The sequence below is a fragment of the Phyllostomus discolor genome, chromosome 6, assembly GCF_004126475.2.
Source record: "Phyllostomus discolor isolate MPI-MPIP mPhyDis1 chromosome 6, mPhyDis1.pri.v3, whole genome shotgun sequence".
Lineage (NCBI taxonomy): Eukaryota > Metazoa > Chordata > Mammalia > Chiroptera > Phyllostomidae > Phyllostomus > Phyllostomus discolor.
In genome coordinates this window covers 74571147-74632094 of record NC_040908.2, presented here as the reverse complement: position 1 = coordinate 74632094, position 60948 = coordinate 74571147, and the positions used below count along the sequence as shown (strand labels likewise).

The 60948-nt window shown below is 38.3% G+C and overlaps 1 protein-coding gene across 2 annotated transcripts; it reads left to right on the top strand.

Annotated features, from left to right (window-relative positions):
- Positions 1-365: 365 nt before the first annotated feature.
- IL1RL2 (interleukin 1 receptor like 2) lies at positions 366-44383 on the top strand. Of its 2 annotated transcripts, none has more exons than XM_036028350.1 (11): positions 366-1187; positions 1961-2033; positions 2838-3072; positions 5273-5465; positions 27071-27236; positions 27751-27822; positions 31463-31592; positions 32912-33048; positions 37025-37168; positions 41338-41499; positions 43596-44383. In XM_036028350.1, exons 1-11 carry the CDS (start codon positions 870-872, stop codon positions 43940-43942), a joined length of 1977 nt encoding a protein of 658 aa, XP_035884243.1. In that variant the 5' UTR covers positions 366-869; the 3' UTR covers positions 43943-44383. The 2 variants fall into 2 exon arrangements, with proteins under 2 accessions (XP_035884243.1, XP_028373546.2); XM_028517745.2 differs by having other exon boundaries at positions 367-1187; positions 27748-27822.
- Positions 44384-60948: the final 16565 nt, after the last annotated feature.

Genomic DNA, 60948 nt, shown 5'->3' with positions numbered 1-60948 from the left:
CAGTCAGTGAAAGAAAAATACCACATGATCTCATTTATACGTGGGATCTGATGAACACAATAAACTTACACACAAGATGATTACAGAAGCTTAGATACCTAGAACAGCCTGACAGCTATGGGAAAGGGATGGGGGTTGGGATGAAAGATGGTGAAAGGATTAACTAAAGAACATTTATGCACAACCCATGGACACCAAACAACAATGTGGGGATTGGCTTGGGGTGGGGGAAGAGTGGGGCTGGGTGAGGAAGGGGAAGGGGAGAAAAGTGGGAACAACTGTAACAGTTTAATTATATAAAATGAAATAAACAAGAAAATAAATGTTTAAAACTCTCCACTTAATTTCTAATACAGTAAATTATGGCAGACAAATCCATATAAACAAAAGGAGTTTAGAATGCTCAATAATTTGGAACAATGTGGGCATTTGCAAACAACTGGCCACCAGCCTATCCCTGGAAGTTCTGCTGACAATGTAACTGCTTCATTCTTCTGCTTGCTCCTGGGGTTGCTTCTGTCTCACTGTCTCAAATCTTACAGAGACCAGAAATCTCTTGAATGGCAATTATAATTTATATTTTCTTCTAAGTCTCAGTGTCACAAGAGATATCTCTGGAGTGTCATCTAACAGCCAGGGCAACAGGTCCCTGTTGATAGCCTCCTATTTCGAAGTTTCAGACCAAAGTGGTCTTTGTGCTCCAGGAATTTGAATGTCATCATGGAATGCCTGCTTTCCATATATAATGAGCTTGACTCTGGCAGAAAAATATATTTCTTACAAACCATTTGGATGGTTCCACTTTTGGGGAGTTGGATATAGGTCAATGCAGGGTGTGTAATTACTGGTTAAGTGGGGTTTGGAAAGGAATGAATAATTCCTTTACAAGGACAATTCAGAATAGACTTAAGCAGGAATTACCGGTGAGCTGCCAGAAAATTAGGCAACAAGCTTTCAGATCACTTCCTAGGGTGATGCAGTGTTCCTTGTATACTTGCCTTGGGGAAGGTAAGCCTGCACCGCCCACGGTGGCAAAGAAACAGCCTGATGTGAAAATACGAGACAGGGTTCAGTCCCTGGGTGTCAGATCCTCCACTCTCCAGAACTCGTGCACAGTCAGATCTTGTCCCACGGGTAGCACGCGCCTGGGAGTCCGTGGTGGAGCCACTCGCAGGTGGGCGCCGACGGTAGGTGTGCAGGGGAAAAGGTGGCAACAATATGAGCGACCGGAAGGCCAGAGATTGGGACTCCTGGACATCTCCTTACCGCAGGGGAGACCTTGGGGAAGCAGATGCCATCTCTAAGAGAAGGTGTGGAGCTTGCGTGTATCTGCCAGTCCAGCTGCACTCCGTCTGGCTCCCTCTTTTCCTGCCGGCCTTTGCCAGGTAGACCTGAGCTGGCTTCTTCCTGGTGAGCACGCATTTGGAGTGTCGGTTCAGTTCACCCGCCCTGCGGATCCTGAGGTCGGGGACAGGCAGGGGAGTAGGCTATGTACAACGCACGGTGGGGACCTGGGGAGCCACGACCAGGACTAGGGGTCTCAGCTGAGGGGAGCAGGGAGGTGCGCCTCTCATAAGGCGCAGGATGCAGATTCTGCCTCGTTGTGCCAGATGGCAGAAGGGGATGTCAGCGCGTCCCCAGAGGAAGCGAAGGAGAGCGTCCTGCAGGAGGGGGCCCCCGTTCTGGCAACAACCATTCCCAGACTTCCCCCACTTCCCTCTCACAGCTGACCCACGCACGGACCCCTCTCCACCTAAAATACTGAGCGTGCGACCCTGAGAATAGGAAGGGGGCAGGAGAGGGAGTCTTTGAGAGTACTTCTAGGGAAATGTGGGGCCGAGGTTAGAGGGTTCCCCGCGAAGAATAGAAAGTCAGTGGCCTGTCTTGAGGTGTCTGAGGTTCAGAGGCTGCAGGATCAGGTCCCTGCCTCTTCCCCTCCAACTCTCTTCTCTCTTCCTAGCAGCCTGATATGGAGACGGTATCCCTGCTGCTGTGTGGTGTGTCCATAGCTCTTCCCCTTTGGATCAGAGCTGGTATGTTGGGTTTGTCCTCGGTTCTCAGAGGTCCCCCTCACCCAAGAGCCTCCTTGCTGCTCTGTGCAAGCCTTCTGTGCAGACCTAGGTGGGGTTCCCTGGGACTCTGAGCCTTGCTGATTACACTCTTCCAGTGGACCAGGGAGAATTCTGTAAATGACGGTTTCATTTTGAAGTGTCTGATGCTCAGTCCCAGATGTCACCTTTGAGCTTTGAGGTGACTTTGGTGAGGAGGAGGAGGAGGCAAATTGAGTTAAATGGCTCAAATGTATCTTTTACATAACAAAGTCATTTTATGACCCAGGATAAAACCAAAGAAACCATGAAAAGACTAATTTCTTCCAAAAACGAAACTAAGTGAGAAATGGACTCTAGAGGGAGAGAATTTTTAAACAATGCTTTTTCGGATGAGATACACATGTTATACACCTTTTATTTAAGACAGAGTGAAATAGCTGAGTGGCAGAACAAAAGAAAAACAGAACAATTAAGGCTGAGAAGGAATATTTCCTCCGACCCTGGAGGATGAAAGAATGAAGTGCCTTAGAGTGTAAAGGAGAAGGGAATCAGTCATTCTAGATGCTGAAGATGACTGTGAGGTGCAAACAGTAAATTCAGTCCTATAGACACATTGGAAGGACTTTGATACTTTCAGATCAACAGACTTTTTTTTTTTTTAGGTAACTCCCACACTGAAAAAGCTCTCAAATAAAATTGGCTAGGAAATTGAGATGTTTGTTAAAACTATTAATAAATAAACATTAAATTTCTCTTTTATTATTATTTTTCCCTTTCATTTCCTAGATGAATGTCGGGACATTAGTGTGCAAAATGAGACACCTTCAGTAAACCAGCCTTTTGCTTTTAATTGCACATACCCTCCAATAACCTCTGGGAAAGCACATGTAACTTGGTATAAATATCCTAGCAAAATCCCAGTATCCAAAAACATGCAGACTAGAATTTACCAGGATCAAAACTGGATTTTGTTTCTTCCCCTGGCATGGGGGGACTCTGGAATCTATCAATGTATTATAAAGTAAGTTCCTCACTTGAAATAGAACTAACTTTCTCTTTTTCTGTCTCATGTATATATTATAATTATATGTATATAATTCTTTTAGGAAATTTCTTAATAAATTATTAAGCATAGAAAACTCAATGAGAAAAATAAAATGTAGTTTTATAATTGCTATAAGAAAATTTCCAATGAACACATTTTAAAACCAGACAGATTTGTAAATCAGTTGTTGGAATGTGGAATGCAGCTTTTTCCATGAAAGTGATGCCACAGCCAGACCAGCTTACAAAAATCCTGTATGCCAATATTATTGTTGCTGCCTTCTTTCTTGGAATGCCAGAAGTTTTTTGTGACAAGTGGCACATCCAGATAGGAATAAGGTTCATTTGAACACCTTTTTGTTAGGCATCTGCTATGGAAATTTAACAGTGACTAACCACTAAGTATGTTCCAAACCTAAAGCTAAGTTTTGCACTAGAAAGTAATACTGTATAAATGAATGACACAGGTCTGGTAGGAGACAACTGAGCTTGGTGGGGACTGTGGTGAACTGGAAAATATGCCCCACCAAAGGTGGCAGTTTATTTAGCTCAAATCAGTTTTTCAGTTTTTCAAGAAAACCTGGAAATTAGTGCGTGTGTATGTGTGTGTGTATAACTTCTTAATGAACTTTTTGTGTGGCTCAAATAAAACATATCTGTGGACCAAATTTTGCCTGAAGGCCCCAATTTTGTTACTTTCCCTTACTAATGTACATGACTTTAACAGATTATTTGACCTCTCTCAGACTTGGTTTCTTATCTGCATAGTGGAAGTCATGCGGGCCTGATAGGGTTGAAGTGAAAAATAGCCAAGACCATATGTGAAGAAAGTACCCCAGAAATGAAGTTGCATTCTCTCTTGTTTTGTTTTTATGGTATTTGCTGTTCCCTTTCTCTGTCCTAGAATGGCCTGTGTCCCGCTCCGATTCATGCCAGATTCCTCATTTTCCTATGTCAGGTTGACTCATGGGCCAAAATTACTTAGTGGTACACAAGTAGAAGTGGCATTTAGCCCATTTGCCTGGCCTCTTTCCACAATTTCACTTGCTACATAGATCAAGCTGCTGACATCTTAGGATGTCCTGCTCTTCCATTTTTACTCTCAGCTACAAATTAGGTAGATTTGGAAACTGTGTGTTACACAAATTTCATCTGGAAATCTAGACTGGATTTAAAATATTTAAATCTGGAAGCTGTGAAGTGGGGAAAGTCATCTTTCATAGAAAGTAAATGTAGATATTGTCTGTCATGGAAGAAAATAAATATGAATTTTCATAAAATTTTAACATATAGATACAATATATAGTTATTTAACTGTGTATTTTTACTTTGAAATAATTTCAAATTCACATAAAATTTGTAAGAACAATAGAGATTCTCATCTGTCCTTTATCTAGATTCCCCCATTATTTAATATTTTGCCACATTTACATTATTCTTTCTCCATATATGTATATTATACCAAATATTTTTCTAAATCATTTTCCCAAATCATCTGAGTTGTTTGTATCATGTCTCTTGACCCCTTAATATGTCAATGTGTATTCCTATCAAAAAGAATATTTTCTTACATAATCACAGCATCATTAACAAATTCAGAAAATTTTACTCTCATATAATATTTTTAATCTAATCCTCAATCCATATTATAATTTTATCAATAGTCTTAGTAATGACCAATATAAATATTTTTCTTTCCTTTCTAGCAGAGGATGTAATTCACGATCAAGCATTGCCTTTGGTTGCTCTGCATTTTTAAACTCTTTCATGTGGAATAGTTCTTCAGTCTATTGTTCATGACATTGACATTTTGAAGGAGTACACACAATTGTTTTACGTTATATTCCTTAATTTGAGTTTGCCAGATATTTCTTTGTGAGCTTCCTTGGTTGGAATACTGTGAAAGTTGTGTCCTCTTCAGAAAATATTCAGAGGCACATTTGCCCCTCACTGGTGATGTTCATTTTCACCAGTTGGTTAAGTTGTTATCCAGTGTTTCTGCTATATAAATATTTTCTTCCTTTTGTAATGATTTGTGAGACATGTATCACCTTGTGTGAGGCAGAGAATTTCTATAGTACCTTGAAGATGATTTGGACATAGCTGAAGATAAGCAGAATCATTTGGTTTCATGATTGTTTGAGTTTATGAGGTTTTTATCTGTTATTTTCTTACAGTAATACAAATATGTGTCACCGAATATACATAAACCTAACTGTGTTTAGTGAAACCCAGTGCATTTCCAGAAACAGTCAAGTGAATTTATCAGATGAGTACAAACAAATATTACATGTTGGAAAAAATGACAGTCTTACATGTCATCTGAACTTCCCGAAGAGCTGTCACTTGGATTCAGTAAAGTGGTATAAGGTAAAAAAAAAAAAAAAAAATCCTACTAATACTTTTTCTCCTCTTATTTAAAACCTACTTGTTTTTTCAATTTAAGTTGTATTTTTTAAGGCAGAATTGGTAAAGAGATGTGTGTACCTAGAACAGATCTGTTAGATAGCTGACTGCTATGGGTAAGCTTAACTGCTAATCATTTACTTTTAAATTTATAGTTATTATATGTGTGTGTGTGGGGGGGCTATGCCCTCAGGGCACACTCTGTCACCATGGATGAGAATAAGTCTATCAAGACTTGATCTGCTTGGGGAGGAAAGGTGGCCGATCTCTCAAAGGAGAAGGACCAAGACCCTTTTCCTCAATGGGCTTTTATTGGGTTCATGTTGCACAGGAATACAGGTAAAGCTCATTAATCATTGTCAGACAGTAAGGATCAAACAACAGATAACATACAAAGAACTACTGGGGCTTATTCTGAGTCAGGGTCTGTTAGCTAAAGGGCTACATAACTTTGGGAAACAAAATCATTTCCTGCTCTGACCCTTATCATTTAATTGAGAGAATTCTTAGCAAAGCAGGTTTCACAGGATTTTATATACTCTTTCTTAGTCCTGATCATCTGGGGAACCCACACTTTCCAGCACAGGGCTGCACTGCCCTCTGTCATTGTTTCAGGCTTAAATCAGGTAGGGGAAGTAAGGCAGCCAAGAGATTAGGAGACTTCTTGCAAACAGAATGAGGACTCAGGCTATGTCAAAGCCCAGGGGGAAGGGGCCATAGCCCCCTAAATTCTTCCCTGGGGCCGCCCATTTCATGCCTGTCTTAGGTCATCCCAACTTTGAGAAATCTGTTTTTTTTTTTTAATTTTTTAAAAAAATTTTAATTGTTGTTCAAGTACAGTTTTCTGTCTTTTACTCCCATCCCCGCCCACCCACCCAGTCCTCCCCACCTCCCTCCCATTTCCACAACCCCCTAGATTTGTCCATGTGTCCTATATACTTGTTCCTGTAAACCCTTCTCCTTTTCCCCTAAAATTCCCTCCCCTCTCCCCTCTGGTCATTGTCATCCTGTTCTCTATTTCAGTGTCTTTGGTTATATTTTGCTTGTTTGTTTGTTTTGTTGTTTAGGTTCCTGTTAAAAGTGAGATCATATGGTATTTGTCTTTCACTGCCTGACTTATTTCACTTAGCATAATGCTTTCCAGTTCCATCCATGCTGTGGCAAAGGGTAGGAGCTCCTTCTTTCTTTCTGCTGCACAGAATTCTGTTGTGTAAATATACCATAATTTTTTATCCATTCATTTACCGATGGGTACCTCCTAGGTTGCTTCCAACACTTGGCTATTATAAATTGTGCTGCTATGAACATTGGGATGCATAGGTTCTTTTGGATTGGTGTTTCAAGGTTCTTAGGATATAATCCTAGCAGTGGAATTGCTGGGTCAAAAGGCAGTGCCATTTTTAGTTTTCTGAGAAAATTCCATACTGTTTTCCATAGTGGTTGTACCAGTCTGTAATCCCACCAACAGTGCACTAGGGTTCCCTTTTCTCCACATCCTCTCCAACACTTGCTGTTTGTTGCTTTATCTATGATGGCCTTTCTGACTAGTGTGAAGTGGCATCTCATTGTGGTTTTAATTTGCATCTTTCTGATAGCTAGCAATCTTGAGCATCTTTTCATATGTCTCTGGATCCTCTGTATGTCCTCCTTGGAGAAGTATCTGTTCCAGTCCACTGCCCATTTTATAATTGGGTTGCTTGTCTTAGAATGGAGTCATGTAAGCTCTTTATATATTTTGGAGATAAAACTCTTGTCTGAGGTATCATTGGCAAATATGTTTTCCTGTATGGTTGGTTCTCTTTTTATTTTGATACTGTTTTCTTTAGCTGTGCAGAAGCTTTTTATTTTGATGAGATCCCATTTGTTTATTCTTTTCTTTGTGTCCCTTGCTCTAGGGGACATATCAGTAAAATGTTGCTGTGTGAAATATCCGAGATTTTCCTGCCTATGTTCTCTTCTAGGACTTTTATGGTGTCACCCTAATATTTAAATCTTTTATTCACCTTGAATTTATTTTTGTGCATGGTGTAAGTTGGTGCTCAAGTTTCATTTTTTTGCATGTAGCTGTCCAGTTCTCCCTACACCATTTTTGAAGAAGCAATTTTTACTCCGTTTTATGTTTCTGTCCTTTTTTTTCAAATATTAATTGACCATAGAGACATGGGTTTATTTCTGGGCTCTCTGTTCTGTTCCACTGGTCCATGTGCCTGTTTTTGTGCCAGTACCAGGCTGTTTTGATTTCAGGGGCCTTGTAATAATACAGTTTGGTATCAGGTATTGTGATCTCTCCTGCTTTGCTCTTCTTTCTCAAAATTGCCGCAGCTATTTGGGGTCATTTATGGTTCCATATAAATTTTTGAAGTGTTTATTCTATGTCTGTGAAAAATGCCATTGGTACTTTAATAGGGATTGCATTAAATCTGTAAATTGCTTTGGGCAGCATGGACATTTTGATGATGATAGTTCTTCCAATCCATGAACACAGTATACGTTTCCATTTGTTTGTGTCTTCTTTGATTTCTTTTTTTTTTCTTTTTTATTTTTATTTTTTTATTATTTTTTTAATATATTTTATTGATTATGCTATTACAGTTGTCCCATTTCCCCCCTTCTCTGCCCTCCACCCTGTACCCCCCTCCCACCCACATTTCCCCCTTTAGTTCATGTCCATGTGTCATACTTATGAGTTCTTTAGTTTCTACATTTCCTGTACTATTCTTGCCCTCCCCCTATCTATTTTCAACCTACATTCTATGCTACTTATTCTCTATACCTTTTCCCCCTCTCTCCTCCTCCCACCCCCCTGCTGCTAACCCTCCATGTGCTCTCCATTTCTGTGGTTCTGTTCCTCTTCTAATTGTTTACTTAGTTTCTTTTGGTTTTGCTTTAGGTGTGGTTGTTGATATTTGTGAGTTTGCTGTCCTTTTACTATACATGTCTTTTCTTTATCTTCTTTTCTTAGATAAGTCCCTTTAGCATTTCATAAAGTAAGGGCTTGGTGATGATGAACTCCTTTAACTTGACCTTATCTGAAAAGCACTTTATCTGCCCTTCCATTCTAAATGAGAGCTTTGCTGGATAGAGCAATCTGGGATGTAGGTCCTTGTCTTTCATGACTTGGAATATTTCTTTCCAGCCCCTTCTTGCCTGTAAGGTCTCTTTGGAGAAATCAGCTGACAGTCTGATGGGAACTCCTTTGTAGGTTACTGTCCCCTTATCTCTTGCTGCTTCTAGGATTCTCTCCTTCGTTTTTACCTTGGCTAATGTAATTATGATGTGCCTTGGTGTGTTTCTTCTTGGGTCCAACTTCTTTGGGGATCTCTGAGCTTCTTGGATTTCTTGGAAGACTGTTCCCTTTGCCAGATTGGGGAAGTTCTCCTTTATTATTTGTTCAAATACGTGCTCAATCTGTTGCTTTTCCCCTTCTGATTCTGGTACCCCTATAATTCGGATATTGGAACGTTTAAAGGTGTCTTGGATGCTCTTAATCTTTTCCTCAATTTTTTGAATTCTTATTTCATCATGCTTTCCTGCTTGGTTGATTCTATCTTCCTTCTGGTCCACTGTATTGTTTTGAGACTCATATTCCTTCCTTTCACTATTGGCTCTCCTCCACGTATCTTCCTGAATCTCTTTTATGGTAACCTGCATCCTTTCATCTAAATTGCGTCCAAAATCAACCAATTCTGTGAGCTTTCTGATCACCAGTGTTTTGAACTGCGCATCTGATAGATTGGCTATTTCTTGGTCGCTCAAAAGGATGAGTCCTGGGGGACTGATCTGCTCTGTTGAAAACATTTTTTTTTTCCCCTGTCTCTCCTTTTTTTTTTCCGGTCTGGTTGCTCTTGTTACGGTGGGGGACGGAGCCTTAGGTGCTCACCGGGGCTGGGCACTCCAGTCGCTAGCTTGTGACGTTATATGTGGGGGCGGGTGGGAGCGGGAGCGGGAGCGGGGCGGGAGAAAACAATGGCGGTAGTTCCGTTCCCCTGGACTCAGACCCTTGTCTGGGCTTCTGGGCCGCAAGTTCTGCCCTGGTCCACATCGCTACCCCTCTGGGTCTGCCAGCCGCAGCTTGCGTACTCAGGGATCACCACTGCCTTCTTGCGCCCCCAGATGGCTTTTGCGCCGATTTCGCGCCAAACCTTCCCCCAACCTCCGCGCGCCGCCGACCCGAGCCAGCCCCGCGCCCGCCGGCTCGTCTTCTCCTACCAGTCCTGATGAACGCGTCTACTTCAACTTCTTGGCTGCCCGACTTCCAATCAGATAAATCTTCTGCCGGATCTGGGTGTTATTCTGATAGTAAATTATTGTTGTAAATTATTGGTTTTCTAATCTTGGTTGTACGAGAAGGTACGGTGCATCCACCTATTCCTCCATCTTGCCGGAAGTCTGATTTCTCTCTTTAGTGTTGTGTAGTTTTCTGCATACAGGTCTTTTACCCCCTTGGTTAGGTTTATTCCTAGGTATTTTATTTTCTTTTTGCTATATCGAATGGGATTTTTTCTTGATTTCTCCTTCTGATGTTTCATTGTTGGTATACAAAAATGCCTTTGATTTCTGGATATTGATATTGTATCCTGGCTGTTTTGCCAAGTTCACTTGTTAGGTCAAGCAGTTTTATGGTGGAGTCTATAGGATTTTATATGTACACATGTTTGCATATGTGCAAACAATGACAGTTTTGTTTCCTCTTTTCCGATTTGTGTGCCTTTCATTTCCTTTTCTTGTCTGATCTCTGTGGCTAAAACGTCCAATGCTATATTGAACAGAAGTGGTGAAAGTGGACACCCTTGTCTTGTTCCTGATCTTCGTGGAAAAGTTTTAATTTTTGCCCATTGAGTATGATGTTGGTTGTAGGTCTCTCAAATATGGCCTTTATTATGTTGAGAAATGCTTATCTATTCCCACTTTGCTGATGTTTTTTTTTTTTATCATAAATGGGTGGTGTACCTTATCAAATGATTTTCCAGCATCTGTTAATAGGATCATCTGTTTTTTTCTGTTTGTTTTTGTTTATGTGGTGTACGACATTTACTGATTTGTGAGTGTTGAACCATCCTTGCAACCCTGGGATGAATCCCACTTTGTCATGTTGTATAATCTTTTTAATGTATTGTTGGATGGGGTTTGCGAACATTTTGTTGAGGATTTTAGCATCTATGTTCATCAGCGACATTGGCTTAAAGTTTTCTTTCTTTGTTGTGTCTTTGTCTGGTTTTGGGATGAGGATGATGCTGGCTTCATAAAAAGAGTTTGGGAATCTTCCATATTTGGGAATTTTTGGAATAGTCTGTGAAGGATGGGGGTTAGCTCTTTCTTAAATGCTTTGTAGAATTCTCCTATGAAACCATCTGGTCCAGGGCTTGTGTGTGTCGGGAGTTTTTTGATTACTGCTTCAATTCCTTTAGCTGTTATTAGTCTGTTCAGGCTTTCTACTTATTCTTTATTTAGTTTTCAAAAATTATATTTTTCTAGAAATTTGTCCATTTCACTTAGATTTTCAAATTTCTTGGCATACAGTTCTTCACAGTAATTTCTTACAGTCCTTTGTATTTCTGTGGTATCTGTTGTAATCTCTCCTCTTTCATTTCTGTTTGTGTTTATTTGGGTTCTCTCTCTTTTTTCTTGATGAGTCTGCTTAAAGGCTTGTTGATTTTGTTTATATTTTTCAAAGAAGCAGCTACTGGTTTCATTGATCTTTAGAATTGTGCTTTTAGTTTCTATGTCATTTAATTCTGCTCTGATCTTGGTTATTTCCTTACTTATACTTGCTTTGGGCTGTCTTTGTTGTTGTTCCTTGACTTCTTGTAGACATAGGGTTAGGTTGTTTGTTTGAAATGTTTCTATCTTTTTTAGGTAGGCCTGTGTTGCTATGAACTTCCCTCTCAGGACTGCCTTCCCTGTGTCCATAAGTTTTGGGTTGTTGTGAGTTCATTGTCATTTGTTTCCAGAAACCTTTTGATTTTTTTTCTAATTTCATTCTTGACCCATTCATTATTTAATAGCATGCTATTCAATCTCATGATTTTAAGTGTTTTGGTTTTTTTTTTTTTAAGATTTTTTAAATTTTTTTTATTTTTTTATTTATTTTTAGGGAGAGAAGGGAGAGAGATAGATACAGAGGGAGAGAGAGAGAGAGAGAGAGAGAGAGAGAAACATCAATGTGTGGTTGCTGGGGGTTATGGCCTGCAACCCAGGAATGTACCCTGGCTGGGAATCGAACCTGGGACACTTTGGTTCCCAGCCCGCGTTCAATCCACTGAGCTACGCCAGCAAGGGCCGTGTTTTGGTTTTTTTTTTTTTTTTTTTCATGCAGTTGGTTTCTAGTTTGAGTCTCTTGTGGTTGGAGAAAATGCTTGATATGATTTCAATTTTCCTGAATTTGTTGAGGTTTATTATGCATCCTATCATGTGGTCTATCTTTGAAAATATTCCATGCACATTTGAAAAGAATGTGTAGTTAACTTCTTTGGGATGAAGGGCTCTACCTATATATATCAGTTAAGTTCATTTCATCTAGGGCATTGTTCAATGTCACAATATCTTTTTTGATATTTTGTTTGTAAGATCTGTCCATTTTTGACAGTAGGGTGTTAAAATCCCCTACTATAATTGTGTTGCTGTCAATATCTTTCTTGAAGTCCTCTAAGATTTTCTTTATGTGTTGGGTGCTCCTATGTTGCATGCATATATATTTACAATATTTGTGTCTTTTTGGTGGATTCTTTATTATGAAGTGACCTTCTGGGTCTCTCTTTATGGTCTTTTTTTTGAAGTCTATTTTGTCCGAGATGAGTATGTTACCCCAGCTTTATTTTCCCTGTCTGTTTGCTTGGAAAATTTGTTTCCAGATCTTCACTTTCAGTCTTTGTAGGTCTTTTGTCCTCAGGTGGGTCTCTTGTACGTAGCATATGTGTGGGTCATGCTTTCTTATTCATTCAGCAATTCTATGTCTTTTGATTGGAGCATTTAATCCATTTACATTTAAGGTTATTATTGATAGGTACTTATTCATTGCCATTTTCATACCTGTGTTCCTCTCTGTCTGTCTCTTTTCCTTCCTTTCCTTTAAGCAGTCCCTTCAGCATCTCTTGCAGAGCTGGTTTGGTGGAGGCATAACCCTTTAGGCTTCTTTTTGTCTTTGAAACTCCTTATTTGGCCTTCTATCTTGATTGAGAGCCTTGCTGGGTAAAGTAGTCTTAGTTGCAAGACTCTGGTTCTCATTCCTTGGCATATTTCTTGCCATTCTCTTCTGGCTTAGAGTGTTCCATTGAGAAGTGAGCTGCCAACCTTATGAGGTTCCCTTGTATGTTATTTTCTGTTTCTCCTTTCCTGCCTTTAAAATTCTTGTAATTTTGCCATTTTAATTATGATGTGTCTTGAAGTAGGCCTCTTTGGGTTCCTCTTGATTGGGACTCTCTGAGTTTCCTGGATTTGTATGACTTTTTCCTCTCGTCAAATTAGGGAAGTTCTCCATCATTAGTTTTCAAACAGGTTTTCTATCCCTTGCTTGTCTTCTTCTCCTTCTGGTATCCCTATTATATGGATATTATTACATTTCATATTGTCTTGCATTTCTCTTAATCCTTCTTCATTCTTTCTGAGCCTCTTTTCCTTTTCTTGCTCTTTCCAAGTGTTTATTTTTACTTTGTCCTTAAGCTCACTGATCCAATCTTCTTCTTCATCATTCCTACTTTTGATTCCTTCTACTGTCTCTTCAGTTCAGAAATTGTATTCTTCATTTCCTCTTGGCCCTTGTTGATAGTTTCTATTTCCTTTTCACATTGATATAGTTTGCAGTGTGTTCATTGTAGTTTCCCTGTAGTTTGTGGTTCCTCATTGTGAGCTCATTGAGCTTCCTGATAACCATTGCTTTGAACTCAATATCTGATAGTTCAGTTGACTGTATTTCACTTAGTATTCTTTCTGAGGCTTCCTGCTTGCCATTCATTTGGGGATTCTTTGTCTTCCCTTTTTGACAAAGGGAAGTGAGACTCGTCTTGTTAGCCTCAGCTTCTTAAATTGATCTGTTCTGGCTTCCTGAGTTTATGGTGTGAACTTCTGTGGTAGAATACCTGTGAGATTCAGTGGCGGAGTTTCCTTGATCTCCCAAGCTCACTAATCTTGGGCTGTCAAGATTAGTAAGTTGCCTCTGTTTTTTTCTTAGGGTTTTGATTGTTGCTGAGTCTTTCTTTGGTGGGTCCATCCCACCAGCTGGTTAACTGAGGGTCACTCTGTCCACGACCTCTAGTATTTTGTTTTGCTGGTGAGGGCAGGTTGTGTTGAAGCTGGTTCTTCTGCATGTACTAGGTTTTGAGGATTCTCTCTTGCTCTTGTTCAGTTGTTTGTATTGGATACTGTCTCTACTGTTTAGTTGTATTTCCAGATAGGTCCTGGATTGAGGTTTGTGGGGTTTTCACTCCCTCCTTCACCTTCTTCTGTTGTTATCTGTTGGTGGTTCCTTTGTTGTTGGGTTTCCTCTTCCAGTGGGTCTCCTGGCATACACCACTTCCACCTACTCTTTTTTGTGTCAGTTGGAGGGGAAAAGCAACATTGTTTAAGGCAGCAAGAGAGCATTCTATGATATTTACAGTAGCAGCCAGTAGAGAAGAGACAGGAGATCCTTTGGCTATGTATAGTGTTAACTGTGATATTCCATTCAACTAGCCAATTTTTAGAAAGGATGGAAAGAAGATAAGACTCTTGTTGGGCAGGGAAGCATTGTGAGTTGCATCTAGAAAGTAGTGAAGTTGTGGGAGGTCAGATTCTGAGGTAAGGTGAGAGTAAAGGATAGTAAATAGGTGTAGTGTGTGAGAGAATGGAGTTAACCACTATAGTAATAGAGTTCAAGAAACTGTGAAGTGGGCTAAGATCTGGGAGGGGTGTTATGAAGTATTTACAATTGTATGGAACAGCTATTGTTTACAATAATATTAGAGCAACAATCATATGACAGAACCTATGTGATCTGGATAACAAGAATAGGGAGTATAGGATCTTGAGTAGTGTCCTGTTGGAACACAAGTGATGTGAAAGACAGTAAATTAACGATACACTATGTAAGAGAGAACAGGGGAAACCTGTCAAATGATACAATAGCCAAGCAAAGAAGCCTACACAGAAAGAAGAGGAATGGAAAAATTATCTTAAAATAAAAGATGTAAGAATAATGAAAATAATAGTACAAATATGAAATAACTTGCGGGTTCTCTGTAATAGCAAAGTGAAATTTTTCTCACTGTCTCAACTGTTGGGATACCTCCTCTTTGGGTCCAACTCTGGTCTTTTCACAGTTCCTTTTTTTTTTTTTTGTCTCACTTGTGGGCATTTAAAAAAAAGCAGAAGAAGAGAGTAAGAAGAGATAAAATTGGAAAGAAAAGAAGAAGGCATAAAACAAGAAAGAAGGAAAAGAGGAAAAAGGAATTGAAAAGTAAAACAATAGTAAAAATTAAAAATAAATGACTATTAAAAACAAAACAAAACCAAGCCAAACCTCTTGTTGGTTTCAAACTGGCCAAACCAGTTTTTCTGGTCTTGCTGGCTGAAGCAGGCTGAGGGGTGATTGGTTTGGCTTTTCTCCCTTCTCAATCTGCACTCAGTCAGTCTCCAGCACAGTCCCCCCAGAGCTAGCCTAGTGCTTCTCCCCAGTGCCTTGGGTGTGGGATCTAGGTGTTCCTCAGAGCGCTCTTTCCCTGGGGTTATTGTTGTGGGTTGGGGTGTGGGTACATGTATGTTTTGCCAGGCTCCCTTGGTCCTGAGGGTTTGGGCGTGCACCCTTCTCAGTGCTACGGGGGCACGCAGGGCCTTCTGCGCAACCTTGGGATTATTCCTGGCTGGGTGGGGAGTAGGCCAGAGCGATTGCTGCAGGAGAATTCCCCAAACAGTGTTTCATTTTCTGTTTTTGAGAAATTCCTCTGATTCAAGCCTGCTACTCCGTAGTGGCTTGACCTCTCACACAGCCCAATTCTTCAGCCAGACTAGTGACTATCTGGATCATGGCCCATCACTGTATGACTCTCAACTCTGCCAGCTTCCACAGACTCTGCAGATGCTCACAGCCTCTGTGTGTTTGCCACTTAGTCCTTATTCCCCTCTCCGTGACTTCAAGCATCCAGGTCTCTCCTGGTGCTGCTTAAACCTTGTTTGGCCGGGGAGGGAGTAGTTGATCTGGCTCTCTCCCAAGGACTCTGTGGCAAACCCAGCAGTGGGCTCCAGGCCTGGGTCTGCAGCCACCCTGGTCCCCACTCTGGTCCCTGGGACCTTATTGTTCTGAAGCACTCTCTTTACCATCTGGTTTTTCAGTGTCCGCTACAATTTTTGGTCTCTTGTTTTCATATATGCTGGGGTACTGTTGGCTGTTTGCTCTGTTCCTCTATAGACTGGCTAGGATTTTCTCCCATGTATAGGAGAAAGTGGAATCTGCTCCCTTCTACCTTGCCGTCATCTTCCTCTCCTCCAATATCCTCCTTGAGGAATCTTACCCACCATTGGCTAACATCAAGCATTGGGGGCCAGGCAGGGTGAAGAAAAAGGAGCAGAAGTGGTGCATCTGGCAGGGAGATAAGCTTTGTCTCCTTGGTGGCTTATGGTCCAAAGGTCACTCGCTCAGCCTTAGCCATGGCGGGAGAGTTACAGCTTCTGAAACCAGGCAGGGCGGTTCCTGACAATTATAGTTTTGTAATATTTTATCATTTGTATCTACTACCTCCCCACTATTATCCTTATTTTTAAGACTATCCTTGGCTATTTTTTTCCGAACAGATTAGTTTGTTTAAATGAGCACTGTGTGTACCTCAGTCAATAACCACAAAGTATAAAAAGTTATCCCTGGAAAGTCTCCTTTCCACTCTTGATCCATATTTGTCCTGGTTGGGACCATGGCACCTTCTCTAACATGTAGTTACCTCATTAGTTTCCTGCTTTTCTTTGTGTTTTCTTTGTATAATGCTGTACAAGCAAATGATACTTTACACCTTACCCCTTTCTTTTTTAAGCAAATGGAATCCTATAGTCATCTTTCTGCATCCTGTGTCTTCACCTTCAGAGATTCTTTTTCTCTTGACTCTACTGGCATATAATAATGCATAAGACAGAATCCTTGGCACGGGGGAGTGCCAGCTAGTTATTTAGGGTTGGGATTATTTTTCCACAACCCTGCTTGCTAGCACTTGCTAGTACAGCCATCTAGGTCAGGAGTTTGCTTTGTGGGAAGGTTTTCATATATTAATTCAAATTCTTCAATGGTGATAGGAATATACAAATTTCTTATCTTTTCTTGAATTAATTTGGGTAAGATTTGTTTTCAAGGAAATTTTCCATTTCCTTAATACTATGGCATGGAATTGTTTATCTTCTCTTTGAATATCTGCTTCTGCAAAAAGGTTCATCTTTTAATGCCCATTACACATTCTCTCTCTCTCGATTTGCCAGTTTTGTCACTTTTATCACTTCTTTCAAAGAACCATTCTTTTTGGCTTTGTTGATCCTCTCTACTATGTTTCACATTCATTTAGTTTGTTTCCATTTTCCTTTTGCACGGAAAAATGTAAAAATGTAGCAACGAATGGCTTATTCCTGTCTTTAAATGTACATTTGCCAGTATGTGAGGTTTTTCTTTTTCATTTGTTTCTGGATTGGTATCTTTAAAATTTTGAGTCTTCTAAATGATAAGTATTGTACATCCCCATATTTGGTTTTCTCTAATTTCTCACAACAGTGTTGTGTAATATTTTTGTGTAGATATCCTATATGTTTTCTGTTAAATATATTTTTAGAAAATGGATGTTTTCCGATGTTATTGCAATGGATGATTTTTATATATTAATATTCTGTTTATTGTTCTTTTATGTCACAATCTTGGTAACTTCATCTGTCCATTTTAATAAGGGATCTATAGAGTCTTTTGTACATCATATGTACATAATCATGTTGTTTGTATATTAGGAACAGTTTTATTTATTGTTTTTCTCTCTTTGTAACATTGATGTTTTCTTTTATTGTCATTACACTGGCTAGGACCTTTGGAATGATCTAGAAGTTATTACCATCCCAGTGTTATTAATATCCTATAGTGTTATCACCACTCCAGAAGAGGCAAAAATGGCATCTTTGTGTCATTATTTCAAAAAAAGCTCTTAATATTTTGCCATTAAGTATGATGTTTGTTTCAGGGTTTAATGGCCTTTAGCAGATTGAGGAAATTCTCCCAGTTTTGTTTGAAATTTTAATGAATGGATGTTAAATTTTACAAACTGATTATATATATACTGATTATAATTTTACTTATTATATATATATACACACACACACACACACACTTGTGAATGTTATACCAATGGTACATTACTAGAATAACCTAAATTGATGTGTAACCCTTTTTATACATTGCCAGATTTGGCTTAGTAATATTTTGTATAGGATTTTTTTCATCCAAATCATAAAGAGACTGGTCTGTAACTTGTGTTTCTTGCTTTGTCCTTGTCAGATTTTGGTATAAAGGATATGCTGACCTTATAAAATAAGTTGGGAAGTAATCCTTACTTTCTTCTAGAAATGTTTCAGATTGATTTTATTCCTTCTTGTACATGTTTTTATTTTATTTATTTTTAAAAGATTTTTATTTATTTATTTTTAGAGAGAAGGAAGGGGAGGGAGAAAAAGAGGGAGGGAAACATCAATTAGATCGATTGCCTCTCACACACATCTGGATGGGGACCTCAACATGTGCAAACTGGGACTTAATGTGCAAACCAGGTGTGTGCCCTGAACTGGAATTGAACCAGCAACCTTTTGCTTTGCAGAATAATGCTCAACCAACTGAACCACACTTGTCAGGGCTCTTTTACATGCTTTTAGGGTTTAGTAGTAAAATTATGTAGGACTGAGACTTTATTTGAGGGAAAGGTTTTCAATTACAGATTCAGTGTCCTTAATTATAGGATTACTCAGATTTCCTGTTTCTTCTTAAAGTAGATTTAACACATTGTGCTTGTTTAGAAATTTTCATCTTATCTACATAATTTTTTAATTATTGGGCTAAACTTGTTCATAATATACTCTCACTCCCTTTTTAATGTTTCTAGGATTAGTAGTGATGTCTTCATTTTCACATCATATATATTGATGGAGTCATATATTTCCATTTCTCTCTCTCTTTCTCTTTGTTGATTACTTTTGCCAGGGGTTTATCAATTTGAAGAGTTTCTTCAAAGTGCTAATTTTGAAATTGCTGTCTCTCATTAGTTTTCTGCTTTATTAATTTCCGCTCTTATCTAGTTTTCCCCCTCTATTGTTAGTTTTGGTTTTACTTTGCTGTCAAGAACTTTATGAAAAGGATTTTTTGGTCATTAATTATAAGCCATAAATTTGCAATTTCCCTTTAAACTCAGTTTAAGCTGCTTTATACTTTTGATATATTGTATTATTATCATTCAGTTAAAAGTATTTTACAGTTTCTAATGTTATTTTTTCTTTGAACTCTGGAATATTTATAAGAATTGCTTGATTTGCAAATATAGTGGATTTTTTAAGTTACTTTTCTGTTTGTGATATTAAGCTTAATTGTACTGTGACAGAGATTTTACTCCCTATGCTGTAAATACTTTGAAGTTTGGTGGGATTGGCTTCAAGACCCAGGATGTGTTCCACTTTTGTGAATGCCTCATGCTTGTTCAGAAGAATGTAAGTACAAACCAAGTTTGGGTTTGTTAACTGTGTTATGCAGGTGTACTTTTTCTACAAATATATATTTTTCTTTCTTTTTCTTTTAGTTACTTAGAAAGATATGCAAAACTAAACCAGTGTGATTGCAGATTTTTCTGGGCTATTTAGAAGTGACATCACTCCATTTCTAAAGTCCAGATTTGGACTTCTCAGAATATAGTGTTACACATTTTTCTAAGTGGCTTCTTCAGACTCTGTTCCTCAGATCCCTCAGTGTTTACCTTGCAGCCTTGCAGCAATCACTTCTTGGCATCAGCATTATGACCCTCTAGGGCCTTGGCAATAGGACTCTATTGGCAAGTTTCTCCTCTTGATCTGGACTTGTTGGGGTCATAGGTATGAAATCAGTTGACATATGTAGAGAAGTAGATTTTTAGAATCAATGCTGCCACTACTCCAGTGTCAACATACAGATACATTGAGTCTAAAATTTCTCACTTAGAAAATGAGAGTTTAGACTATGTGATTTCAAAAGGCTTTCCAAACCTTAAGGCTAATGAAACCTATTATCTTCTGTTCCATTATAGCCAGACTTTGAGGAACTGGGAGATTTTTAGCAATTTAAGAAATATAATAATATTTATTATTATTTCAAGTAAATTTGAAATTCTGTAAGACTTGGAGATGATCTCAGAGCTGTAATAATTTGTCCTAAGTGGGCATGAAATTTTATACTATGGACCTTTCTTTTAATTTTTTTATTTTAAAAAATGGTTTAATTGCCACTATACAATAAATGGTCATTACAGAAAACTTAGAAATTGTAAGAGAAATGATTACTCCCTTCCCCAGTACTTATACCCAAATCTCAACCCATAACCGTCAGCTTTTTTTTTTTTTTTGGTCTGTGAATATTCAATTGTTCCTATACTGTTTGTATCCTCCTTCATTTGTATGTAATGTATGTTTTTTCTTATGACTTCTTTTGAGATTTTTCTTTTACCTTTGGTTTTCAGTGGTTTGACTATGATGTGGCTAGGCACGTATCTATTCTGCTTGAGGTTCACTGAGCTACTTACTTTTATAAGTCTTGATTTTCATCAGACTTTAGGAAAATCAGGACTTACAGAACTAAGTAGCTCAGTTTTAACAGGAACCTAATCAACAAAACAAACAAACAAACAAACTAACAAGCAAAATATAACCAAAGACACTGGAATGGAGAATAGGCTGACAGTGACCAGAAGGGAGAGCGGAGGGAATTTCAGGGGAAAAGGGTGACAGGTTTACAGGAACAATTATAAAGGACACATGGACAATAATGGGGGGGGGCGTGGAAATAGGAGGGAGGTGGGGAGGGCTGGGGTGGGGGGGAAAAGCAGAAAGCTGTACTTGAACAACAAAAAAAACCTCTAAAAACAAAAAGAACAATATTTTACATTACTGATTTACTCAATGGGCTTAATAGTATTTTGGAAAAGGCAGAAGACATATTCAGTAACTTTGAAGAGAAATTAACAGAATTTATCCAGTGTAAAGAACAATGTAAAAAAAATAACAGAACTCCAGGCACCTATGAGACATCAAATAGTATAATATGAATGCAACTGTAGTCTCAGAAGGAGAAGAGCATGAGACTAATGTAGAAAAATATGTTAAGAAATAAAGAACAAAATTACACTATGCACCTTTTTAAAAAGCAAATGCTTGGCCTCATTCTCTACTACTGAATCAGGTTATGCATGAGTGAGGCTAAGACATACTTATTTTTAAAATAACCACTCAGCTTGAGAAGATATGAAGAAGCAAGGAATTAAGTAGTATAAGGAGGATAGATCATTCTGCAGTGTCCACCTGCTCAGATTCAGTGACCTCAGTTATTACTCTTTTTGCCACTAAGTAGTTATCTTCTATTGCTCCTTGGTGCTCAGTGTTTTCATCTGTAAAATGAGAGGGTTGGATAAATTACCTAGATATTTAGAGCTTATTATTTGCCTGATGCTATGCCAGGTACTGGGGATGTAATAACTAAAGAGAGTCCTTGACTTCACAAAGGTTATAGTTCACGAGGGTGAAGGGGACTGATTCAAGTTAAGATTTAAAAAATGGCTCAGATGGATAGGAAGTTCAGGTAGAAAAATATGATGAATATGGTGGTAAACACTCACTATCCATGGTGAGCCTCTTTACCCTAAAAACTATAAAGCTGAAAATAAGAACAGAACAACCAAAAAGATACTCTATGCTTTCCAGAGTTGCTTGCGGCTAAGGTTCTGGATGTGATTCGGTTTCTCCTCTGGCTTCACTAAAAGGCTAACATGAGGGTGGTGAATCTTCCTGTTTTTGCTACTAGACTGCATGCAAGGCACTGGATACTTTCTGCAGTGGTGTTCCAGGATCCAGTCCCCAGGTTTGTGGGAGCTGAGAAGCAGTGTGTATGTCTTCTTAGTCATTTGTTGGTTTGTCTGTGCCAGATGTGGCATAACTTCACACACTACAGTTGTATAAGTGGCAATTCCTGGACTCTGACTTCCATGTGATGTATTTCCAAATCTTGATTCCCACTGCCATGATTGTGGTACAGGTAGCAGCTTTATGTGAGCTAGTTCTATAGAGTGGTTCTGGACTAGACCTCACTCCCTGAGTACTTCTTAATATTTTATAAACACTTAATATCCTGTGTTGAATCCTTTTATTCCTAAAATAGCTAAAATGCTTCTTGTTTCCTACAATTAAATCCAGTCTGAGAGATATAACTTCATAGAGTTTTAAAGATTAAATAAAATAATCTGTCCACTAGTTAATTGTGGGCACATAGTAATTACTTAATCAATAATTATCACATATTATTATTTAGTTAAAATAAAGGAATGGAAGAGGTGGCATAATAAACAATTATAATCACAATGGTATGTTCGTTTTTAAGAATTTTGAGACATAGACATTATGGACAATGACAAAGTCCAAGTAGTGGCTAGTAGGATTGAAGACTGAGAGGAATACAATTGAAATTGAAGGAGTTATGGAAGAGAAGGTTCAGGTATTAAAACATCCATTCTTACAGATAAATAGTGAAGTACCTACACTTGGAAAAGCAGTAATATCTCCATTTTTTTTTCAATTCCAAATTACTCCTGAGTACAGTGATTTCTCCTTCACTACTGTGCTTAATCTGTACTTGCTGAGGTTATTGCTGATGGCTTTTAAGATGCAAAAATCTAACATTTATTTTCAATCCTGACCTTGATCTCCTGTGGCATTTATCACTGCTGGGCATTCTTGTCAGCTGAGAGCTCCCTCTTCTTTCTACCTGATACACATTTTTATTTTTTTTATTATTTTTTAAAATTTTATTTTAATCATTGTTCCACCTGCTCCTGTCCCCCAGTTCTTCCTAGGTAATCATCACTGGGTTCTCATCCTCTATATTTGGGTTTTAGATTTTTGGGTTTCAATTTCCGCCATGGTCACCTTCTGTTCTTGCTTTGATTACATTCAAATGGAGATAGCTCATAGACCCATCCATATACAGATATACAAATGGCTCCTAAACCTCTTTCTTCTGCTTTGATCTTTCTCTCAAAATCCAGATACTTTGTCCAATAGTCTAATATGTATTCTACTTAGACATTGCCATCCCTACAAATCACAACAGTCACCATGTTTAGGGCAACTTTTTATCTTAGTTCAAAATCTGATCATTCTTTTCTCTCTTTCCCTTTCTCCTTTCTTTCTTTCTTTCTTTCTTCTTTCTTTCTTTCTTTCTTTCTTTCTTTCTTTCTTTCTTTCTTTCTTTCTTTCTTTCTTTCTTTCTTTCTTTCTTTCTTTCTTTCTTTCTTTCTTTTCTTTCTTTCTTTCTTTCTTTCTTTCTTTCTTTCTTTCCTTTTACATTCTCTGTCCTTTCTAACAATACCTTTGCATAAAGAAGCTGGGATAATGAAAGTCCTATTCCCTCTCCATATTTGAAATTTGTCATTGCATTCTATGTATTAGAACAGCTTAAAATCATTGTTTTTGTGTCCTTTTGCTATCATCACTATACTGCCTTAGTTCATGCTCTATTTAGCCTTAGTTTATAGAAACAATTTCCTAAATTTTTTCCTACTTTTTGGATTGTTCCATTTTTAATTCTTTCCCATATGACAATCAGATAGATTAATCTCTAAGAAAAATGTAATCTTATTCCCTTACTTCAAAAGCTTCCAATATTCATCTCTTTCCATGGTTTTCTATGACTGGGCTTCTGCCTGTCTCACTAGTTTCATCTTCATCATTCTCCTACAGCCACAACATCTTCGCCAGAGGTTCTGGGTTATTTTATGCCTCAGAACTGTTGTCCCTGTTGGACCAGGAGTGATCATTTTGGTGCCTGAAATAGCAAATATTCAAATATTGGCTACCAGTACAATAAATATTTTAACTTTAAATCTTATTATGGGCTATTACCCAAGAAGTATTAAATAAAAATACAAGCCTTCTGAGAATTTAGGCTCTAAAATTATGCTTCAGTGAATTATAGTAGAGGCTGTCCTAGTTACAGTAGAAGGATAGAATGACTCTTAAGCTAGCCTTTGTATGTACATCTTGAAAGAATGAGTCAATTGAATATTGGAGTGGTCATAGACAGCGAGGCCCAGAAATCATGCTTATCTAAGCTCATCTAGGAAAGAGGTTTACACAGTCCAAAGATTTAAGCTTTTTTTTTTTTGGTTTGTGCTCTGAAGAAGGTGACATCACATTATCGGAGGCTTCACCCATCTGGCTCTTATTAATTCCCATTCCATTTGGTAGCCATTATTCAATCATAATTTATTTTTTTTATGTAATGTGTTTATGGAGAAATAATTTAAGACTTCTAGAAAGTTATACTTTATAGTAATCAAATGCTTGTTCTGGAATTATTGAATTGCACCTTTTAAGATTGATTTGTTAACCCGGCTTCAGTGACAGAGAATGAGGTCTAAAACTTGGGCAATTAAATCTTTGCATATAAATTAAGAGTTAGCATGTTTGTCTCCTCTATTATCATGATTATGAGCTTTCAGAGGCCATGGGCTGCATCTTATTTATGCATGACCAGGGCCTCTCACAGTTCCAGCAAAGAGCAGGAACTTAAATGTTTGAATGAATAAAATGGACTCAATTGTCCAAGAAGTCACCCTGTAGAGTGGAGCTTCCTGAAGAGAGGGTAAAAGATTTGAGAGTTCAGAAGTGGGCTTGTGAGATAGAAGAAGTGGTAATTAGCATGAGAATGTGAGCTTCTGATAAGATGTATGAATAGTGAGACTTGCCCTCTGGGTGGTTGCTAAGGATGACAAGTAAAATAGGCACCCCTGAAACTAACCAACCTTCCAGTTTGTTTGGTGTGGTGCTGTTTCTCTGTTGATGCAGTGGAAGCATAGCAGATATTGGAAGTGACATGACACTTGTTGTTCCCAAGCCTAGTAAGTATCCTTTTGAATAGAATGCCTGTCCTTTGGGAGAGATGGTCCCCTGTAGGTGAAGAATTTTTTCTGCCTGTTCACATCTTCCTACCAAATTCCTTTATGGCCCAGCCTCAGTCTTCTTCTATGATGTTTTCCTTCCAGCCTGCATAAGTCTCTGTCCATTCAACTCCTATTAGATAATATTTGTAACATTCATTTTAGCCTGTTAAATATTCTCTGTCACCCTGGCTGGTGTGGGTGAGTGGATTGAATGCTGATTTATGAACTGAAGGGTTGCTGGTTTGATTCCCTGTCAGAACACATTCTGGATTGCTGACTGGGTCACCATTTGGGTGCATGCAAGAGGCAAACACACACTGATGTTTCTCTCCCTTTCTTTCTTTTTTTTTTTTTAATATATTTTATTGATTATGCTATTACAGTTGTCCCATTTCCCCCTTCACTCCCCTCCACCCTGTGCCCCCTCTCCCACCCACATTCCCCCCCTTTAGTCCATGTCCATGTGTCATACTTATGAGTTCTTTAGCTTCTACATTTCCTGTACTATTCTTGCCCTCCCCCTATCTATTTTCAACCTACATTCTATGCTACTTATTCTCTATACCTTTTCCCCCTCTCTCCTCCTCCCACCCCTACTGCTAGCCACCCCCCTTGTGCCCTCTATTTCTCTGGTTCTGTTCCTATTCTAGTTGTTTACTTAGTTTCTTTTGGTTTTGCTTTAGGTGTGGTTGTTAATAATTGTGAGTTTGCTGTCCTTTTACTATACATGTCTTTTCTTTATCTTCTTTTCTTAGATAAGTCCCTTTAGCATTTCATAAAGTAAGGGCTTGGTGATGATGAACTCCTTTAATTTGACCTTATCTGAAAAGCACTTTTTCTTCTCTTCCATTCTAAATGAGAGCTTTGCTGGATAGAGCAATCTGGGATGTAGGTCCTTGTCTTTCATGACTTGGAATATTTCTTTCCAGCCCCTTCTTGCCTGTAAGGTCTCTTTGGAGAAATCAGCTGACAGTCTGATGGGAACTCCTTTGTAGGTTACTGTCCCCTTATCTCTTGCTGCTTCTAGGATTCTCTCCTTCGTTTTTACCTTGGCTAATGTAATTATGATGTGCCTTGGTGTGTTTCTTCTTGGGTCCAACTTCTTTGGGGCTCTCTGAGCTTCTTGGATTTCTTGGAAGACTGTTCCCTTTGCCAGTTTGGGGAAGTTCTCCTTTATTATTTGTTCAAATAACTTTTCCACTTGTTGGTCCTCCCCTTCTGGTACCCCTATAATTTGGATGTTGGAACGTTTAAAGGTGTCCTCGATGGTCTTAAGCTTTTCTTCGATTTTTTGAATTCTTATTTCATCATGCTCTCCTGCTTGGTTGATTCTATCTTCCTTCTGGTCCACTGTGTTGTTTTGAGACTCAGATTCCTTCCTTTCACAATTGGCTCTCCTCCGTGTGTCTTCCTGCATCCCTTTTATGGTAATCTGCATTTTTTCATGTAATTTGGATCTAAAATCAACCAGTTCCGTGAGCTTCCTGATCACCAGTGTTTTGAACTGTGCATCTGATAGATTGGCTATTTCTTAGTCACTCAAAAGGATGAGTCCTGGGGGACTGATATGTTCTGCTGGAAACATGTCTTATGTCTTTCCCTATCTCTCCTATTATTTTACTTATTTATTTATTTTTTCTCCGGTCTGGTCGCTCTTGTTATGGTGGGGGGCGGAGCCTTAGGTGTTCACCGGGGCTGGGCGCCCCAGTCGCTAGCTTGTGACGTTATATGTGGGGGCAGGGGTGGGAACGGGGACAGGAGGGATCAATGGCGACCGTTCCGTTCTCCTGGAGCCAGACACTTCCCTGGGCTTCTGGGCTGTGAGCTCTGCCCTGGTCCACAATCGCTGCCCCACTGATTCCCCCAGCCGCCGCTTGCGTACTCAGGGATCACCGCTACACTGCTGCGCTCTCGCGTCCCGGATTGCTGTCACGCCGATTTGCCGATTTTGCGCCAAATTTCCCCCGACCTACGCGTGCCTGCGACCCGCGCCAGCCCCGCGCCTGCTTGCTCGGCTCGTCGTCCCCTACCAGTCTGGATGTACGGGTCTACTTCAACTTCTTGGCTGTCCGACTTCCAGTTAGATAAATCCTCTGACAGTTCTGATATTATGACTGCAAATCATTGTTGTAAATTATTGTGGTTCCGTTCTTGGTTGTGCGAGGAGGTACGGTGCATCCACCTATTCCTCCATCTTGCCAGAAGTCCCTCTCTCCCTCTATTTCTTCCCCTCTCTCTAAAAAATAAATAAATATTCCCTGTCAACTCTTCTATACATATATATCAGTTAGATAACAAACTAGTTAATGTCCAGGGACCTAAGGACCACATTGGTTTCTTGTATCCCCTCACAGTTTACAAAATGGTGTCAATTAGGAATATAACTGATACTAAAAATGCTCTTTAAACTTTATTTTTTAGGACTGTAAAGAGATTAAAGGAGAGCGCTTTGCTTACTGGGAAAGAAAAAGAAAGCTATCAGTGAGCAATGTCTCGGCAGAGGACAGAGGGAACTATGCGTGTAAAGCCAGACTGACTCATGCAGGAAAACAATACATGGTTTTGCATAGAATTACTGTGAATGTCAGTAAGTATGTGTGTACTAATTGCAGAACTTCCTCTCAGCTCTGCCCTGTTTGAGATACTTTCTGACTTAAAAAGAAGTGATTTTTTATCTTGATTTTCCTGAAGTTTAGCAGACTCTCAAACTTGTCATTAATAGAATCAGAAGGTAGACAGAATGAGGCAAAAGGGCATGAGCAGTTTAATTCCCTCATTTGAGAAAACAGAATACTCAAAATTCTTGGTCAACTGTAATTGAAAAAAAAAAGAAAAAACACAAAACTCTTGGTTTATTTATGAAAATTGAGATCCTATATGTAGAGTAGCTACTAGGGTGCCTGTCCAAGAATAGGTATTTAGTTAGTGGTGGATATTTTGTCACACCATGCGTCCACTTTTTTCATTACAAATTTTTTTTGAAGGACTGCTCTGTGCCATGTTTTGGTTTATTTGTTTGTTTTATGCTATTATTACATTAAAGTAGTTGGGAATGTATTGTGATTCTAATGCAATGTCATATGAGTATGATTTCTTAGCAGAAAATGTTGGACATGGAGGAATAATCCCTAAAATAACATATCCAACAAACAATACAATTGAAGCACAACTTGGTGAGTAAAGTTATGAAAGCCAATGAAATCACTAAGGGCAAAAATAAATATGACCTCATATCCTAGTGAATTTTTTGAATTTCAAGGATGAAGATAAATTTTATTCATATCCAGTTTCCAGCTTTGAACGTACCTGGGCTCATCAAAAGAGCTATTGGAATAAAAAGTCTAGAGAGCTGGATCCTTGGAAAGCTGTGGTATGAAAGGTTGGCAGTGAGCACTATGGGTCTAAATCAGAGATTTTCAACCAGTGTGTGTGCAAGAATTTTTAAAACATGCAATAGTTGACTATTGAATCAGGGGCACTTTTACTTGTCAAGTAAGAAAATGACAACAGCTAACACAGCAGCAATGGTCTAGTGTGAATGAATCAAAATTATACCTATTCATGTTAGAGCAGTAAAAAATATATTTTCTCATGTGTGGCAAAATTTTAGTAATCTGCTTATGTGTGCCATGAGATGAAAAAGGTTGAAATTGCTGGTTTAAATGATTACTGTAAATCTATTTATGCAAAAGCAATGAAAAGGTAAAAATAAGTCCTGAAAGTGATCATACATAATATAAAACTACTACTATAATGTTGGTCAAGAATTCTGAATTATATAATATTGCACTGGAAAGTATATTTAAAAAGTAGGGATAGTTATCTTGTTATATTACTTATTTTACACAGTAAGGAGCCAGTAAACATTGCCTCAGTTTGTGATCTAAGGGGAGAAGGAGCTCAAATTATTTCTTAAAATTTAAAGGTAATCACTAGTAAAATAAAAACATGTTGAGTACTTTCTGAAGGAAAAAATGTAAATTGAACAAATTCTCAAGTTGAGTCAAATATTAAAATATGATTACATGCTGTTCTCAAAAGATATAGATCTAAAAATACATGACCTAAAAGATTAAATATAAATTCATAAGCATACTATGTCTTGCAAAAAATTAGCACAAAGAAATCAGATTGGCAACATTAATCTTTCAATCTGATACATATCTTTCAATGCCAAAAATTATATGACAAATTGAATTATTTGATACTAATACAATTACAGTACCTCCATATATATATATATATATATATATATATATATATATATTTGTCAAATAGCAGTGCATCAGAATATTTGAAGCTAAAACTCTCATATGTAAAAAAACAACACAATACAACAATACAGTTTTTTAAATTATAATGGCAGATTTTACCATACTTTGAATTTGACAAATTTCTTAGTCAATTAAGGATCTAAAAGATTCTAGTAATGAGCCCTGGCCAGTAGCTCAGTTGGTTAGTGTCATCCCAATATGCCAAGGTTTTGGGTTCAATCCCTGGTCAGGGCGCATACAAGAATCAACCAATGAATGCATAAATAAGTGGAACAACAAATTGATATTCTCTCTCTCTTTTTTGCTACCTTTCTCTCTCTCTCTTTCCAAAATAAAAGATCCTAGTAATATGGTATGAATAATATATTAAATAAATCACAATCATAAATAACTATGAAAAACTCAGAGTCCCAAAAGAGGAAATGAAACAGACCATGTGGTGCAATCACAATGTAGTAAGTCTAGAAATTTACAACTAAAGTTAAAATAATAAACTCCACAAAAATAAAATTAACTAATTTTAAAAATCAAGCAACAACAAAAATGTATTCTAATTATTTGCTTTGCTGGTTAAATTTAATTCAAAGCCATTGTTACGGATTATTTAGAAAATAATGGCAGTGAAATCATGTCAAGCTTCATGGAATGTGAGCAAGGCTAAACTCTAAGCAAGGTATACATATCATCATTTTTAGTAAGTGTAGAAGTAATTAAAATGCATAAACTAACCATTTAACTCTATTTTTAAAAAAGCCACTGTGGAAAACAGTGTGGAATTTCCTCAGAAAACTAAAAGTGGAACTGCCTTTTGATCCAGTGATTCCACTGCTGGGATTATACCCTGAGAATCCTGAACCACCATTCAAAAGAACCAATGCACCTCAATGTTCATAGCAGCACAATTTACAATTGCCAAGTGCTGGAAACATCTTAAGTACCCAGCAGTAAATGAGTGGACCAAAAAGCTGTGGTACATTTATGCAATGGAATACTACCCAGCAGAAAAAAGGAACTCCTACCCTTTGCAACAGCATGGATGGAACTGGAGAGTATCACACTAAGTGAAATAAGCCAGGTGGCAAAAGACAAATACCATACATTCTCACCTATTAGTGGAACCTAATGAACAAAACAAACAAATGGGCAAAATAGAACAAGAAACATGGAAATAAGGAACAAACTGACAGTGAACAGAGGGGAGAGGGAAGGGAGATGAAGGTGGGGGGGTTGAAGGGGAAGGGTCAAGTCAAGGAACCTTGACTAAAGTTTCCCAGTATAAAGGACCCATGGACATGGACAGCAGGGTGAGAATTCAGTGTGGGAGGGAGACGGGGGAGTGGAGGTGGGTAGGGCAAGGGAGAGCAATGGGGGAAAAATTGGGACAATTTTAATTGAACAACAACTTTTTTAAAAAGGCAACTAAATAACTCTATAGAAAAAATAACAGAAGTTAAAAAAATGAATTTATTGAACGACAAGTTCCACAGTTGGTTCTGGGATAGAAGGGCGTGGGGCAGTGTGGTGGGGGTGAGGGGTGTGGGAATAAAAAGAGAAGATAGGGAAACCTCGAGCAAATATAATTCCCCACAAGTATAGGAACTCTGAAGAAAAAGAAATGAGAAAGCTTAGGAAGCAATAAGTGGAAAGCAGATGAAATCTCTTTTAAAGGATTTGGGCCTACATGTTTTAGTAAAGGTCTTGTAAACTTTCAAGGAAATAATAATTTTCATAATAGTGGATATTTGTCTACATATCACTCACTATGTGATTTCTCTAGTGTATTTCATAAACACCTAGAAAAGATCAGTATTCCTGTTATTAACTCTCTTAATTAACTTTGTTTGCCTTTCCTGTCTTTGAAAACTCTAGCCAATGTGTTTAAACAATAAAGAGACAAGAGATGTAAGCCTTGAAAGGGGAAGGTAAACATATAATTATTTTAAATGATCTATGTGTATCTACTTGGAAACTCTAAGAAAATTCTCTGAAAAACTATAATCACTAGCAATTTTTCAGTAAGGTATTCTAATATAAAATACACTTTTAAAGCTAAAAGCATTTTTATATGCCTGAAATAATCATATATTATATAACTGGGGAAAATGACATAACTGGAGAAAGGAAAATATAGTATTATATGTGATGTTGGTATAACTTGTTAAATTTGAAGTATATTTTGTTTATTCTTTACCTCATATCGGCCACAAAATACATTTTTGATGATTTAAAGATAAAGACAAAATTTATTTAATGTTAGAATGATGTACTTTTGAAACACAAAATCAGTGGAAGAACTCACAAAAAATCAAAATATTAGACTAGCATAAAAAATGTAAACATCTGTGTAGAAGAAAACTGGTAAGGCTGCAAGGTCACATGTCCCTTGTTATCTCTGCCCAGTAAGGTAGATGAACATTGACCTCAGGAGTATATTTTTAGTAATGAAAAGACATTCAAGGCTCAAAACGAAGATGTATTTGTTAACCAGGTCATTTCTGGTAGAATTTTTATTTAATTTTTGTGAATTTGACTTTTATAGGCTCTACCCTTATTGTAGACTGCAACATAACAGACACAAGGGATAATACAAATCTACGATGTTGGAGAGTCAGTAGCACATTGGTGGATATTTACTACAAAGAGTCCAAACGAGTCCAAGAAGGAATTGAGTAGGTGTTTTTCTGGCTTCTCTGAAAGCTAGCAACCTTTTTTCCATTTAAGTGATTTGGTGTTAGTAAGGCTCTTTTAGGTGGTTTGCGCTATCTCCTCATTACTACTTTTGGCTTTGTCTTTCAAAGATCTTCTCAGTGTTATGTGTGGGCAAGCAACTGCTGCAAAGAAGTGTGAGATGCTCAGATTATCAATCCCTCCTAACTCATAATTTGAGATAAAGCAAAGTGTGGATGGAGTATTGGCCTATATTCAACAAGATAAGTTTTTGTTAGCTGCTACTTAAAACTGATCACATTCCCTGTTAGTCATATGATGAACCATAGGCCTTCAGGGCTTAAGTTGCAAAACAGGCAGCAAAACAGGGTTATGCAGGGGTGCATAATCATTAGTGGATAGAGTGTATGAACTCAGTTTATGATGATATGAATTGAGTGGTGTAAAACAAGATTCATTAAGTCAGAGGGCAGAACTTCTGTTGGGCCTTGCAGTGTAGCTAAGGTAGATTAAGTGAACAGGGAGAGGAGAACATCCTTCAGGGCTAAAGATGGTGTCTATGAGGGGGGACCCAAAAAATCCTGTAATTTATTTATAAAGAATTATATTTATTCTTACATGTTTAAATTTCAGTCACTTTCAAAGCATTCTTCATTTGATACAATACACCTATTGAGATTTTTTTCCCATGGCTCAAAACAGTTTTTGAACTTGTTGATTTCGATGCCTTTTATTGCTTCCACTGTTTTTTTGTTTCACCTTTTCCACATAGGCAAAAAATTTTTCTTTGAGGACTTTTTTTTCATCTGGGGAAACAAGTCACTCAGGGCAAGATTGGGTGAATAGGGAAGGTGGGACATGGGGAACATGCCGCTTTTGGTCAAAAACTGCTAAACACTCAGCATGGTGTATGCAGGTGTGCTCCTAAATCACCCATCATAAAATGGGCAAATGAACTGAATGAGGCTCCAAAAATTTCACTGAAGCTGAATGCAGCCTCTTGTATTGACAGCTGTTACACTGATACAGATGGGTTCCTAGAACACTCACCTACTGTACTACAAGGGGTCACCAGAACATTTGTATCCCAGCTCCTTGTATAATTAACAGAACCATGCTTCCTTGTCACATTGTCCCAAAGATAATGCAAATTGGGAACTACACAATACACACACCTCATTGAGACAATGAAGTATTCATAGCATAAAATGATAGCCTACAGTGTCTCTAGGAAAGAACTTTATTCTCCAGACTAAAGATTATAAAATATGTTGGGTGCAATATGACTTGTGTATTAATGACTGGCTCTTTTCTCTTACAGAACCCACATTTCTTTTCAGGAACATAATTTTTACACAGTGAACATAACCTTTCTAGAAGTGAAAATGGAAGATTATGACCATCCTTTCACATGCCATGCTGGTGTGTCTGCAGCATACTTTATTTTAAAACCTCCAGGTAATGTTCCTGTGGGTTAAATACTGTTCATAGTGTTTAAAATGATGTCAAGGAAAGATAAAAAACCTTACACATTTGGTTTGAGACAGCAGAGTGGTAGTAAACCAACAAACTCACTATGAAATCCAGGGAAGAATTAATGTCATGTCTGATAACACTCTTGAAATCAAGGGGGCACTGCAATGCAGTATGCTTTGAAAGTGCCATATTAGTATACAATGAGGTCTTATGCATCAAAGTCCTTGAAAACAGAATTGTTCCTTTATTAAACCTCATTACTCAACATTTATAATCATGTGCTTCTAATTTGTGCTTTTAGGTTATTATAAATAATTTCATATGAAAATAAAATGTTTATATATATTTCATTCTTATAAATTTGTAAAATTTTCTGTATAGGCTGAATTCTGATATTAAGCAAAGACCTTCAAATTTAATGTATATGCACAAATTGCTCTCTTAACCTTGTGCAGAGTATTTGAGTATCCATTGCAGGTAACAGAACCAGAGGGTAAATAGTGATGGATATAATCATAATCTGGAGAACAGCTTTAAATTCCTAATGTATCAGTGGAAGTGTTTGAAGCACCTTGTAGAATGTTGACATGTGGCTTACCGAGACAGTTTTTCTTCCTTGATACTATCATCTCTTTTCTTAGCTACTTACCATGCAAGAGAGAGAGGGCTTGGTTTTGCCAGTATCTCTGAATAATCAGTTAAACAGATGTTTGCATGTATCCTACCTAAAGTCCTACCAGAAATGTTTCTCTAGAACTCAGCATAAAACATTAGTGGAGTAGGTGGTGTATGGAGCTATCGAATGTGTCTTTTCCCTTGCCAAGTTCCTGACCTCATGAGTGTCCATCACTTCCCTTCTGATAGCAATGAATTGGGATATCTCCACAGTAGCTTGCAGCCCTGACCTCACTTCTATGACCTGGAAGCCAGGGTCACTCTGTCCCCAGCTTCTTTAATTGTGAGTGATCATGCAGCATCTCCTCTCCTCATGTGGACCCATGGGAAACCCTCTTAGGTTGCAACAGGTAGAAGAAGCCTTAGGCTCATTAGCCACCACTGTCCATTTTTCCTTCTTTCAAGGGCTTTCCCTTCATAGAAAATAATTTTTTTTATCATATTCCCCCCAATCACTCTGTGCATCTTCTCTCTCCCAGTGACACATCTGGATTGTTCTTGAGGTTCTATTATCAGTGCTGCTCTTTCTGCATTCTCATCACTGATAATCTCCCTACTTGCATGGCTTCAATGGTCATTTCTGTGCAGGTGTGATTCCACATCGCCAACTATATTCTCCTTTCCCATGTGGCAGCCCCACACTTCCAGCTGCTTACTGGACTGATTTTGAAATTTGTATGAAAGAGAATTATAGTATGTTTTCTTTTATGTGTTGCTTCTTAGGTTTATGGGATTCATTTTTGTATCAGTGATGTAGCATGTAGCTATAGTTCATTTTTATTGCTGAATCTTATTCCATTGAATAACTAAATCACAATTTATCTGTTTTACAAATATGTCATTATTTGAGTTGTTTTCAGTTTGGAGCTATTCATAAATAACACTGCTATGGAAATTCCTTTATGTGTGAGCTGATATTCATGGATAAGCATTCCTTTATGATATATCATTAGGAGTACAATTAATTGCTACAGAGAGTACTCAGGGTCTCCTCAACCCCAGAGAAAAGAAGGGAGCTGACTATGGGAAGCCTTGGAGACTGCACAAGACCTATAATGTTTATAATTGAAATCTGCCTCAACATAGAAGTTTGAGGTTTTTTGTTTAGCAACCTTGGCTGAAAATCATCAACATAGATTTTCATGTCAGTGTTGTCTTATAGATATTGACTACCTGGAAGCACTGTGTTCACAAGGATTCTAAGGCAAAGTCCAGGCTCAGAAGAATGATTCTGTTATCATTTAACACCTGCCAATCATACAGGAAAGAGGAAGGGTAGTTTGTCTCCTTTGGTGTATGTCAGTAAAGAAACTTGTGCTCACCATATCTATCTTTGCTTCTATCCATACTTTTTTCAAATTTCACATGCAATGTATTTTCAGACATGTTCATTTTATTTTGTTTTCCCTGAGTTCTTATGAACATTGCCCTCTTAAATCCAAGACTCTTGTTGGTTTACTTGCAGCCAGAGGTAAGGGTATAGCTGTTTCATTTGACTTCCTTATTTTTGTTGAAGATACACCCAGACTAAATCTTATTTAGTTGTCTGAAGCAGGGTTACTAGAAAGCTGTTTGGATAAGGTGTACCTCCTGTGAATTTCTTTTAATCACTACTTTCAGCTCCTATCCCAGTTTAATACTGGTAGTAGTCACATGGACCCAAACACCATCCTTATAGTGTCATCAACAAGCATCTGGTGTCTCAATAGTGAGTCTTCCACTATTTCAATTTTAAAGTTCATACTCTCTCTGAAATCGCACATTCATTTTCCATTTCCATTCATCACCTTTTAGCTCATTTATAGAACTAAAGATATCAACAGTCTTAAATGCAATGAATGACCAATTCAAGAATTTCAGGCCATCACTCCTGTCTACTTATCAGGAGCTTTTGAATCTCATAAATTTTGGGGGGCATAGTCTTCTTATCATGACCATTTACAAAACCAAGACCCCTTGAGTGTGCATTAAGGATTCCCAGGCATGGGTCCTCCCAAAAGGAGAGGTGGCATTGGTGTTCTAAGAGCTTGGAAACGGCAAAGACACATGGAAAATGGGAGGGAAGGGAGACTCCATGTAAGAGTTAGAAACTAGAGGTTCAAACAAATAAGGCACCAGCATGCAGAGCAGATCCACTAAGTTGCACTGAGACTTAATGGATTGATATATTTCTGGCACAAAATGTGCTTATACATATTGTGTTTCATTGTGCCACTTATTTGAAAACATGCAGTAGTAGTTAGGAATGTCTTGGCCTCAAAGTGCTTGCAACGTGGCCTAGGGCAGGTTGTGATAAGCTCTTTAATGAATATTTTAGAAGTGAAAGTGCACTGAGAATTCAAAGAAAAGTGACCCTCCCCTTAAACATACCTTCTACTGAGGACTAGAGGGTCAGGAAGGGGTTCATGAAGAAAGTGGTATTCAGTGGGTTCTAAGAATAAGGAGTTCTCTTCCTCTCACTTCCTTCCCCTTTTTGAATTCTTTTTTTCCTAGAGCCTCTTTCTTTGGCAGCACAGGTTGGGGTTGTGGTAAGGAAGAAAGCTGTGCTGTTCCTCTCATTAGATATGTAGGAAGGAGTGCATTTTTGCAGACTTGGAGTTACAGAGGAACTGGCTCTGCTCTTGGTCATCATCTCCTGCCCACAACATTCCCCATAACTGCTCTGAAGTGTGCTCACAAAGCTGAGCAGGACACAAACCCCCTTCCTGAGACCATGTCTTGCAGACAGGCACCCAGCCAGATTCTGTTGGCACAGGGAGGTTGGGGTGGCAGTTTGGCTCTTGGTAGTCTTCTAGAGCCAACAGAGATCCAAGAGAGGCAACTAATGGCTCTTTATTTATGACATGAGTCCTGCTGCTCAATTTTGAGTAACTGGGGAAGCAGTTACAATAACATAATCGAGAATGTGTGGCAGTACCACCTGGGGAACTTTTCCAACAGTGTGCTAGGCTTCCCATCTGAGTGCTGATTAAGTAGGACTTGGCCATGTGTGTTTTGACAGCAGTTCTCATGAGATTGGAGCTATACAATATCTTCCTCTGGGTACTACTAGGCTTCTGCAGAAGTTCTCTCCTCAGGTTCCCAAGGGTACTTTGCTTTCTAAAATTCATGGGTCAGACCAGATTATTCTACTCTAATATCGGCTATTTAACTATAAAGAGATATTTAAGCAGTATTCTCATTGACGTCTAATATATTTCCATTTGACATTTGTAGTATGATCCGTATAAGTGTATAATTGACACTTTGTAATATTGTTATTTTATTTTGCTGTCATTTGCAGTGCCAGATTTTCTAGCTTACTTGATAGGAGGGCTTCTGGCCTTTGTAGGTATGGCTGTGTTTGTTATGTGCATCTACAATATTTTTTGGATTGACATTGCACTTTGGTATCGAAGTGCCTTCCAATCTACTGGGACCATAGAAGGTAAGTGTGGGGAAACACTGAAAATTTCCTCATTATTTCTATTCACTCATTTGTATTACCATTGTGAATATACTTCACTATGTTTTACTTAGCTTGCCTTTTATGTTGTTGGCAAATTTAAAGGAAGGAAATCTCCCTGGAACTTTCCAGACTTCTGAGAAATGATTTCCTCAAGCCCACAAGCATTGTTTAGTCAAATCAGGCTTGCAGGCTGGTTGTGACTGAGTCACAAAATCTTCCAGGTCCCACTGCAATCATTGTGAGAATGGTTCTCACATCCATGGGTATAAGCAAAAGAAGACAATTTCTCCTTGAGAAAAGTGTTCTTTACCCAGGCGCATGCTCAGCACATGGGTGCCTGGAAAGAACGTGTGTTCTGGAGGGCAACCTGCTGCCTATGGTTACAGCACTGATACTTGGTGCCTTAAAAAACTTAAGTCTTTAACTCTCAGACTGGGGAGAGACAGACCTGAGTTTGAATTGGAGTTCAGCATTTACTCCCTGTGTGATCTTAGAAAGGTTTTTTTTTTTTTTTTTCTCTTTCTTAGCTATGGAATGAAGAAAAGGAAGGGAGGGAGGGAGAGAGGAAACAGATCAGAGCCTGTGTCACACAGTGACACAGTGAGCAATTGAGGTGAAGTCCAAAAAAGCTCTGAGCAGGAACCTGGGACACTGGAGGGCTCCCTTAATGCCTGGAAGACAAAGCAGATGCCCCTGCTGGTTTGCCTGGAGGTTTCCGTTTCATTGGGGGAGTCGGCATCCTGTCAGCACTATTGTGCACAGAACTGCTTCAGTGGGATCCTGAAACTCCAAGGAGAGAGCATTGTACATAAAACCAGAAAAGCGGGCATTTGTGCTGCCTGTCACCTACCAGACCCAATTAGCAGAGAAAGAGATCGAATCTTTATGGGTGCCGTATTCAGATGGCCAGCAATCTGAGAAGATGGTGGGTTCGTATCCTAACAGGCTGTCTTACATTTCCTTTCAAGCTAGTCTTTTGTATAAGGGGGTAAAAGTGTAGGTAAGGGATTTGGAATTCAGGAAAGAGGTTAATCAGGTAAAAGCTGCAGTCTGGCAATTTTCCTAATATCCTTTCATCCACTGACTGGTGATTTTTTTTATTTGTGTCCTGTGTCCTGGGTGATTTTCTCTGTGTCCTGGGCTGTGAACTGTATCTCCTTGGAGCACAATGGTTCAGACACCACTTTGATTGCTTATGGTCTTTTCTGGAACACAAAGGTCAATCACTTATGGCCTCCTGGAATCAGAGTGGGCCTTCCTGCAGTCTCTGAAACAATAGATTTTTACATGAATTAACTACTAGGCTTATAAACTATTACCTTAAACTAAAATTTTCCAACATTTGAGCCCCCCATTAATACCATTGTAATTTTAACTCTGTAATACACAGGGTGGGGCAAAAGTAGGTTTATGAAATGAATTTATTCTTATATTATTATTTATTATTATATTATTTCCATACAAACAACTGTAAACTTACTCTTGCTCAATCACGTGTATTTGTCTCAGAATGGATATACTCTATTAAGGCCTTGAAAAAAGTAGTAAGTCTGTTTGTAAGTGCCCTAATTAGATGGAAAAATAAATAGAAGCCTGAAAATGAATCTGTACAGCTCACATGCTTGGAGATGCACACATTTATACCTTTCAAGTTCAGAGACTTTCAATGCTAATAAGAGCAGAAACATGGGGAATATAGGTGTGAAACATGTTTGAGTCCCTGTTACAGACAAGGGCATTGTTTACACTAAGTACCTGCATTGCATATTTTTAAAAAAGGATGATGGTCAGAGTTGTTGCCTACATGTATGATAAAACACAGATGGCCTAACCTGGGCTTGATTCTACAATAAATTTTAGAATTTAAACTTGGAACCCCTTGAGCAACAAAGAAAGCAATCTACTTTTCCTTTGGTGACAAAATTCAGCTGTGGAATTCCAGCTTTAGGTGTCCAGTACAACCTGAGGATTCTTGGGTGCTGGGGACAGTCAACTAGATGTAGGGTTTCTGTTTGCCTCCGAAGTCCCTGCAGAGGCCACTCCTTGTAAGCCTGCTTGTGACTGAGCTCCAGCTTGCATCTGGTTGAGAAAAGACTTCAGTGAGCCACCACTTATCCTTTCTGACACATAGATACGAATGGCTTGGCTGTTCTCTGTCTATTGACTGAAAGGGCATTTCATAGACTTAGGTGGTGTTCCCAGAATTCTGGCCCCGTGATGTTTGTCACTCCCTGACTCACTGCAGCTCCTGAGAGCATGAGTAATGAGTGGGTGGTGAAGTTGCCTGTTAGTGAGGTGAAGTTTAGCAGGAAGAGAAAAAAGGAATAGTGACTCACCCTGAGCTAGTAGGGAACCTCACCCTCTGCTGAGCCTGAACCACAGGCCAAATTCAGAACCAGTGGGCTGAGGATTTGGAAATAGGAACCTACAGTCAGTCAGTGGTCCTCTTTCTTCTTCTTCTTTTTTTTAATCCAGAAAAATCTATGTGTACTTTATGATTAAATTTTTAACAGCTCAGCCTATGAGAATTATTCTGTAATATGCCTTGGAATGCTGGCTTCAACAGTAACTTAGTGATGATATTGGAAGATAAGTCCCATATGCTGTCTCCAGCCTTGCCTTCCTGGAGGGTAATTTCTGGTTATTTGGGAACATGTGGAGTAATGGATGGCAAATACAGATGAGAAAGATGTCCTTCTTGTGATAAAGTGTCATTCCTATGATAAAGGATTTATCCCATAAATTAGTCAGGCTTTATAGGTGATTATTAGTTATGTGTGTGTAACTCACAGTTTTATTGAGTCACCAATAGGCCTAGTTAAAGCTCATGAGTTCTGTATACTCTCTGTTAAGTCTTGGAGATGCTTTATACGTCCTCCTGCCAGGTGTGCATATGCATACAAAAATATAAGGATCAATTTACAAATCTCCTCAAGCAATGTATATATGCCTCACCTTATTTCAAATAAATTTGTGGAGAAAGGTTATATAGAGCAGAACAATTAAAAACAAAACAAAAATAGGTACAATGAACATAGGGAAACAAAGGAAGAATGATAAAATAAAGTTGGGGTAGAGTTCATGACAAATGTTGGTGAGGTTTTAAAGATGAGCTTGTTTTAGAAGCAAAGCACAAATTACTACAGGATTCATTACATGCTGTTCCTAGAAACCCTTCTGTTGCTCCTGAGAGCACATGGCCAGTTTGGGGACAATCTTAAGAAACATTTTTTTTCCCCTTCCACCTCCCCTGTGGTTACTGTCAGTTTGTTCTTAATTTCAATATCTCTGGTTACATTTTGCTTGCTTGTGGAAAAGGGGGAAAGGTTTTTGAGAACATCTATAAAGGACACATGGATAAAACCAAAGAGGGGTAGGATCAAGGATTGGAATTGGAGATGGCTGGGGTCAGTGGGGGGAGTAGTGGGGGAAAAATAGAGACAACTGTATTTGAACAACAATAAAAAAAGTAAAAAAAAATCCTTGGTTGTTGAACTTCAGAAAAAAAGAAACTTTTTTTTGTGTGTGTGATGAATTCTAATTTTTAAAGGATGTGATGCAGTGAACCTTGTGTGCAAAAACATTTCCAAGATCAATGTAATAGGTTTCATGTGGCTTTTCTTCTAGTGTCTTCTGTGCATGTTAGCTCTATAGCACCAAACTTCATGCTATTCAGTAAAAGCACTTACACAAGGGCAAAAAGATTGCCTAATTTTTCCACGGGTCCACTTGGATCAGTTTTAAAATTTAGCAATATCGTATCAGGAGAAAGTAGGGAATTGAATAATTTTTATGCAATCTTGCATAAGCTCACCTACACCTAGGCATATTATTTTCAAATTACAGAAAAGCAAAGATAAGGAAAAAATCCCAAAAGAAGCTAGAGGTAAAAATAAAACACCTACCTATAGAGAACAAAAGTATAAATTATGCTTGACTTCTCAGAAACCATCAAGCAAGAAGAGAGTGGAATGAAATATTTTAATTATTCAAAGCACGAGATGCTGAGACTGGCAATGTTTGACAAATCAGCCACTGGACATGCTGAAGCAAAAAGGACATTATGATAGAAACTCAGGTTTTACTTTGTTAATGTAAGAAAAATTTGATAGGAATAATTCCATGAGCTTATGCCATTCCTCTTTCAGATGGGAAGCTCTATGATGCATACGTCTTATACCCCAAGCCTCAAGGAGAAAGCCGGAGCTATATTGTAGACACACTGGTTCTGAAGGTTCTGCCTGAGGTACTGGAAAGGCAGTGTGGATATCAGTTATTTATATTTGGCAGGGATGAGTTTCCTGGACAAGGTATGTTTTAAGTGAGGTAGAGCAACAACAAGTGAATTTTAAAAAGTAAAGGAAACTTTCTCTTCTTTCACTTTACAAGTGGTAGATTCTGCTTGCCTTCTCCACAAAACTGCAAGGAGTCTTTCATCTCTCCAGCCCTTAGCCCTTGAGCTGAGGAGGTTAGAACCAAGTTCCCTTTCCTCATCAAATTTATCCCTGCAACAGGATAACTGGGATCCTGGTTGAAATAATGTGACTATCATTTTGAGCGAGATATGGTTAACCCATTCATGTGAACCAGTGGTAGATAACATAGTCTTGGTCAAGAGACTGAAAGTGATCACTTGCCCTGACGTCCTTTAGACTAACTGCTGAGTATTTTCTGTCAGTTTGAATGTGTAAATCAGTTCATGTTTAAAGCTGATTTCCTAAACTTCAATACCCTAGTCTTCCCCTACTTAAATAAAATAGGTATTTACTTCTCATTTGATGATAGTGTAACTTTGTAACTAGTGTAGTTAATATCTCTGATTCTCAGTTGTGTCATCTGTCAAATGGGGATAGGAATATTTCCCTGACTTGTTTGAGAGAAATAAATGAGTTTAAACCTGAACAGGGACCAGGTTGGAGCTCAGTACATATTAGACACTCAATGGATGAATGTTTCTCCCTTTGAAGGCTCTAGAGTCAATGGCTAAAATTTGTATTAAACATCCTTTTCCAGCCACCAGGAAACCAAAATTAGCATTTTATAGTATTTGGTAGTGGCTTATTCTGGGTTGCTTTAAAAAGTTCCTAACTACTTTGGATTTATAGGCAACTCATATCCACAGTGAGACCACGCTGCTTTCTCAGTCCAGATCTTTTCAAGTTATGAAATCATCCTCTATGAGGAAATGATAATTTAGTTCAGCGCTTGTTATAAACATGTGGAAGAGCTCAGATTTCATAACCATATCAATATTCACTCATTCACTTATTCAACAAATACTTATTGAGTACCTGCTATGTTCTCAATAATTTTCAGATAGTTTTCTAGGCTCTACAAATAGAGCCTAGAGTTATTAAAATAAGCCAAAGAGAAAAAATTCTGCTCTGGTGGAAGCAGTTGTCTATTCTTAAGTGTAAGAAGGATATAAAACTTGGTCTTTATTTTTTTTTAAAAAAGACCAAGTTTTATTTATATCTGGATATTTCAAGAACTCTTACCTTCCTGCCCCCAGAAATCATCAGGGTATGTTATTTGGGTTCTAGTTAGTGCTATAAATTCTGGTCATTTAATTGTTTGCCTCTCACACATCCTCAAATGGGAGCCTGGCCCACAACCCAGGCATGTGTCCCCATAGGGAATTGAATTGGTGACCTTTCAGTTTGCAAGCTGACACTCAATCTTCTGATCCACACCAGCCAGGGCTAAATTCTGGTCATTTAAATAGCTGTAAAGCACAAGAGGAAAACATGAATAAAGATTACTATGACATTTAAGCTAACTACATTTTTCTTATCCTTTAAAAGTCTATTTATTTAAAAAATATGTTTATCATCTTTTACCAGACCTTCAGCTAAGTCTGGGGATACAAAACTAGACATGATAGTTCCTGTTCTGAGCAGTTTATGGTCTGTGGGTGGAACCAGTGGTTGAGGAAAGTGAATACCAACAAGTAACTATCAAAATATGTGATCATGAACATAAAGGACCAATTTTTAAGGGAAAGTAAGAGAGTTTTCACAGAGAAGATGATAAATGTTAAAAAAATCCCTCACGTTGCCTTGGCTGTTGTGGTTCAGTTGGTTGCAGTGTCATATCGTAGACTGAAATGTTGTGGGTTTGGTTCCCAATCAGGACACATACCCAGGTTGCAGGTTTGATCCCCGGTAAGGGCACATGTGAGAAGGCAACCAATTGATGTTTCTCTCTCTCTGTTCCTCTAACTCTAAAAGCAACAAAAAAAATGTCCTCAGGTAAGGGAAAAAATAAAAACTTCTTGTTAATCCATTCCTAAGTCATGTTTATTTTAAAGTTCCTTTTTAACATCTATTTCTAATGTTCTCAAGAGTGTTAAGATCCGAGCTGTTTCAATCATGAGATCTGCTGTTCCTTCTTTCTCTATTTACAGCTGTGGCCAGTGTCATTGATGAAAACATTAAGCTGTGCAGGAGACTGATTATCATCATAGTTCCTGAACTGCTGGGCTTTGACATATTAAAGAACATGTCAGAAGAACAAATTGCTATCTACAATGCTCTCATTCGGGATGGGATGAAGGTCATTTTAATTGAAGTGGAGAAAGTAAAAAACTATACAGTTATGCCAGAGTCAATCCAGTACATCAAACAGAAGCATGGGTCTGTCCATTGGAGTGGAAACTTCACAGAGGAGTCACTGTGTGCAAAGACCAAGTTCTGGAAAAAAGTGAGATATTGTATGCCACCCAAAAGGTTTCCACCATCTTCTCATACCTAGCTGCTGAAGCACACTCCTTGTGACCTCACAGCTGACAACTGATGTGCCAGCACAGGGTTATTTACCCTGTGATGCAGGTTGTCTGTGGGAAGTGGCTCACATTTGGACAAGAGGCGCTGCATTCAGGCCATCTGCTTGAAGTTTGTTATTGTGTACTTGTGTGAAGAACTGTGCTTGTTTGCTTATTTTGATCAGGCATACATCTTTAGAAAAAGATATCAGCTCTAAAGAAGGCCCTCATTAACTTATTGGTTCAGAACACTTATGAATATTTGCTGAACATAGACCAGCATTAGCATTTGAGCCCCTGAGGAATAGGACACAGGGAATTTCAGAGTTTAGTTCAGTTGTTAGGAAGTTGGCACATGGTGTAGTACCTGTAGGGCCAGAGATGGGAGCCTGAGTAGCCAGAGGATGGCAGGAAGGGAGTCTGTGGGCTTGGAGAGGGCTGGCAAGGATAATGGCAGTTTTTGTACCTGACCAGTGTCCACAGGACCCTAGTGCTCAACAGAAACTTACTGTGTCTATGAGCCTTTCTTACTCCTCTAGTGTAAATAAATAACCATGACCACAGTCTTAGCAGGGTGAGACTGGAAATGAGTCAGAGATCATCTAGACCAGTGGAACCAACAATGGCGACACTGGAATTGCCCATTAATCTCACTCCTGGTGGGTCCCATGCTTTGAAAGACTTTATCTTTCAAACCAAAATAACTTATAATTCACTTATTTTTCCAGCTGGCCTATGTCAGCCACAATTCTGAACAACATGTGACAGACATGGTTATCAACTTGAGATGATGTCATTATAGTCCAAGTAAAACAAAGTAATCTTTCAGCTAGTCCATGCACCTTCATCATAGGTTAATTTATGATTTCACAAGCCTTAAAGACTTTTATTACTAAAAAATAGCTGTAAATTCTTGTCACAACTTTCAGAGACCCTAATTTGAAGAGTAGATATAGTCCAATGCTCCTTCTGTGGTTGACTGCACTAAGCCTTAAAAAGTGGCCTGCTAAGATATAAAATTAATACTCTGGAATTGGTGGCATTTTTACATACCTATAGTGAACTATCAGAAAGAGAAACAAATAAAACAATCCCATTTATAATTGCAACAAAAAACATAAGATGCCCAGAAATAAATTTAACCAAGGAGGTAAAAGATCTATACTTAGAAAATTATAAGATACTGAAAGAAAGAAAAGGAAAAAGATACAAATAAGTGGAAGCATATACTGTGTTCATGGGTAGGAAGAATTAACATTGCTAAAATGTCCATACTATCCAAAGCAATCTACACATTCAACACAATTTTTGTCAAAATACTAATGATGTGTTTCATAAATCTAGAACAAATATTCCAAAAATTTATATAGAACCACAAAAAACCCCAAATACTACCCAAAGCAATCAATAGATTCAATGAAATTCCTATTATAATACCAATGGCATATTTCAAGATATAGAACAAGTATTCCAAAAATTTATACGGAACCCCAAAAGACCCTAAAAGCCTTAGCAATCTTGAGAAAGAAGAACAAAGTTGCAAGTGTCAGAATACCTGATATCAAACTATGTTACAAGGCTATTATAATCAAAACAGATTGGAACTGGCATAAGAACAGGCATATAGATCAACAGAACAGAACGAAGAGCCCAGAAATAAATCCGTGACTTTATGGTCAATCAGTATTTGACAAAGGAGGCATGAGCATACAATGGAGTAAAGATGGTCTCTTTAATAAGTGGCATTGAGAAAATTGGACAGGGACATGCAAAAAAATGTAAGTAGAACCAACATACACCATACAAAATAATAAACTCAAAATGGATAAAAGACTTAAATGTAAGTCACAAAGCCATAATAATCCTAGAAGAAAACATAGGCAGTAAAATTTCAGACATCTCTTGTAGCAATATTTTGCCTATGTCTTCTAGGGCAAGGGAAAGAAAGGAAAAAATAAATAAATGGGACTAGATCAAATCTAAAAGCTTTTACACAGCTAAAGAAACCATCAACAAAATGAAAAGGGAGCCCACTAAATGAGAGAACAAATTTGCCAATGACACATCTGATAAGGTGTTAATTAAAAAATATATACAGAACTTATAGAACTCAATAGCAGGAAGACAAACAACCCAATTTAAAAATGGGCAAAGGACCTTAGTAGACACTTCTCCAAAGAGGATATACAGTACCCAACAGACATATGAAAAGATGCTCAACACCACTAGCCATCAGAGAGATGCAAATTAAAACCACAATGAGATATCACCTCATATCTGCCAAAATGGCTACCATCAACAAGTCAACAAACAACAAGTGCTGGCGAGGATGTGGAGAAAAGGGATTTCTAGTGCACTGTTGGTGAGAATGCAGACTGGTGCAGCCACTGTGGAAAACAGCATGAAGTTTCCTCAGAAAATTAAAAATGAAACTGCCTTTTGACCCAGCAATTTCACTTCTGGGAGTATATCCTGAGAATGCCAAAACACCAATTTGAAAAAATATATGCACCCCCATGTTCAATGCAACATTATTTTCAATAGCCAAGATTTGGAAACAGCCCAAGTGCCCATTAGTAGATGAATAAATAAAAAAAACTGTGGTATTCTGAAATAGAATACTACAGAACAATAAGAAACTCTTACCTTTTGTGACAGCATGGATGGACCTGGGGATTATTATTCTTAGGTGAAATAAGTCAGTCTGAAAAAGACAAATACCATATGATCTTACTTATATGTGGAATATAATGAACAAAATAAACTGACAAACAAAACAGAAACAGAGGCATGGGTACATGGAACAGACTGATGGCTGTTAGAGGGGAGGGGGCAGAGTGGGTCTGGATAAAAGAAGGTAAAAGGATTAGCCAAAGAATGTGCATGCGTAACCCATTGACATAGACAACAGTGTGGTGATGGCCAGAGGAAAGGGAATTGGGGGTTAGGGCCAGGGGAAGGTGGGCAAAGGGAAGGAAAATGGAGCCACCTGTAATCATGTAAACAATAAAAATAAAGTAAAAAAAAAAAATAGAAATTGTTTAAAAATTTTATTTTTCAATTAAAATTTATATTCAATCTTCTTTTATGTTTGAAAAATTTTTAAATGTCCCCAAATAGCCTCAGAAATCTTGAGAAAGAAGAACAAAGTTGTTGGAGGTATCATGCTACCTGATATCAAACTATACTACAAGGCCATAGTAATCAAAACAGCATGGTGCTGGCATAAGAACAAGTATTAGATCAATAAAATAGATTGGAGAGCCTAGAAATCAACCCAAAACTTTATGGTCAATTAATATTTGACAAAAGAGGCAAGAACATATAGTTGGGGTAGACAGTTCATTCAATAAATGGTGTTGGGAAAATTGGACAGGTACATGCAAAAAAAAAAAAAAGAAAGAAAGAGAGAAAGAAAGAGAAAGAAACTAGACCACCTCCTTATATCTTACACAAGAATAAACTCAAAATAGATTAAAGAATAAAATTTAAGACTTGGAACCATAAAAATCCTAGAAGAATACATAGGCAGTAAAATCAGACATTTCTGCTAGTATTATTTTTCTGATATATCTCCTCAAGCAAGGGAATCAACAACAAGAATAAACTAACAAATAGGACTATATCAAAGTAAAATGTTATTGCACAGCAAAGAAAACCATCAACAAAATGAAAAGACAACCCACTGAATGGGAGAACATATTTGCCACTGATACATCTAATACATTCGAAATTTATAAAGAACTTCTATAATTAACACCAACCTTCCCTCGCCCCCAAACAATCCAATTTAAAGATGAACAAAGAACCTGAATAGAGACTTTTCCAAAAAGGACCTACAGATGACCAACAGACATATGAAAATATGCTCAGCATCACTAATTATCAGAAAAATACAAATGAAAATCACAACAGCATATCATCTCATATCTGTCAGAATAGCTATCATCAATAAAGCAACAAACAACAAGTCTTAATGAGGTTGTGGACAAAAAAGAGCCCTCATGCACTGTTGGTGGGAATACAGATTGGTGTAACCACTGTGAAAACAGTATGGATATACCTCAAAAAGTTAAAAATGAAGCTGCCTTATGACCCAAGTAGTCTCCTTCTGGGAATAAATCTGAAGATACCCAAAACACTGATTTGAAAGAATATATGCACTCCTATGTTCACTGCAGCATTATTTACAACATCCAAGATATGGATGTGGCCCAAGTGCCCATCTGTAGATGAGTGGATAAAAAAGCTGTGGTACATTTACATGATGGAATACTACTCAACTATAAAAAGAAAATGTTACATTTTGGGACAGCACAGATGTACCTAGTGAGTATTATGCTAAGTGAAATAAGTCAGTCTGAAAAAGACAAATACCATATGATCTTATTTATATGTGGAATGTAATGAACAAAATAAACAAACAAAAAAGCAATAGACTCATAGAACACACTGACAGCTGTCAAAGGGAATGAGGATTGGGGGGATGAGTGAAAAAAGTGAAGGGATTAAGCAAAAGAAAAATTGGCCTGCTGTAGTCAGAATGTTCATGTTCCACCAAATTCACATGTTGTAATCCTAACACCCAATATCACAGTATTATTTGTTGGGCCCTTTGGGAGGTGATGAGGTCATAAAGGAGGAGCCCTTATGAATAGAGTTAGTGCTTTTATAAAAGAGCCCTGGAGAGCTTCCTTGCCCCTTCTGCCATGTGAGGACACAGTGAGAAGTCTGCTACCAAGAAGAGGGCTGTCACCTGATCATGCTTATAGCCTAATTGCAGACCTCCAGCTTTCAGAAATGTGAGAAATACATTTCAGTTCTTTGTAGGCCATACAGTCTATAGTATCTTGTTTTAGCAGTCTAAATGGAGTAAATCATGACCCTAATAGTGGGGCCTGGAAGGGCATCTGCTCATGGGTGGGATAGGAGATGAAGGCAGGGCCTAGGGGAGTGGGAGGGGTGGGTGAGGTGGGAGAACAGTGAAGGGAAAACCTGGATGTATTATGGGGAACAGGTTCAGGTAGTTGTGGTGGACCCTTCTTCAAAGGCTATGGATGGTTTGGAGCGTCTGGTGGGATGTTAAATGATAAGAAGCATATTTTGGACTTTAAGATTTTATGTTATACAAAGCAGAGTTGAACATTCTGTGACACTTCTCATTGATTCTATTAATTTTAGAGATGGCCTTTCACATTGTTCAGTGGTCCAAGTAGAAATGACAATAAAAAGATTTCATTATATAAAAAAAAGAATTTATGTTGCAAGGTGACCTAGTGTTGCATATTTGTTTTCCACCCTTTGCAGGTCCTAACTTGACATCTAGCCACTTTTAATTTTATTTAATATTTGCTTTTTAATTTTTTTAAATAGTGGTAAAATACATGTAACACAAAATTTATCATCCCAACTATTTCTAAGGGTGAAGTTCAGTGGCATCAGCACATTCACATTGTTGTACAACAATCAGCATTATCTGTATCCAGAAATTTACATCTTCCCACACTGGAATTCTGTCCTCATTAAACACTAATGCTTCATTTCCCTCTCCCCCCACCTCTTAGCAATGTACCATCCTTCTGTGTCTATGAATCTGACTACTCTGTGTACCTCATACAGGTGGAATCCTACAGTGTTTATCCTTTTGTGACTGGCTTATTTCACTTAGCATAATATCCTCAAGGTTAATCCGTACTATTTGCTTTTTGTTTCATTATTCTTGCCTAGTGCTCCCCTCTCTTTTTCCTCTCTCTCCCCCACCCCTTAAAGGGTGCAGTGAGAAGGATATAGAAGTATTCTTATTTTACTAAGAGGGCAAGAGCCAACCCCCCAGAAGTAATGAGCTCACTAGGGTTCTTCTCAATGGTTGTTTGTAAATTCTTTGCATCTTGGTTTATCTCTCCAATGTGGGGACCATAATTCCTCATGGAAAATGAGTCAATTTAAGTAAAATGAGCTGTTACTCATGGTAAACCCAAAAGCAAAATGCTGGCCACTGGTGTGACCCTCAGCCCCACTCCAGCTTTTCTTCTCTGGTTAGTGTCTGGAGGCTGCCTGTAGTGCTGGGCCTCCCAGGCTCTGAGGCTCTGGGAAGTCTGAATGGCACTTTGCCCTTCCTTTCATCTTTTTTTATGGAGGGTGAAGGGATAACAAACAAACACACCAACAAACAAAAAGGAATCCACAGGAGTATACCACTAGATGGTTTGGATGTCAAATTGAAGGGTTTCTTGTCTTCCTCAAGAGGCTGCTTGGTCCCCAACTTCCACCTCCCTTCACCACAGAAGAAAGTGGGATGCAGAGAGATGAGTGCTCTTGCATACCTGCTGACACATGCTGTGCTAACACATATGCTGAGGCATGCTTGTTTTCCTCTGTCTCTTTTTTCCCGTATGGGGCAGGGTGGGATGAGGTGGGATTGCAGACACCCAGTGGAGTACTGTTATAGAGGAGAGCTGGGTGGGTGAGAGCTGGAGGGTCATCGCCATGGGCTAAGGGGAGCTGAATCCCATGTGGCAGCTTGTGCTGCATGGTGTATCCTTTCCTTCTCTGTCCACAGTGAAAGATTAAGCTGTAACTTGGAAATATCAGGAGGCCATGAAGTATTTTCATTTTCAATTTTGTAATGTAAAAATCACAAATTTGGCACTCATGTAAAAATGACCATTTTTTAAATCAATCTAGAAAACAAAATCTTGTTTCTACTATAACCAAGTAACTAATTTGTCATTATTCTAGTAATTATACCTTAATTACACTACCCTGGGAAGTGGTGTCAATTGAAACACTGCGAGGCCCAACCTATGATTATAGCAATAAAAAGTGTGAGGATGAGGTGCAGTAACTTGCCTTTCACTTACTCAGTGGATGTGTTATTTCTAAATCTGAGTCACTGACATTTCCTGTTTCGTTTGATTTATTTATGTTGTCCCTTAACTTACCTTGAGATCCCTAGAGACTGAAGGTTTACATCATGATGATGTTGTCATCTCCACAGACCCTCTGACCTTCATCTCTCCTTATATCCCTCTCTTCTCTTTCTTGTTATCAGCAGCATTTACTTGCCCTTGCCCTAACTACCACAGTTTCTACCACCACTCCAGTTAGCATCTTTCTGGAAAATAAAAACATTGGGCAGGGGCTAGATGATTTTCAATACATCTGCCAAGTATGGCCAGGTTGCAGACACATGTTTTTATTCTTTCTCCATCTCAGGCTGAGTCATGTACAAGACAGACCAGGGCAGCTGAATTTAGATTCCCAGGTTTTAGCTGAAGTGCTGACATTCATCCCAATGGCTTTCATATTTTTTAAACTACAAGCTACAGGTTTAAATACATTTTACATTGCAACTGAGTATATACATACACATGGTGAATAAAAAAATGTATTCTATATTATTTTTTCTATTCTATTTTATTCCAGTGCTGCCCAATTTCTCAATGTTGGTAACAGCCCCACCAACTTGTTTAATGGCAAACTTATGTATTTCTAAAACAATTTGAAAAACACAGCCCCAACTTCAGAAACTGGTGGTCACTTATTTATAATATTTTATTTTCTTCAATCAATGTAGCCTTTTCAGGAACTTAGAACTCTTCTATTATTTAACTTTGGGGCCAATTAATTTTGTTTTTCATTTTAAGTGACCACAGGGCAGCAGAAGTCTTTCCCAAGAGCAGTTTTAAATTAACGTGATTTCCTGTTGACACGAAAAGATGACATCAAGAGGAAAGGAAAATAGCCCGGGCTGGTGTGGCTCAGTGGATTGAGTACCATTCTGTGAACCAAAGGATCACCAGTTTGACTCTCAGTCAAGGCACATGCCTGGGTTGCAGGCCAGGTCCTGTTCCCAGTATGGGGTGTGTGAGAGGCAACCACACATTGATGTTTCTATTCCTCTCTTTCTCCCTTCCTTGCCTATCTCTCTCAAAATAAATAAATAAAAAGAGGAAAAGAAAAAAGCATTACCTCTTATGACACACAGGAGAAACTGAGGTCCAATCCTTAACTTGGCAAAAAATAAAGACAGTACCACCCCATGGTGCTATTGCACTCTCTGCTGGTGACTGAGGTCATACTTTCCATCTCCTGTTCCTTTACTCTACTTGCCAGGTCCTGAAGCTGTAAACCACTTTAAGCAGAAAATGGATCTTTACAGGTGCACCTGTAAGTGTACACACATCACTTCTCCAGGGTCTCCAACATAAGACCAAGAATATTTTTCTTCTTCTTAGGCTGTGGGAAAGGTTGAGGTAGTGCTATTTTCTAAGTTTGTCACTGTGTTCCCAATCCTTGCTTCAAAGACCCCAGTCATTTGTCCTAGAGTTATGAGTGGGGACCAGAAAGTCCTACTTCTTGTGTACCCACAAAACAGGACTGTAGATGGAGTGGCTCCAAAAAGAAGTGGCCCTGATGTCAGGCTCCCTAGACCCAATCACAACTTACCACCTACTAATTTGAGGACACTTGTTAAACTGGTGATTTCTTCACTCCTCAGGTAAGTCACAAACTCTGTGCCTTAGTTTCTTTATTTGTAAAAAGAGGATAGATAATAAAAGTACTATTGACCCTAAGAAGAAATGTATCTGCCAAGAAGGACTGCTTGTGGTTAATTGGGCCCATAGCCTGACTTTCAGGGAAAAAGTTGTATGCTAAACCTGTCTGCTGCACTCTGCTTCTGCTGTCTGAGTCAGCCTATACAGAGGAGTTTCTGGAATCTGTTTGCTGTAATGGACTAAGACCTGTCCTGTCTAATCAGAACTGTACACCTATACCCTTGCTTGTATTTATACATCACAGTCAGTATAGATGCAGTAAGGATTCCCTAAAGTCACATTTTTAGATTAAAAAACAGATCAGGAGGAAGACTTCTAAATGAGACATCTTGAAACATTTAACTATAGTAAAAATTAAAAACTTTTTTACTCTAAAAGGCAATATATCCCTGACTGGTGTGGCTTGGTTGAGCATTCTCCTGCAAAGCAAAAGGTCACCAGTTCAATTCCTGGTCAGGGCATATCCCTGAGTTTTGGGTTTGATTCCTGGTCAGGGCATGTATCAGAGGCAACTGATCAATATGTCTCTCCCATGCTGATGTTTTCTCTCTCTCTTTCTCTCTCTCCCCTCCTCTCCCTTTCTCTAAAAACAAACACATAAAATATTTTTAAAAATTAAAGGCAATATAAATACAAAATACAGGCCACAGAACAAAAGAAGACACTCGCACATGATAACAGGATAAATACTTGAAATATGTAAAGAACTTCTAAATACAAGGAGAAAAAGACAATAAATTGAAAAATGTGCAAATAATATAAATAACACCAACATAATACAGGAAACGACGTGATCTAGACACATAGGAAAGCTCATTCTTACTAGTAATGAGGGACATGTCACTAATCAACAATGCCCTTATATTGTTTTATGTCCATCAGATGAGCAAGCTTTAGAGTATCTGACAATGTTGGTGAGGTCCTCAGGAAATGGAAACTATCCCTTACTCCTGATAATACTGCCAATTGGTAAAATCACTGTAGCGAGTATTTGGCAATAGCTGACAACATGAACAATGCTCATAGCTATCCTAGGTGTAGCCTAAAACAATTCTTGCATATGTGAAAAAGGACATGTGCAAGAATACTTATTTACACATTGTTTGCAACAGTGAAAATTTGAAAGCAAAAAATATATATCCAAGGATAAGAAACAGACAAGGATTGGTATATTCTTCAAATCAACTATATTTGTAGTTTAAAAAGAATGAATTTGCACTATATGTATTAACAAGGGTAAAAATAAAAGCAATAACAATGACAAATTTCTGAAGAATACACACATTTATACTAGTTATCATAGTAAAATGCAATAACATGCAAAATAGTACTGTATATTATCAATGCATATGCACAAATGTTACACAAATTATGAACAAATGGTTACCTTGGGGAAAAAAGACTGTGAAATGAGCTTGTGTGGGCCATGTCGTGGAACCTAGCTGTGTCAATAAGTATTTCACTTATTAGAAAAGAAAAATTAGAGAAAGAGGAAAAGATCTGAAGCAAATGTTGCAAACTGTAGTTTGGGGAACGTGTGTGGTAGGTGCGTGTGTGTCTAATACATCATTCTCTGGATTTTTTTTTACATACATGAAACATTTTTTTTATTAAACCAAATTTGAATGGGTACAGAGTTTCAGCTGGGAAAGGTTAACCAGTACTGGAAATGATGGTGGTGATGTTTGCACAACAATGTGAATATACTTAGTGGCACAGGACAATAACTTAAAATGGTAAATTCTATATTTTACCATAATAAAAAACTTCAAATTGGTCTCATTCTGTGACCTTAAATTTCAATACTATGTTGATGAGATGAAACAAGGGGTGATCTTAGTAGTGTGTTTATGTCCACAGGATTAATGTTTTGTTGGACATCCATTACATGTGAGGCATTTACAATACAAATCTTAACACCACCCTTCTGAGGCACATTTTGCAGATACATAAGTCAAATTTCAGATAGTTTAAATACCTTTATCAAATACGCAATACTATTTGAACCCAGGTTAGATGACTCCAAAGTTTAATACACCATGATGCCTCTAAAGTGGTGGTTTTCTACCTACTTTAGCTTATTCCCAGTTAGGTTTTTGGTGGAATTACACTTTGGGTCTCATCCATACATTCTCTTGCCATTCATTTTATTCCATTATACTTGTAAAATTCCTTTTATATGCATTCGGATCCTGTGGTCCACGGCCCGGGCTTGGTCAATCCTAGTAGCCTGGTCAATCCTAACATGTTATGGTCTCTACACAATTTGAAGATAGTCTTTGACCCGGGATAAATCTTTCAAGATTCTTTTCAGCTATAGTAAATGGAGAAATGGTCTGTCCCTACCCTTAGAATAGATTTTCCCCTGGCTGGCGTAGCTCAGTGGATGGAGCGTGGGCTGTGAACCAAAGTGTTGCAGGTTCGATTCCCAGTCAGGGTACATGCCTGGGTTGTAGGCCATGACCCCCAGCAACCGCACATTGGTGTTTCTCTCTCTCTATCTCCCTCCCTTCTCTCTCTAAAAATAAATAAATAAAAAAATCTTTAAAAAAAAGAATAGATTTTCCAGTAGCAGTTTTCATTTTCATAAGCATAGAAATCAAGAAAGAATCATGCTCCAAATGAAGAACTACAGAAATAAACACAGTCAGAGGAGGGAGTGAGAGCTGGAAAGAGCAAGCAAAACCTATGACATAGTTAGAGACCCTGGATCCTGCTGTGCTTGAATTTCTTGGAATTCTCAAGGTCAGCAGTTAAATACTTTTTCCCTACAGTTGGGTTACTGTTTTTTTTTTTTTTTAATTTGTTTGTTTTGCAACTGAAAGAATGATGACACATATGAGGTCTGTCTGGAAAAAGTTCAACCATTGTAAATATAGCTAGAACAGTTTGTGCAACATCGATGTAACCTGGCAGCTAAGGAGAAAGGACTCAAATGTGCATATGTGAACAATGACAACTTCACTGTACTAGTCAGTGCAGGGCAGTAGACACCATTGAGTGATGTGTACTGTGTGGCTGTCACATTCAAAATGACTGAGCAAGTAGAGCAAAAACTCTGTATCAAATTTTTCATTAAGCTTAAACATTACTCTGTGGCAACTATTGGGATGATTCAGAAGGCCATAGCTATGGGCAACTGCTGGTTGGCAGCTTCATCACCACAATGTACCCACTCATGCATCACATCTCATGCAGAGTTTTTTGACAAAACATCAAATCATCCAGGTGACTCAGCCTTTTACAGCCCAGATTTGGTGCCTTGCTATTTCTGGCTTTTCCCAAAACTAAAATCACCTTTGAAAGGGAGGAGATTTCAGACCATCTATGAGATTCAGGAAAATGTGACAGGGCAGCTGATGGCAATTAGGAGAACTGTGTAAAGGTCCCAAGATGCTACTCCGAAGGGGACTGAGGTGTCATTGTCCTATGTGCAATGTTTCTTGTATCTTCTAATAATGTCTCTATTTTTCATATTACATGGCTGGAAACTTTCTGGGCAGATCTCATTTGTATAAGCCTCCTCAGTGTTTTCATCTTGCCCTTTAGACTTTCTTTCTTATTGACATTAACCATAAGGAATGAAAATTTTTCTTCAGAAAATGTAAAAGAGATAAAAGAGATATATTGGGTTTGGGGCCCCTATGATGAATGTGTTTTGATTTAAACTATGAAATGGCCCAATGGCTGAGGAACAATTTTTTTGTGTATCTATTTGGTGTAACCAAGCCAAATATTGGGTTGGCCAAAAAGTTCATTCAGGTTTTTTTTTCCTGTCAAATAAAAGACACGTTTTTCATTTTCACCAACAACTTTAGTGATGTGAATATTTTGAGTATGTTGGCCATCTCCTGCTCTTGGCTTCTAGTGGGTAGAGGCCAGGGGGCTTGGTAAACATCTTTCAATGCATAAGAGTCCTACAGCAAGGAATTATTTGGGCAAAAGGTCAATAGTACCAAGAAACTTCACACACCACTTTTGACACATTCAATTAGTCACAGTACCTTCTCCACACACTGCACAAATCTTTTCTTTTGTGTTTCAGTTGCATTTTTACCTTTCTTAAAATAATAAAGCCTAATATACTGAAAACATTGCATATTTTCTTCCATCTTCAATATTAAAATGGCTGCACAAAAATTCACTAATTTTGATAAGTTTTTTTAATGTATTCTGATAAGACAGCTGTCACAATACAATCTAACAAAATTGTTTTGAATGAAGTTAAAGACAACTAAGCACTGTTAGAGCCATTATATGAAAAAACTAAATGAACTTTTGGCCAACCCAATAAATGCTTTTGAGAGTAGGTATGATGAAATTAAAGTTGAACCAGTAATGGAGTGCTTCCTAATCTTCCCTCCTTTCTGCCTCTCCCCACAGGTCTTAGGAATAAATGACTGAATGAGGGCTGATCCTTGTTTCCAATATAGCAGCTGGAACCAGATAGGCTAGTTATCAACAGGTTTTTTTGAGGAGTCAGATGGGCTAGTGAGGCAGAACACACCAAAGAAGGGAATGGAACATGTGGGCTGTGGAAACATAAAAAATTCTGCTGATTATATGCTTTTGTTTCTTCTGGCCAGGAAACCCTGATTTGCTTACCACCTGACCACAATTACCATGTGTGAATTCACATGTGAAAAGGCAAGGTTGTTTACTCCTAGTTGTTCCTCAATAGGAGACTTGATGTTTTTAACTCCCTTGGCTGAGCTCACTAATAAGATACCTTCCTTTTTAAAAAAAGGAAAACAAAACATAAAACTGACAAGAAAATATTGTATAAGGAGAAAGAAGGATCATAAGGTGCTCAATGGGGGAATTCAAAAGGAAATCATTCTGAAAGGTCAGAAAGAGATTTGGATCACTGATGATACAGATAAGCAGAACAGGCAGGGGTTACAGAGTATTTTGTACAATAAAACAAACAAAAATTGAGCGAAGGCCGCTGTGGGAATCCATTCTGCCTTTGAGAGCTCAACAGAGGGCCTACTTATAAAGACTTTAAAAATCTCTGTACTTTAAGGTTTTTTATGCCTATTTTCAAACAGATTCTTAAAATCTTACTGAAGAACAGAGCCATAAATATCTTTAGTTATATGACCAAATTGTATTTAAAAGGTATTTTGAATTGAGATCAATACACTGGTTTTGAGTCTAAAGTCTGAAAGGGAGCAGAATATATCATCCCAAATATGTCTCTTTGGTATAGGATTATTTTGAACTATTTATTTTAGTAAGACTTTATTTATTTTTAGAGAGATGGGAAGGGAGGGAGAAAGAGAGAGAGAGAAACATCAACTGGTTGCCTCTCACATGCCCCCAACTGGGGACCTGGCCCACAACCCAGGCATGTGCCCTGCCTGGGAATGGAACTGGAAACACTTTGGGTTCACAGGATGACACTCAATCCACTAAGCCATACTAGCCAGGGCTGAAGTGACTATTTTTAAGAAATAGCCACCACAGGAGAAGCTCTGATAGAAGTATAGAAGTTACTTTTTGGTAAGGGATATTTATATTTATAAAGAAGTCTCCTTTCGTAATTCTCCCTCTATATCAGGAAGAAAAGGATGATGCTAAGTCATAAGAAACTCTTATCAATGGAGAAGGCCCCAACTTAACTCTGCATAACAACCTTACCCTATTTAATCTGCTTTTTTTCTCATAACTTTTGATAACAGGCCTCCCTTCCCCTCCAACATCCTTTGTTTTTTTAGCTAGAGATGAAATTTATGGTGGTGTTTGGGCCATTTTAGGGAAATTTACTCAGTTTCCCTGGATGTCCTTCATGTATACATGAGGTACACATGTCATTAAACTTCTGTTTCTTCTTTTCTTGTTAACCTGTTTTCTATTACAAGTTTTGGAGGAGGTCTCACCTATAGAACCTAGAAGGGCAGAGAACAAACTATTTTTTCTCACCTACAAGTTAAAAACAGGAGTAAGATGCAGATCTTAAAAATAATCTAATTTAAAAAATCAAAGTAATTTTAGCATAAAATAAGATACATCTCCCTAGGACTACTGGCCAAGATGGAGGCATAGGTAAACACACTGTGCCTCCTCAGATGACCAAAAGAAGGACAACAAATTTAAAAACAAAAACAACCAGGACTGCCAGAAAATATAACTGTATGGAAATCTGACAACCAAGGAGTTAAAGAAGAAATATTCATCTAGACCATTAGGAAGGGCAGAGATGGGCAGCCAGGTGGAGAAGACTCCTGGCAAGGCAGCAGCTGGAGGACTAGGCGAGGTGGAAGGTGGAAGACCAGATGGTTCCACATTTGAGTGCAGATAAACGAGGAAAAAGAACTGAGGATTGAGACAGACGAGGGTTCCAGTGTGGGGAAATAAAGCCTCAAAACCTCTGACTGAAAAACCTGTGAGGGTTGAGGGGGCAGGAGAAACTCCCAGCCTCACAGGAAAGTTCATTGGAGAGACTAACAGGGTCCTAGAATGTACACAAACCGACCCACCTAGGAATCAGCACCAGAAGAGCCCAATTTGCTTGTGGGTAGTGGCAGGAGTGACCGAAAACCAGCAGAAAGGAGAAAAAGTGCCATTGTTCCTTCTGTGACCCCTCCCCCACATACAATGCCCAAAGCAGCAATGTTGGTTGCCTCACCCTGGGGAACAACTAAGCCTCTGTCCTTTACTACTTAACAGGTACACCAAGACAAAAAAATTGGCACAAATGAAAGAACAGATCAAAGCTCCAGAAAAATATAACTAAGCGATGAAGAGATAGTTAACCTATCAGATGTGGAGTTCAAAACACTGGTAATCAGGATGCCCACAGAATTGGTTGAGTATGGTCCCAAAATAGAGGAAAAAATGATGGCTATGAAAAGTCAAATGAAGGAAATGTACAGGGAACCAAGAGTGAAGGGATGGAAACTGGGACTCAAATCAACGGTTTGGAACAAAAGGAAGAAACATTCAACTGGACCAGAATGAAGAAACAAGAATTCAAAAAGATGAGAAGAGGCTTAGGAACCTCTAGGGCATCTTTCAATGTTCTAACATCTGAATCGTAGGGGTGCCAGAAGGAGAAGAGGAAGAGCAAGAAATTGAAAACTTATTTGGATGAATAATGGAGAAGAACTTCCCCAATCTGGCAAAGGAAATAGACTTCCAGGAAGTCCAGGAAGCTCTGAGAGTCACAAAGAAGTTGGTCCCAAGAAGGAACACACCAAAGCACATCATAATTACATTAGCCAAGATTAAAGATAAGGAGAGAACCTAAAAAGCAGCAAGAGAAAAGGAGACACTTACTTACAAAGAAGTGCCCATAAGAATGTCAGTTGATTTCTCAAAAGAGACCTTGCAGGCAAGAAGGGGCTGGAAAGAAGTATTCCAAGTCTTGAAAGGCAAGGACCTACATCTAAGATTACTCTATCCAGCAAAGCTATCATTTAGAATGGAAGGGCAGATAAAGTGCTTCCCAGACAAGGTCAAATTAAAGGAGTTCATCATCACCAAGCCCTTAATATATGAAATGTTTAAGGGACTTATCTAAGAAAAAGAAGATAAAAAATATGAACAGTAAAATGACAACAAACTGACAGTCATTAACAACTGAACCTTAAGAAAAAAAACAGAAACAAAAACAAACTAAACAAACAACTAGAATAGGAACAGAATCATAGAAATGGAGACCACATGGAGGCTTATCAACAGGGGAGTTGGAGTGAGAGAGAGGGAGAAAAGGTACTGGGAATAAGTACGAGAAATGGTAGGTAGAAAATAGACAGGGGGAGGTTAAGAATAGTATAGAAAATGGAGAAGCCAAAGAACTTATATGTACGACTCATGGACATGAACTAAAGCGGGGGGGAATGCTGGTGAGAGGCAGTATGCAGGGTGGACGGGAATAAAAGGGGGAAAACGGGACAATTGTAATAGCATAATCAATAAAATATATTTTTTAAAAAGAAAAGAAGACAGGAACACATAAAAATACATCTCCCTCCTCCAGTGAAATACCATCTTCAATCTAAATTCTATTAATTTTCTTACTTACACACAATGTTATGGTGACTTAGGGAGAGTAGTAGGATGAGGTATAAGCAGTCAGGGAGAACTTTCTGGAAAATGTGACTAATGAGCAAGCTAGAGTCAGATAGAGATGGTGAGTGTGGATCAGAGTTTTAAGTGAGAGGCAGTGATGTGAGGAAAGAGGCACAAATTTCTGGGAAGTCATTGGAGACCCACAGGTAGTTTGGTTTAGCCAAGACATGAAGTCTAGAATGAGAGTGGGACTGAGAGACAGGTGTGTGTGTGTGAAGGGTCATTGAAAGGAGAGACAAGAGGAGTACGAGAGCCTTGAGCAGAATACAGATTGAGACTCAGGATTTTAATTAATTAACTAATTAATTAATTAATTAATTTTAAAAACATTCTATTTATTTATTTTTAGAGACAAGGGAAGG

Coding starts and splice junctions, on each gene's coding strand:
- IL1RL2 (XM_028517745.2), top strand. CDS start 870: ATGAATAATTCCTTTACAAGGACAATTCAGAATAGACTTAAGCAGGAA. Junction 2,034..2,837: donor TCCCCTTTGGATCAGAGCTG/GTATGTTGGGTT, acceptor TTCATTTCCTAG/ATGAATGTCGGGACATTAGT. Junction 5,466..27,070: donor ATTCAGTAAAGTGGTATAAG/GTAAAAAAAAAA, acceptor TTTATTTTTTAG/GACTGTAAAGAGATTAAAGG.